This window comes from Lytechinus pictus, chromosome 16 (assembly GCF_037042905.1).
Source record: "Lytechinus pictus isolate F3 Inbred chromosome 16, Lp3.0, whole genome shotgun sequence".
NCBI classification, from domain to species: Eukaryota; Metazoa; Echinodermata; class Echinoidea; order Temnopleuroida; family Toxopneustidae; genus Lytechinus; species Lytechinus pictus.
This window is the reverse complement of record NC_087260.1, coordinates 24,757,731-24,829,819: the sequence shown is the minus strand read 5'-3', so window position 1 is coordinate 24,829,819 and position 72,089 is coordinate 24,757,731. Positions and strand designations below refer to the sequence as shown.

Below are 72,089 nucleotides of genomic sequence, written 5' to 3'. Positions count from 1 at the left end.
CCCCCAAAATATTTGATCATACGATCCTTAAAATCCAAAAGAATATAATTAAGATACAACCATTGTTGCTGACTCCACAATCCTCCTGTTGTAAAAAAAAATATCACACCCCATACATTTACCAAAATAAATTACATTCTTGGACCAATGAATACCCCCAAACATTGGTGGTAACTTGAATTGGATTCTTTCAATTGGCCGTTGACTGTGCAGTGTTGCGTTATTTTATTGTGGTAGTAAAGACTGATTAAAATGTAAGTATCAATGACTTCAATGCTATGTTGTTGTTTTTTCAACGGGCGATAACAGAACTTTAAATGTGTGCAATTAAACAGCACCTCATAATTCAATACAAATGATTACAACATTACAAATTATCAACTGTGATTTCATCGGAAGAAAACTATCAATAACTTACACTTTTGATACCCCACAGAAATATTTTGGGCCCTTTTAAATAATCTTAAACAACATTAAATTCAAATTCTGTGGCACATATCAGCTTAGCCAATCAGATCTCATGATTTCAGTAGCTTTTAACAGCAGCTTGCACATGTCAGGAGTGGGAGGTGCTAATGATGAATGGAAAAGGGAATGCGTAATATGACACGATAAACAAAAATATCAAAATGAAAAACTACCATAAGAAATATATAGCTAATCATTACTTGGAAAATTGATAATGATTGTATGATTCAAATCATATTTTTGTTTCTTATTATTACAATAGAGCCCCACTAATACTAGGGTAGATTTTGCATTTTTGTTGAAAGGTAAGTCTTGTCGTAAGGTGAGAGATGGTTTTGTATTTTTTGTATTCCTGGAAATGGAGACGCTAAAGATGCTAAAAAGTAAAAATATAATCAAAATCACCTTCACTTTGGAGAGAAAACCCCCTTTTTTTTTTGGGGGGGGGGGGGATGCATGCTTGTCAAGTTTTCCTTCCAAACCAGCACTCCCTATAACATCTTTCCCAGGGCCCTGTATACAGAACGCATTAAGTGTTAAAGGGATGGTCTGGGCTGAAAATATTGATATCTCAATAAATAGAGTAAAATTCTCAGAGCAAAATGCTGAAATTTCATCGAAATCGGATAACAAATAACAAAGTTATTGAATTTTAAATTTTATCAATATTTTGTGAAAACAGTTATATGCACATCTTCATGAATATTCATTAGGTGGGCTGATGATGTCACATCCCCACTTTCTTGTTTCTTATGTTATTACATAAAATCATAAATGTTTCATTTTTTTTTCATAAAGTTGCGGCAATAAATACCTAATGCACTTCATTAGTTGTCAATCAAATTGTTTTAGTTCTTGGTAGAAAAATTTTGAATAAACTTTATTTCATATAATGAAATACAAAATAACAAGTGGGGATATGACATCATCAGCCCATCTAATGAATATTCATAAAGACATGCCTAGAACTGTTTCACCGGAAAAATGCAAATCTTTAAAATTCAATAACTTCGTGATTTTTTGTCCAATTTTGATCTAATTTTCAGCATTTTGCTTTGTGAATTTTACTCTATTTATTCAGATAGAAATATCTCTAGCCTGGACCACTCCTTTCAGTGTTTGCAAGTCATCAGGTAGAGATGAAGTACTTTCTGTTCTGAAGATTGAATCATCAATTGCTATCCTACATTTATATAGGGATTAGGGAGGTTAAGTTCAGCCAACGTAGTCAGCAGAACAAGTTGTGGTACACAGACCGATGCTTTTACATTTCCAATGGTACACAAAGCTGATAATTTATGCTTATTAATGCTTTTGATATTCTAGGCTCTGATATTTTCATACACAATGTTGAAAGGTGATTTATCCCTGGAGAGCATTTCATCATCATTTGTTATCTGAAATATTTTCTTGATTTTGATTGGCTGAAAAACAATGTTACTATGGTAACTATCAGATAAAAAATACCCTGTCAAATAAAACATCATTGAAGTCACTTTATGAAATGCTACCCAGTTCTGCATTGAGGTAGGCTTCCTAAAACCACTTCAATTTCATGAAATTATACTTACACTTATTTTTATACTGAGAAAGAGTACAAGGAATACATACAGTATTCATATTATATTATTACGTATGATACAACACATGCTTGTTACTATGTTAAGGCAATGATGATCCCATGATAAGTTTTGATTTAATAAGTACACGTTATACCCGGTAGGATGCGAAAGATACTGTATGTTTGAATTTGCCAGCACCATAAGGAGGCTGCGATGAATGCAAGGAATGCTCCCCAGGGAGTGGAAACTGTGCACTTTTCGTGCAGAATTGAAATAAATCCAATGACCGGTGTAGCAATATGCTGTACCACGCTTTGAGCCATTCTGGGAAAAGCGCTATATAAAATTGGCTATCATTAGTATTATTATTATTATGCAAAATAAGTTTACATAAGCAGTGCATGCAGCAATGCTGAACCAAAAGTAACCAAGAAAATCCAACATTCATGATTGAACAGGTTCTCAAAATATGTGTGCACTGAATGATCAAAGCAACATATACCATGGTTTCAGATCATCCAAAAGCAACTTTGTAAATTTGAACAAATAATGTCTCCACCCACAACCCAATGATTACAGGGACCAAATTATGAATTATTTGCGTCAATCCAGACAGCCTACTAACCCACCAAGGTTTGTAATGAATCAGAAAATATGAAACAGTGATTCTGATTAGTTCATGGTACGAATTATTAATAAACAAAAATGACTGGGATTGGCCATTGCTAATAAGCAATTAGTCACAAATGATGAAGCAGTAATGTAAGTACATCATTACGCTGTTAATTCAACACCAGCCCAGAATCTATATGTATCCACACCAGAGAAGTATTAAACAACACCAGTTTCGTTTTGGTCTAACACCAGATAAGTATTTATACAACACCAATTTAAAACAGCATCGGTTTGATGGTGCTGTTTCAATACTTCTCTGGTGTGGACATATAGATTCTGGGCTGGTGTTAAATCAACACCGGAGTTTTTGCAGTGTATCCTCCAATTCCAAGTTTACAAAATGATAAATATGTACAATCAGCATCATGTCAAATGGTACACTTGCCTCTGAAACTCCTCAAATATGTTGACAAATAAATGTGTGTTAAAACACATAGGTTAGCATTGTATGTTACATACACAAAAATATTGATCAGGTATTTGAAAATGAAACTTCATTTTAGAGTTGAGCAATTTTAAATGTAAAATATTATTGGCAACCAAAATATACTGTACATCCTGTTGTTAATAAAAGTACTATTAAGGGTATTTATAAGATGTACTATTAAGGGAATTGACTACCCACAAAAAATAACAAAATGAAATTGAAAATGTATTTTTAATCACATATAATGTAAAAGTATTTTAAAAAAAACAGACAGGTTTACTCACAGATAGTCCCATATCAAATGAATCCCCCAAATATATTTGATCATACACTCCTTAAAAGCCAAAAAGAATATAATTCAGATACAACCAGAGATTTTTTATTCCATCAGCATCAGATTAGCACTCCCCTTGTTGTAAAAAAAATCACACCCCATACATTTACCAAAATAAATGATATTATTGAACCAATGAATACCCAAACATTGGTGGTAACTTGAATTGGATCCTTTCAATTGGCCGTTGACTGTGTTACGTTATGTTATCGTGGTAGTAATGACTGGTTAAAATGTAAGCATCAACGGATTCAAAGCTATGTTTGTTAGTTTGTTTGTTTTTTTATTGGGGGGGGGGGGGTTCAACGGGCAAAAACAGAACTTAAATGCATGCAATTAAACAGCACCTCATAATTCAATACAAATTATAAGAACATTAACAATCATCAACTGCGATTTCATACAGAATAATATCAATACTTACACTTTGACACCCACAGCAATGTTTTGGGTCCTTTTGAATAAGTTTATTATTTTAATAATTTCAAATTATGTGACATTTGTGCTTAGCCAATCGGATCTCATGATTTCAGTAGCTTATAATAGCAGCTTGCACATGTCAGGAGTGGGGAGTTCTAATAATGAATGGAAAAGGGAATGTGTAATATGACACGACAAACAAAAATATCAAAATGAAAAACTACCATAAGAAATATATAGGTAATCATTACTTGGAAAAATAATGCGTGCATGATTCAAATCATATTTTTGTTTCTAATTATTACAATAGAGCCCCACTAATACTAGGGTAAATTTTGCATTTTTGTTGAAAGGTAAGTCTTGTCGTAAGGTGAGAGATGGTTTTGTATTTTTTGTATTCCTGGAAATGGGGTCGCTAAAGATGCTAAAACGTAAAAATATAATCAAAATCACCTTCACTAAGGAGAGAAACCCCTATTTTTTTTTTTTTTTTTTTTTTGGGGGGGGGGGTGGCTTGTCAAGTTTTTCTTCCAAAGCAGCACTCCCTATTTAAACATCTTTCCCAGGGCCCTGTATACAGAACGCATAAAGTGTTAAAGGGATGGTCTGGGCAGAAAATATTGATATCTCAATAAATAGAGTAAAATTCTCAGAGCAAAATGCTAAAAATCTCATCAAAATCGGATAACAAATAACAACGTTATTGAAGTCTAAAGTTTATCAATATTTTGTGAAAACAGTTATATGCACATCTTCATGAATATTCATTAGGTGGGCTGATGATGTCACATCCCCACTTTCTTTTTTCTTATGTTATTCATAAATCATATAAGTTTCATTTTTTCCATAAAGTTGCAGCAATAAATACCTAATGCACTTCATTATTTGTCAATCAAATTATTTTAGTTCTTGGTAGAAAAATTTTGAATAAACTTAATTTTAATTTATTTCATATAATGAAATACAAAATAACAAGTGGGGATATGACATCATCAGCCCACTTAATGAATATTCATGACTACTGTTTTCACAAAATATTGCTAAATTTTAAAATTCAATAACTTTGTCATTTGTTATCCAATTTTGATGAAAATTTCGGCATTTTGCTCAGTGAATTCTACTTTATTTATTAAGCTATAAATACTTTCAGCCCGGACCATTCCTTTAAGTGCGGGGTGGGTGTCTGTGTGCATTTGTGGAATGATAGGTAGGTGTCTTTCTGTGTGCACACAATTTTTTTTTCACACTTTGTTTCATTCTTCTCCCAGCAATGTGGAGCAAATTTTTACGACCTTCTATAGAGAGCGTCTCGGAGACCCCCATTTTTTTTTTAGTTCCAGAGCCCCCTATTTTCGGGCTTGCGCGGCACAGGTATCATGTTAGAATTCGTCTCTTAGTTATTCGTGCATGCAAAGATCAAAGGTGCCAAAATATGCAAGAAGGATAATTCTACCAAGATAATATTATCAATAAATCAATGATTAAATGACAAGTCCACCCAACAAAAAGGTGATTTGATTAAAAATAGACAAATTAAACAAGCATACACTGAAAAGTTCATTTAAATGAAATGTAAAATAATAAACTTATATATTATGACATTTCAAAGTTTCATTTAATTTCACGATACGGTTATATTCACATCTTGGTCAGTATGCAAACGAGGGACCGATGGCGTAAAACACTTTTTCTTGTATTTAATTATGCAAAATATGTAATATTTTAATTGATTTCTCATCGTGAAGCAAAGTTTTATTCTTCCCTGAACATGTCGAATTGCCAGTCGGTTTAACATCTTACGATTTAGTCATGTTGGTCATTACTGTCCAATCTGTAAAATTGAAATATTTTTAATAAAAAAAAAAAAAAAATGAGGACATCATCAACTCTCTCATTTCTTTTCACTGAGTTTTGCATATTACTGATTTGTGAAAAATATAAGCAAAATTTTAAAATGTCATAACTTTCTTATTTTACATCTGATTTTGATGATATTTTCATTGTTAAGCTGGTTTGATTTTTCCCTCTTCATTTAAACCATCAGTTTACTAGGGTGGGTTCATGGGGTGTTTTTTCTGATTCACTGTATTTTGAAATCGACAAAGATCCAAAGTCCAAAGGCACGCAACCTGCGTCGTATGAGAGTACACATACAATGGCATGTCATTTCATAATACATGTAGTAGCAGATGAACTTCGAAAAACTCATAACAGCCTTTTGTTGAAAGGCAAAATGCATGACGATTTGGGAATACGTGCAGCACGATAATTGAAAATTGTGATACGTCATACAAGTATTGGAATAGTGGTTTATTCCACATAATATTTAGGAAAACTCCACAATGTAGAGTTGTATAGTTAACAATCCTTCAACATAATTATTTCACTTCATAAACCATATATGTTCTTGAAAAAAGCATCGGGCTTTTCGTATTCGAGTCTGTATATTACTCCCTTCATTCTATGATAAAAGCTATATTATAATATGACTGACTTTAGACTATACCTTTGACACAGCTCGTAATAAATTAGAATAACTAATGGAAAATCAAAGAGGGGATCACAAATCAATTTACTGTTGGAGTTACAGGTATGAAAGCCTATTACAGGACGAGGCCCATAATATGAATATAATAAAACTATGTTCAAAATTCATGAATAGCAGAAAAGACTAAAACACATAACGTTTATATTTCATCCAACAATTTGGGGGCATCTTCAAATTCCAAAAAAAATCCTAATGTACGTTCTTCTCTGATACAAAATAATTGCCCCCCACCCCCTTGGTTCCGCCGCCCTGCATATTTACCGATGTATTTCCATATTGATTATTGTGCAGTTTACCGTGAAAACAATTGCCTCTTCTCTTTTTTTCCTGTCGGATATTTCCTTTTCTCCCCTCTCCCCCCTCTCTCTCTCTCGCTCTGTATTTGGCTGTCCCCTCCCCCTAAATCCCATCGCTTTTCCCCGAGAGAAAGGGGGGGGGGGGGAGGGCAGTCAAATATATTGCTGTACACATGCGTGACCAAAAATAAAACGCGTTTCAAGGTGTGTTTTTACAAGTTTGGGCGCGGGCCTTGTGTGCTCTCGTTAAGGGTATCAAAAACACAAATTTTCACAAAAAAGGGTGGTTTTGAAAGACTGGACAATGGTCAAATGCGGGGTCAAACGTATTTAGAGTATGTTTTTTTCCAAAGCTTTTTTGTTTAAGACTAGCCAAACGTATTTAGGGTATGTTCCCCCCCCCCCAAGCTTTTTCCCCGGAGTCCTATGTTCTGGCGACAACTTGTTTAGGGGCTGAAATGTGTAAATAAAGCCCACGAAAAAACTTGAGGCGGTTATTTTGCACACAGAGAAATACTCGTTTAGGGGGCCGGGTGTTTGAAAATAATTTGGTCACGCATGTGTACAGCAATACATTTGACTGCCGCCCCCCCCCCCCCCTCCCGGGTCGCTTTCTCCCCATTCTGTCCCCTCTTTTTTTTTGCATTCCCTTGGTTTTTTACTCTCTCTCTCTGCTAGACCCCCCCTCTCTCTTTCTCTGGTCTACCACCTCTTTCTTCCCATCTTTCTCGTATATACTTATCTATGCTACATTCGCTATGATGCTCTCATGAACGAGAGACGGGTCCATGGAAAAAAGTTTAAATTATAAAGGCAATAGTAGAAAAGTGTATAAGGGGGAGGGGGTAATTGGAGTGCCAGAAAATCTTTGAAGAAAAGGTGCCCCCCCCCCCCCTCACCCAATGATCCTGGTTCCAGAGCCGCTCAAGACATCACATCTTGTTTAATAAAGACTTGTTATAATAATAAATGTAGACTTTCTATGTATAACAAGTTAAGTCAATCAAGGATTGCAGTAACTCTGAAGTATTAGTGTATTTTTTATAACAGTGTTTATGAATCAGGTGATGTGCTTTATAACACTGTTCGTACATGTAAGTTACAAGCAGGTTTACAAACGACTGATGAAACTTTGGGGAATTAAAAGTGAGGGGGCATTCATCCGGCCATGCGGGGCCCTCACTATGGAATTGACTCCCACGAGAGAACCGGGATAGCGAGCGTGTCGAATCATTTATGATTAAGCTTAAAACTTACCTCTATAACGCACGTACTTTATCAATGATTTTCGGTGACTTGGTTTTTGTTTGCCCACCCCCCCCCCCCTTCACTTGTGCGCCTTGAACATCTCTTACAAGATGGATATGGCGCCTAACAAATCGCATTATATTATTACTATTAATTCAACACTAATTAAAATATGGTATCATTTTTTACAATAAAGGATCACCAGTCGTTCGTACAGTTGCTGATAACTTACGAACAGCTTTGTGAAATGCCAATCAGGCCCCAGATTTCACTGATACGCTTCAACAGAAAGACATCTACAATTCCTTTTGGCAAATCGAGACTAGAATTTAATTCATCAGCAGCAGTAATGTAAGTACATCATTATGCTGTATCCTCCAATTCCAAAATGATAAATATATACAATCAGCATCGTGTCAAAAAGTACACTTGCTTCTGAAACTCCTCAAATATTTTGACAAATAAATGTGTGTTAAAACACATAGGTTAACACTCTGAATGTTACATACACAAAATATTGATCAGGTATTTGTAAATGAAATTTCATTTAAGAGTTGAGCAATTTCGAAAGTAAAATATTATTGGTAACCAAAACATTCAACCAATTATTAATAAAAGTACTATGATTTATTAAGGGTATTTATAAGATGAACTATTAAGAGAATTGACTACCCACAAAAAATAACAATGAAATTGAAATGAACTTTTTAATTACATATATGTAAAAGTATTCAAACAAAAAAAATCAGACATATTTACTCACAGATAGTCCCATACCAAATGAAACCCCCCAAAATATTTGATCATACGATCCTTAAAATCCAAAAGAATATAATTAAGATACAACCATTGTTGCTGACTCCACAATCCTCCTGTTGTAAAAAAAATATCACACCCCATACATTTACCAAAATAAATTACATTCTTGGACCAATGAATACCCCCAAACATTGGTGGTAACTTGAATTGGATTCTTTCAATTGGCCGTTGACTGTGCAGTGTTGCGTTATTTTATTGTGGTAGTAAAGACTGATTAAAATGTAAGTATCAATGACTTCAATGCTATGTTGTTGTTTTTTCAACGGGCGATAACAGAACTTTAAATGTGTGCAATTAAACAGCACCTCATAATTCAATACAAATGATTACAACATTACAAATTATCAACTGTGATTTCATCGGAAGAAAACTATCAATAACTTACACTTTTGATACCCCACAGAAATATTTTGGGCCCTTTTAAATAATCTTAAACAACATTAAATTCAAATTCTGTGGCACATATCAGCTTAGCCAATCAGATCTCATGATTTCAGTAGCTTTTAACAGCAGCTTGCACATGTCAGGAGTGGGAGGTGCTAATGATGAATGGAAAAGGGAATGCGTAATATGACACAATAAACAAAAATATCAAAATGAAAAACTACCATAAGAAATATATAGCTAATCATTACTTGGAAAATTGATAATGATTGTATGATTCAAATCATATTTTTGTTTCTTATTATTACAATAGAGCCCCACTAATACTAGGGTAGATTTTGCAATTTTGTTGAAAGGTAAGTCTTGTCGTAAGGTGAGAGATGGTTTTGTATTTTTTGTATTCCTGGAAATGGGGTCGCTAAAGATGCTAAAAAGTAAAAATATAATCAAAATCACCTTCACTTTGGAGAGAAAACCCCTTTTTTTTGGGGGGGGGGGTGCATGCTTGTCAAGTTTTCCTTCCAAAGCAGCACTCCCTATAACATCTTTCCCAGGGCCCTGTATACAGAACGCATAAAGTGTTCAAGGGATGGTCTGGGCTGAAAATATTGATATCTCAATAAATAGAGTAAAATTCTCTGAGCAAAATGCTGATATTTCATCGAAATCTTATAACAAATAACAAAGTTATTGAATTTTTAATTTTATCAATATTTTGTGAAAACAGTTATATGCACATCTTCATGAATATTCATTAGGTGGGCTGATGATGTCACATCCCCACTTTCTTGTTTCTTATGTTATTACATAAAATCATAAATGTTTCATTTTTTTTCATAAAGTTGCGGCAATAAATACCTAATGCACTTCATTAGTTGTCAATCAAATTGTTTTAGTTCTTGGTAGAAAAATTTTGAATAAACTTTATTTCATATAATGAAATACAAAATAACAAGTGGGGATATGACATCATCAGCCCATCTAATGAATATTCATAAAGACATGCCTAGAACTGTTTCACCGGAAAAATGCAAATCTTTAAAATTCAATAACTTCGTTATTTTTTGTCCAATTTTGATCAAATTTTCAGCATTTTGCTTTGTGAATTTTACTATATTTATTCAGATAGAAATATCTCCAGCCTGGACCACTCCTTTCAGTGTTTGCAAGTCATCAGGTAGAGATGAAGTACTTTCTGTTCTGAAGATTGAATCATCAATTGCTGTCATTTGAGATGATCTCTTTCCTACATTTATATAGGGAGGTTAAGTTCAGCCAACGTAGTCAGCAGAACAAGTTATGGTACACAGACCGATGCTTTTACATTTCCAATGGTACACAAAGCTGATAATTTAAGCTTATTAATGCTTTTGATATTATAGGCTCTGATATTTTCATACACAATGTTGAAAGGTGATTTATCCCTGGAGAGCATTTCATCATCATTTGTTATCTGAAATATTTTCTTGATTTTGATTGGCTGAAAAACAATGTTACTATGGTAACTATCATATAAAAAATACCCTGTCAAATAAAACATCCTTGAAGTCACTTTATGAAATGCTACCCAGTTCTGCATTGAGGTAGGCTTCCTAAAACCACTTCAATTTCATGAAATTATACTTACACTTATTTTTATACTGAGAAAGAGTACAAGGAATACATACAGAATTCATATTATATTATTACGTATGATACAACACATGCTTGTTACTATGCCAAGGCAATGATGATCCCATTAAAAGTTTTGATTTAATAAGTACACGTTATACCCGGTAGGATGCGAAAGATACTGTATGTTTGAATTTGCCAGCACCATAAGGAGGCTGCGATGAATGCAAGGAATGCTCCCCAGGGAGTGGAAACTGTGCACTTTTCGTGCAGAATTGAAATAAATCCAATGACCGGTGTAGCAATATGCTGTACCACGCTTTGAGCCATTTTGGGAAAAGCGCTATATAAAATTGGCTATCATTATTATTATTATTATTATGCAAAATAAGTTTACATAAGCAGTGCATGCAGCAATGCTGAACCAAAAGTAACCGAGAAAATCCAACATTCATTATTGAACGGGTTCTCAAAATATGAGTGCACTGAATTATCAAAGCAACATATACCATGGTTTCAGATCATATATTCAAAAGCAACTTTGTAATTTTGAGCAAATAATGTCTCCACCCACAACCCAATGATTACAGGGATCAAATTATGAATTAATTGCGTCAATCCAGACAGCCTACTAACCCATAAAGGTTTGTAATGAATTGGACAAATATGAAACAGTGATTCTGATTGGTTCATGGTAAGAATTATTAATAAACAATGACTGGGATTGGCCATTGCTAATAAGCAATTAGTCACAAATGATGAAGCCAACATAAATGATCGCCAAATAATATACATTGGGTGATTTCAAGTACGGTGTCGAAATCTGGTGTTGGTGTTGTGACAACACCAACACCAGCCACAACACCGTACTTGAAATCAGGCTGGTGTTGGGATTGACCTCGGAAAATATGACGTATTTCCGGCAGTTCGTGTTGAATGCTGATGTTGAATGTCGTCTGCTGAACCCAGCACTGCGGCTGGTGTTGACGATCTACGTGCAATTTCCCCATTCACCAACACCAACCCCCAGGGATTGGGAAAATCATGATTTCAAGTTCGGTGTTGGTGTTGGTGTTGGCAATCTCAAGCTCGTGAACAGGCGGCGAACACGATGAAACATCCCCGTAAAATTAGCTTTTACAGTTAAGATGAGTACAAATCATTTGAGCTGTATATATTTTGATGAAGAATAATGTTCACTCTTTTGAATTCTTGAATTAATTAAAACATTGGTATTCTGTACGATGAGGATTCAATGCATTTCTCTCCGATTTCATTTTCGTCGTCGAGACTTCTCGCGTGAAGTTGAGATGATTTAGCAGCGCAGCGCAGAGGCGTGACGTCATGTGCTATCGATAACGCAATCGGTATCATTCCTCTGAACCCAGCTCGGTGTTGGAGCTCGGTTCAGCGGCCTTTTTACGCTCTCAACACCAACACCAACACCAACACCAACACCGAACTTGAAATCACCCATTGACCTGTGCTCACACAAAGCATAGGAAACACAGGAAGTAAATCATTGCGGGTAAAATATTCAGTAAAATGTGAAAATAAAGAAATGAAATTAAATTCCATACAATTACTATTACAATAAAAAATACAGATGAGTCATTTTTCAGATTTGATATTAATTGAAATAATTTCTGAAGAAAATGGACATTGGAAATGAATCAAAAAATAAAACCACTATTGAGAAACATACATGTATCTGCAATGTTAACTCAATTCAGTTGAAAACAAATATATAAAGTAGACGAAACAAAAGAACCTGAAGAAGTTACATAATGTACCTATTCCGAAGTGAATGAATGTCATAGCCACCACTGACGGTGATCAGATCGCACTAATTCAAGAGCTGAGGAACACACACTGTACAACTGTGAGACTAATCCTTCTTTGGATTTCGTCACCAACCCCAAGAAAGTGCCCCGTTCTTGGACTTCCTTCACACCTCGCCCCCAATCGTCATCATCCCTTCTCCTTCGAAAACCGTGCTCTCTTCGTCTATGATTCCCATAACCCCTTTGAGAGTGTCTGTGGTAATCTTGCCTCTCCTCTCGTTGAGGGTAGGTGTGTCTTGAGTGATGGTGATTTTCTCTGTAATTGCCATCATCTCTGTGGTGCCTTTCATCCTTGTTATGGCCACTTCTATGATCATGAGACCACTGACCACCATGACGTCTTTCAGCATTTACATGATCATGATGACGGTCAGATCCATGGCTGAGTCTTACTTTCAGTTGATTTCCATATTCTACAGGATAACTTTCATTCAAGTCTTCATTGTGCCTGTAATTTTCCTGCCTAACATCAACTGCTCGAAACCCATATTGGCCATATCTACTACTAGTGCTTGATCCATGATAATGGCTGACTTTGTTGGCTTCATGCTCTGAACTACTTGCAAAGTCATCTCTATCTCTTTTTCTAGAGTGTCTATCAAGTTGAACTTCCTTATTAAGTATTGGTGCCTGATTTTTCATACCTTGTGCTTTCTCCAAGGTTCCGCTCTCTTTATTTTCTCCTAAATCACCACAAGTCTTCTGTTCATTCTCACATTCAGTACTATCAGTAATATCCTCATCACATTTAGCATTGTCGTCATCAGCAATGTCGTCATCTGGATTCTCACTCTGGACAGTTTTGCTAGGGCTTTCTTGATCTTCTTCAGAGTCTGTGTGTACAGGACTATTTCTATTAAACTTTCCTAATGTACCACCAACAGGCCTAGACAGTTTACGTGCATGTTCTGCTCACTTTGCCTGACGTCAGAATACGTTCCATGCTGATACAACGTAGATCACAGTCTATCAAGGTCTAGAGACTAGATTAGATCTACGATAAATGTATTTAGATCTAGGACTAGTTCTGTATACGGACTAGACCTATTAAATAAAGGCTACTCAGCTAATTGGTCTAACGTAAGTAAACGTAAAGTTCTGAATTACCCAGTTCGAAGATAACCAGGACATTAGTCGGCATTAGACAGGTCCAGATTTGAGATAAACTTAAATGCGCTAGCCTTAATTATTAAAGCTAGCCCGAGCCTATGTAGCATTGGCAGTTTGATAAGTGCTTAAGATTTGGATCTAGATATAGGTCTAAACATGTAGAGCCTATGAAACTAATGAAAGGATACCGGTAATTTGAAATTGCTTATTCATTCGTGGCAACGTGATCACGGTATAGGTAACGACGACCGCGCGCACTGGCAAATTGATTCACGCGCATGCGTACTCTTTTTCCGAAGACGCAAATCATGAATATTCATATTGGCTTCCACAACTGCGGTGGGAAAATAATTTCGCTCACTGTGACCGGCGTTAGCAAGGGCACAGGAGCTTTGATTGGGCGCTTAAATATTGAAGGCTTTTGTGCACACTTTTGGTGCTGCGTACAGCTATGACAGGAGCCAATGTTGTTCATACGTGTGTAGGCCTGTATTCTATATGTGAAATAAAAGTTATCATTTTCAAGAAATTAACTTTTGCATTTTGCCATGCAGTAGATATCTGTTACATTATGTGAAAGTTCACACATTTTGTATCTTAGTGTCGTGTTTGTTAGCTTAAGTGGACATAAATGATGAACTCTGAAGAAAGTTATTCGCAGTTTAAGATCACAAGGTATTTAATAATCAATAATCAGCTACAGTTTACAATGCGAAGTACATGAAGATATCAATGAAGATTAAGATAAAACAGGAGACGATGAATAAAATAATTTCGAAGTATAAGATTAAGATTCTTAAGTTAAAATAATATCGGATGGACGTCTTGAAGTCAGTCATGTCACTCTATGTGGATGAGTGTGGGTCTAGTATTCTCTCTAATAATCAAGAAATCTTATTTATATCATTAGTTTTGGGGGTGTAACAATCTAAGGTGGGAGGGATCTAAGCTTGTTCTGATTGGTCTACAGGTAACTGTCTATCAAACTTTCTCTGTTATAAGGGGTGTGGTGATGCTCTGTGCAAGTGACTGGGGCTGGAAGTGTGAGTCATACTTCTTAGAACTTTTGTTCCTTGAAGTTGAAATAGGAGTATACATACAGGGGGCGGTACCAGGGAGTTTGGTTATAGGGACAACAGCCCCCCCCAAAAAAAAAAAAAAAAAAAAAAAATAATAATAATAATAATAATTATAATAATTGTAGGCCTATTACATGTTAAATCTGATCGCAATTTTAAGAGCAATCCTGATTTTGACGAGAAGCATTTTCATACGAGAATCATGTAACACTTGAAAATATATAATCTACATAGCTACATTTTAATTAAAACTATTTCACAAAACGAGTATACTGTTCTACATGGACTATTGTGTCTAGACTTATGCAATATGAATTGACAACCGCTAAATTATCATATATGTTGAAGAAAACCCACATATATACATTGATCCTTCATCGTAATTTTAACGAGAAAGTTTCTGGAAAGGCGCATTCTGTTTAAAGTGATATATCAAATTGAAAATATGCATTTAACATAACATATTTTACTAATATCTAGATCTATATACTCAGCCCAAAATTTGGCTTGAATATCATGATATGACTTTAAAATCATGATAACATGATTATGTACATTGATCATTCATATTTCAGCACATGTTCGTTGATTATTATTATTTGTTCATTTTAGAGTGAACATTGAGCGATTATAATAATGCATAATATACAATGTTTAAAATTCGCATTACATTATTTAATACTGAACCCTCACCTTTATGCATAAAGGAAGAAGTAATCAAATGCAATCCAGATATATAAAATAGAAAAAAGTCTCAACATCGGTAATGCAATAACAAATGAAAAAATTATGACATTATAAAAAGCATTTGCCAAACCATCTAATTTTAAGGCCTCACAGACCACGCTAAATAATAATGACAAAAATAATTTGATTTTCTTTCGCTTCGAAAGTGTGCTATGACATTAACAAGACCTAAACGGCAATACAACAATATCAGTTATAAATTCTACATAAAACTAAACATATGTGCAGATCATTTCAAAACAGAAACAAATATTTAAAAAAAAATATCCTAGCCTATGTCATGAAGTGTTGGATGTGATCATTCAAATTTTATAACATAGAAATATGCTATCACCTTTGACTATCTTATCAAAAGAAAAAAATATATAATATTCACCGGTCTTTACAGCTAGTGATTCGTCATTTTGTGCAGACTTCTGCTTAAAATCAATACTCGACGTCCATGATTTAGAAATGGACGAATTTCAGTCATGATAATAGGTATTTACATATACATGAATATAGGCCTATGTGCAGTCGTTCAACTGAAAAACAAAAAAATTTATATTAAATGTATACTTATGAAACACATAAGGATACCTGTAACAAAGAGAGAAGACTAATGTGGCTCAATGCTCTAGAGTGATGCAAACATTGTTGGCATATATACAGTTGTTCATTGATATTCAATAAAATGGCCTAATAACGTCAGGCAAACAGCCATTATTGAAGGGATTTTGCTCTCAAATGAAAACTTTATGTCTACCTAAATATATGTACAATTGAATTACAGATACAAAATTACAATCACATAACCCTGTGACTTTCAACGATCACGTGATACATAAGAACATAACTGTACATCAGATTAGTGAACATAATGTACATGAGCAGATACCTGCATTCAAGTACAAAAATATTCTTTAGAATTCATACTGAATAGGGAGTAGCGACGTAAAATGATTCCTAATGACTTTCCTAAACAGAAAAGCCCATTTCATTACTTATGAAAGACAGAGAACAGTAACATCATTATGTACAACTCTTTCAAACATTATCAAAGCGTGGACCAAGTAATAAATATTCATGAAATATCATATTTCTTATACACAACAATGTGAACCACAACCTAATACAATATTATATAAACAGAATGGTAATTCAATACAAATGAAAATTCAACATTTCAAAATATGTACAGGTTCGAACATAATCTACAATTCAACAAATATGAATTCAAAATACATATTCTCATAACAATTGAGGTGTATTTTTCTAAATGATTTCACAGTTTATAATTATATGAGGTCTGAAAATCAGCAATATAATATGCACTGAAAATCAGCAATATAATATGCATACATTATGAATGGATAAAAAGCAACAGTCCTTTCTTGAACTCAATTCAACGGAGCGCTTATAAGAATCAGGCACAATGGTGCTAGGAAGTTTAGTGAACCCCGCCACAAAATACACTCATTAATGCTGTTGAATACAACAACACTATAGTTCGGCGAGCCCAGAGAAACAAACTTTATTGAGTGGAACATTTTGTCACCTGACTTCACAATTAAATAGCTAAAACACGGCAAAACTTGAATACTTTTATTATGTTCATTTTCTAGTGGAGTTCACTAACTTTTTAGCACCACGTACTGCATGAGGGTGCTATGCAATGTTATATTCAAAATACAGTTAACCACTGGATTACAGATTGAGTTTAACTGTCTTCTAACTTGTCTAATGATTATATATGACGCTAACGCAAAAAGATGCGATAATTGTAGCAAAAAAAACTGATGTCAGATTTTAGATAACAAATTTGATTTCTCTTGAAAATATTTACAATATTATACAAGCATAAATTACATATCTTCATCAAGACTATAGCATATTATTATCAAATAATGTACTTAATTTTTTTGCAAAAGAATATGAACAAAGAAACTGATACAAGGCTTATGAGTAAACTAAAAGCTTGTGTAACATTTTGTCTCGCGTTGGTTTAAATACATCTTATTGTTGAAAGTGAAAAGAACGATCGAGTAACTAAAACATGTATAAGGTTGCACTGAATAGGAACACGAGAAGGAAAATGGTTATAATAAAACTGAATCACTGACCTCCTGAATATGATTTTCTCTTTTTTAGCACTTGATTTCACTAAGTATTCTTTCTATCTATTTATGCAAATTTTGATTTAATGCGATTTATAATTTCATTTACACTCAGAACTCCCTCCTTGATCGGTTATAACGAATATCTTTGTGTTATCTTTCTGTGTAAGTTATGTATTGAGTGCTTAAAAAAAAAATTATCTACTCTTTGTATAATATCTTTGTACAGTACATGTATGTTCTTATATTTTGTACACATGTATATTTCAGCCACTGGCTGCCAATCATGTATTGCTAATAAATCATTATTATTCTATTCTATATCCCCAAAATCAGTGAAAACACATTAGAAGAGAAGAATGAACGTAAATGAGAAAGATGAAGTTGGGGTCGCACGGGCCTAATCACAACTGGCAGGCAAAAGATATTCATTCGAGCCAACCCATTGCTCAATTTTTAAATTTGATATTGCTGATTGACAAAAATGAATGAATATGACTGACAATCGTGTGTTCGAATCGTAACCATGGCGTATTTTCCTTCAGCAAGAAATTTATCCACACTGTGCTGCACTCGACCCAGGTGAGGTGAATGGGTACCCGGCAGGAGTAATTCCTTGCATGCACTGAGCGCCGGTGATGGTAGCTCGAGCTAAAGCCGGGGTAATAATAGCAGCGCTTTGTATCCTCTGGCAAAAAGCGCTTTATAAATCCAACTATTATTATTATTATTATTATCTAACACTGATTCTAGGGAGGGTACCTACGAACTTACTTTTTCAAAATTCGAAATATATTTCACCACTATGGAACTATATTTTTACTGGCGGAAGAATTAGGGTCATTTTACTCTCTCAAGTGATGAATTTGGTTCCGTCAGGTGTAGTCTTCGTAAATGCTGATTTATTTTTAAAATGAGCTGGTCGAGGTACCCTTTTCTGGTCAGATATGGAATGTCAGACATTTATCCTATCCACTGGTAGTAAACATTCAGCCCTCGAATTTTTTCCTTATTTTTTTAATGAATTCTTGTTAAGTGCCACTTTAACACACGAGTCTATGTGAAATGAATTAGGCCTGTGAGCCTTTGGGATAATAGGGATAAGAGACGATGATAAGGCAGGGGCGGATCCACGAAGCCCTCGATGGGGGGGGGGGGGGAGGGGGGAGATTTGAAATTACCAGAGCAGATTTTACTTTGGTGGCGTATATAGGCCTACCTGGTACAACGTCATTTTCCTTGGACTCTTTCAAAAATAAACTAAATTTCAATTAATACTTCGAGCCACTCCACACGTAGCGTGCTCTTCTGGTTAGCATGATGTTCCAATCCTGGTATTTTGCTGACTCGACGATACAGATACAAGACAATTATACTGATACGCAATTATAAGGTATCGTGCCTTGTATCATAGAGTCACAAAGAATTAGTAAAACATAAAAATAATAAAACATAAATATGAATAAACAATGGAACGATATAGTAACAATAGTAATGAAGGACATTTTTATAGCGCCTTTTCTTCGGAAGGTACAAAGCGCATTATATGTATTTACAATAAAAAAAAAACAGACATAAACATACAAATGCGAATGAAAATTAAAGAATATTGAAAGACCAATGCAGCATTGAATTAATTGAATATACAAAACTAATGAAGAAGCTACTTGGAATGCTTGGGGGAGGATAGTCGAGTAATTTGCTTAAGTACTGAGTTGATTTAGGCCCTGATTTAAAAACTTGAATCCAATGAAAAAAAAAATTTGAGCATTTAATATGCAGCTTGGAATGTTATCAGAAGGCCTGAAAATCACACGCAAACATGCTAGTACATGAAAATGTGCTATCGTCCGACAGTGTCCGGATCTAAGCCTTTGGTATCATGGTATACTCAACTCATCACAAATAAAGGCAAAACCAAAAATAGCCTCCTGCCAACTGGAGTCCGAAGTAATACTGTACAATATATGCTACTTCGGACGTTATAATAAAAAAAAATGTTATTTCCTTGTTCGAATTCTCTTATTTCGAACACAGTTGATAATCATAAGATATCATACAAACATAAGAGAGCAATTGCTCGAGATTATAATACATTAAATTTACACCGACTGTAGGTGTAAGGCCTTGTAGGTGTTTTCAAGTAGGTGTAAGGCCTTGTAGATGTTTTAAAGTTCTATTAGGCTTTTCGGATATTTATACTCTTCATGAAAACAAATGATATGTTTCAAAGTATTGTACTTCATTTACTCATAAGATTTCATGTCGATACTTGATACAAACAAACTTCACTTTAAACAGCCTTACTCTTTTAAACGCAATCAAATTCTAGTATTATTATCAAATTGAAAGGAAGAAACAGCTAACTTCGCAAAAAATATACATGAGAAGAACTCTAGTAAAAATGTGCTTCAATGAAATTATTCATTTCAATTTTAGGACAAGAACAAAATATTCGTTGCTAAAATTGCTTGTTACTCTGCTCGCCGAGTAATTGGTGACAACCAGCATTTGTACAATTACCAAGTTTTCATAGATTAATATAATTTATTCAAGGTAGCACATGAAATTTGAGCTTATGTAATGTATTTCCATCAAGAAGAAATTTCTTCGCAGAGGGACCTGCATAGGCACATTATTGCATGAATTATTGTCATCACATTCCGCATTCAATAGTATATGCACCCCGACACACACACACACCCACGCACACAGCCTCACCCGCCCCCATCTCCCCCTATCTTCTGTTCATACGTCTCTGTCTTTAGGTGTACTTATCTACGAGTCCTCCTGCATCTATATCTATGAGGATCTTATTTAATTCATTGATATGAGGGTCCTCGGTAATGTAAGTTTCCATTTCTTCAGAAGATTTACATACTGCTGTACTAGATTGGTATGTTCCATCCTGATCTTCTCTGCCATGATGTAATCAATATTTAGAGCGACGTGTAGATCTCCCCTCAAAATCAGGGGTTGAATTAGCTTTGCTAGTTTCACGATATACATATCTTCCACGTTACTAACACTAGAAGGGCTGAAATATACAAGAAAAAAAAAACGTCTAAAAAATTTGAGCAAATATTTTTTCAATCAGATCCTCCAACTTAAGAAAGACCGACACTTCTTCTCAAACTAATCTACTTGAGTCGTGCTACGAATAGAAGTGAATTTGTACGTTCAGGGGAAGCATGGCCTACGCATTTTTTCCAGTCATGTGAGGGATTATCAAATGAAAAATCCAACAAGCATAACAATGAAAATTTCATCAAAATCAAATTAAAGAAATCATGATATAAGTTTCGCTTTATTTTGCACTCCGTATGCACATCCTGGTCGGTATGCAAATGAGAAGGCTGATGACATTACCCATGCACTCACTATTTCTTTTGTATGTTATAATATGAAATTTGAAATATTCTATTTTCTCCTTATTGTCCTATGGAACAAAATTTTATTCATCCTTAAACATGTGGTTTTATCAGTGGAGGTTACTTTGAAGAAAAAAAAGTCGTTTCTCATTCGTTCTGTATTGTCGATCCTCATCATGACTGAAGGGGGCTATACTAGCACTTAAATAGGACAATTAATGTGTTCTGAAACGGGACTGACGGACCGATCCGAAAACATGATACTTCATGAACCGTCTCCGGAAGGCGGTGGTTTACAAAAGAAATAATGCAGACATTTAAATCTCAATTTGAGCCCAAGAAATATATTATTTACCTGCTCTTGTACATTCCGATCTTCGACAAGTGCATATTCCTAGATAGTTCCAGATTCTTTATGTACATCTTGTTTTGCAATGGCTACAAATAAAGAACAAAATGATGTTTCAAGTTAATATTTTTTTAGACTTAATGTAAATTCTCTGAGGATGGCTTGAAAAGAGCATAGGCCTAATAATAAAAATTGTAGTCTATAACTACATCAGGAGGTGAATTATTAACTCCCCAAATACTATTCATGTATGATCGTTGCTTCAGGGTACTAGAGATAATCAATTAGATTTTCGAATGGGTACTCATTTAATGCATCACCATCGCCATCATCATCACCATCATCATCATCACCACCATCATCATCATCATCATCATTATCATCATCACCATCATCATCATCATCACCATCATCATCATCATCATTATCATCATCATTATCATCATCATTATCATCATCAATATCATCATCACCATCATCATCATCATCATCATTATCATCATTATCATCATCATCATCATCATCACCATCATCATCATCATCATTATCATCATTATCATTATCATCATCATTATCATCATCATTATCATCATCAATATCATCATCACCATCATCATCATCATCATCATTATCATCATTATCATCATCATCATCATCATCATCATCACCATCATCATCATCACCACCCCCACCACTACCATCATCATCAAGGTTAGCGTCAGCACCATTGCCGTGAATCCATTAAAGCTTGTTAGTTTGGGTAAATCTTGAAAATTATATGAATGTGAATGTCCCAAAGTGGTTAAGGTGTTATGGATACAAAATAAAGATGTGAGTTATTGGATAACTTTTTAATATAATATAATACAAGGCCGGAAATCTCTCCCCGAAGGTAATGGGGACCAGGGGCTGCAAAATTTGACTAGCCTAAAAAAAAAAAGGTTATCACCACAAATATATACCGTATACCGATTTCAAAGTTCGTTTTGATGGGTAGCCCGATCACAATCAAATATCTTTATATTTTTGTATTGTTAACCCCTTCTCAAACATGGAATATAAGCTGAAAATTTCAGGACATAATCTTTGTCTGTAGCCTTCCAATCTTCAATAACTTCATGATTGTGTAAAACAAGGGCTCAGAGAGCCTTTCGGACTAACAAAATCGCATTACATGGATGTCAAATATGACTCTGAACGGCTGAAAAAAAAAAGCCCGATTTGAATTCTTAGCGATTAAAAATACCCCTTCAATCACCAACACAACTTTCTAGCATTGGAATGTTAGGAGACACTCGACTATCATTCACATTACTGAACAAAGCTTTAGAAATGCATTAATATTGTGTATATTATCAATACATCTCAGAGCATTTGTTTAGCGTTTCCTGAACTTTATTATCCCACTTCACGTGTGAAAAATGGTTTTATACAAAAAGGAGAATGAGGGATTTCTATGAGAAAAGGGAGGCTAATAACAGAGCGTCGTGGTCTAGTGGTTCTGACTCTCGTCTTTCAATCACAGGGTCATGGGTTCGAATCCCAGCCAAGGAATGTATTCCTTGAGTAAGAAATTTTCCAACATTGTGCTGCACTCAACCCAGGTGAGTTAAACGGGTACCCGGCAGGAATAATTTCTTGAAAGCATTGAGCGCTCGAAGGCAGCTCGAGCTAAAGCCCGGATAACAGATTATTTATATAGATTGTGCTATATTATTAGTGTCATTAATATTATTATTATCGTATTAGTTTCTGTGTTAGGGAACCCACGATTTTTATTTCCTCCCAAAATCAAGCTTTATAGTTTGGATAAACGTAGATGATTTGTCTTTACTCCAGTTGCAAATCTTACAGGCTTACCTTCCTTTATAAGTTCTACAAGGAGCTGTTTTTTCTTATCTTTGAATGCATCTATGAGTTTCTGAGCACCCCTTCCATTATTCAAGACAAACTTATCAAGAATAATTTTGTATCTCCTCTGCGAATCCATAGTCTGTATCGACATATGCTCTGCAGAAGTTGCTGTGGCATCATCAAAGCCAAGATCTACAGCAAAGTCACTGACTGGATAAATCCTGCAATCAATTCTCTTCGAAATATCGAGCAAAATGGCAGTACATGTCCCGCCATCATTTCCTGAAAGGAACTGGTCAAATAAAATTATATGATATTTTAAAGTTTACAAAGTTAAACTGCATGATATATAAAATATTTAAGAACATGAACGTATTACGACCAAGTTAGTTTCGTATGTGTCTTTGACGTACTTCATTGAAAAAATTTGCAAGGTGGTTTTGACAATTTCAGAAGGGCATCTACTGCCCCGCCCACCGCGTTCGGTAGTCTTTAGTTTCTTGCAACTACTATGCAGACACTTTCTAAACGTAGATGTTTTATTATCAAAAGACCTTCAAGACAAACTAGTCTTATCGCTGATGTGGTTTACGTAGAAACAGTGGATAGGAGAAGAGAAGAAATGGATAGGCGAGAAAGTGGAGATTTGAGAGTAGAGTATTCTTTCTTGAAAGTAGTCCTGAAAAGGACTGTAAACCAAGAAAGATTGATGAGTTGAGAACAGCTTGAGTAGTAGAGCTAGTGAGGAGATGCTGGCTTGAGTCGGCGAGTAGAGATGATGAGTAGTAGAGAGACTCGACGTTTCGGGCAGGTTGACTGTTCGTCTTCAGTCTAGTCTTAGCAGAAAATTGGTGAATAAAATCAGCAGTTTCATCGATGACTCTGGACAAACGACATTATTTTCAATGTTTCGTCAGCTCCGAATCTCGAGACGACCTACTGTCCCAGTTCACCAATTTTCGACAAAGACCTCTCAGCTGTTCATTGTGATTTGACGGGTTTTTTTCAATAGATTTACTATGTTCTAGAATCCGACCCCGTTGCAAATGAAAAAAAAAAAATTACGGAGGGGGGGGGGTGGTTACCTCAGATGATATTGGATATAATTAACCATTAAAATGAATATTTTAGCTTTGCTAGTGATTCCACTTGAAGCATTGGTTGTATTTCTTTCTCTTTACCAAAACTAATGATATTTGAATGATTATTTTAGGGACCAAAATCAGTGGAATGCAAAATTTGTCCAGTTCATATATAACAAAGTAAATTTTACCGTTGGTCCGAATTACGAAATTCACTGGTCGCTCCTTCAGAAGTAGGCTGAATACCAGATGATATGGGTCTGGCGAAAGCTTGCTCTTGAGTTGTCTCGCCTACCGCTGATTCTGGTGGAAGTGATATTAGGGCAATTCTATCAAATATGTACGTCCGACCCCCTAATATGTGAGACCTTCATGAAACTGTCTGTCTCTGATTTCTTGTTCTTTTGACAGTTTGTAATGTTCTCAAAGGACCATGACTTGGTCAGTTTATAAAATGGAGCAAGACTTGAGAAAAATGGGGGGTCGGACGAACGAAAATGTTGATCATGTTATGTCATTGCCCATTATATTCGTAATAATGATACAAATTATAATTGAATTGTAATTGCAACAGTAATTAAAATCACAATGAAAGTAATATTAGAAATAAGAATATCATAACAAAGATCATAATTATGAAAAATTTTATGAATAAAATTAAGATAACACTAATAATCAGTTATCAAACTGCCTTGAATGGACATACATCTTAAAACAAACAGACAGTCACTCATTAATTGTTCAATCATTGGAGTTAGATATTGCCTTTAAACATAATCTTGGAGTAATTTAATTCTTCAGGTAGATTGTTTTCAGAAAAATCATTCTCTATTACTCACTTTCTAGAATCCTTTGAGATTTATAATAATAATAATAATAATAATAATAATAATAATAATAATAATAATAATAATCCACAAATAGTCAAGTGCATATCAGCAGGCATGAAACAATGGAGCACTACTCTTTCGCTTACGATAGGCACCCGTTCGATGACAGTGGAGGGGGTCCGAATCAAGAGAGGAATATTTCAAGGAGATTCCTTATCTCCTCTTTTATTCTGCTTAGCTCTCAATCCAGTATGCTCTCTCTTACACGCTACGAGTTATGGCTACAGATACAAAGGGCAAGATGTATCTACGACAATAAACCATCTGATATATATGGATGATATCAAACTCTTTGCAAAAAATGACGATGAACTTCACAAGATGATAGCAGTAGTTAAACATTTCAGCGATGACATCAAGATGTCGTTTGGTATAGACAAGTGTGCCAAAGTTACACTTGTACGAGGAAGGAGGGTAAATACAGGCGACATGTTTGTGCAAGATGAGGAAACATCAATCAAGGAACTGACTAATGATTCGACATATAAATACCTAGGCATAGCTGAGAATGATGTCATCAGCCATAACACAATGAAGGAGAAGGCAACATCAGAATACAAAAGAAGACTCAGGCTGATCCTCAAATCCGAACTGAATGCCAAAAATAAGATTGAAGCGATCAACACTCTAGCCATTCCTGTGCTTAGATACAGTTTTGGTATTGTTAACTGGAGACTAGCTGATATATGTGGCCTAGATGTTATGACCAGAAAGCAATTAACGATGCACAGATTACATCACCCAAAGGCCGCAATCGAAAGGTTGTACCTTCCCCGTGATCTTGGAGGAAGAGGTCTACAACAAATTGAGATGGTCTGGAATATGGAAGCAACGAACCTCGCCAACTACCTATCCAATCCACCTGATATACTGACGAGTATATCCCTCGATTATGATAAATGTCAAGCAATATACTCCATTAACAAGCAAGCATCTATCTTATTGGCACAACATCGACTGACACTACCCTACGGTGAAAAAGAGAAGGCAAGACTTAAATGCTCCTTTCACAAGAAACTTCAAGAGCAACTTAAATCCAAGCGACTTCATGGCCACCATGAAAAACAGACGCATCGGGAGTTTTTAGACCAGAAAGACACACATCAATGGCTTAAGTCGGCGGGACTAAGAGGTGAAACTGAAGGGTTCGTCTATGCTATTCAGGACCAGGTGGTGAGGACCCGTGCCTACGAAAAATCTATCCTCAGAACAGACACAGACGACACTTGCAGGATGTGTGGAAAAGAGACCGAAACAATCATGCATTTGGTATCAGCATGTTCGACTCTTGCTGGAACTGAGTACATCACAAGACATGACAATATTGCCAAACTTATCCATTGGCAACTACTGAAGGATCGCGGTAAAATGACTTGTGATCACGCTTGGGAACATCAGCCACAAACGATCACCACGATCAATAACAGCACCATATATTGGAACTGTGGCATACTAACGGATAGAACCATCAACTGCAACAAGCCGGACATCATCGTCAGAGACAACAACGTAGTAAATATCATTGAGGTCTCTGTTCCCCATGATATCAACATTGCTGTAAAGGAAAGAGACAAACGGCTCAAGTATCAAGACCTAAGGATTGAGATCGAGAGGATGTGGAACGTGAAAGCAGAGGTCACACCAGTCATCATTGGTCACTCAGGAATGGTGAAGAAGGGAATGGAAGCCTGCATAACCAAGATCTCTCCTCACCTTCGGATGTACGACATTCAGAAGGCAGCTATCTTGGGTACAACCAGATTGATAAGAAAGACTCTCGGACATTAGTAGTGTAAAGTTCCTAGTTGCACTTGAAATTACTTGGTGCTTTTTGTTAGAGCAAAGTTATTCAAGAAAAAATACGGACTTGATCCTGTTTAGAGGAATGATAATAATAATAATAATAATAATCTATCCATGGCTTGGATAGACTACAGGAAGGCATTTGACAGCGTACCACATAGTTGGATCATCAAAGTTCTAGAGATGTATCACATCAATCCACAAATAGTCAAGTGCATATCAGCAGGCATGAAACAATGGAGCACTACTCTTTCGCTTACGATAGGCACCCGTTCGATGATAGTGGAGGGGGTCCGAATCAAGAGAGGAATATTTCAAGGAGATTCCTTATCTCCTCTTTTATTCTGCTTAGCTCTCAATCCAGTATGCTCTCTCTTACACGCTACGAGTTATGGCTACAGATACAAAGGGCAAGATGTATCTACGACAATAAACCATCTGATATATATGGATGATATCAAACTCTTTGCAAAAAATGACGATGAACTTCACAAGATGATAGCAGTAGTTAAACATTTCAGCGATGACATCAAGATGTCGTTTGGTATAGACAAGTGTGCCAAAGTTACACTTGTACGAGGAAGGAGGGTAAATACAGGCGACATGTTTGTGCAAGATGAGGAAACATCAATCAAGGAACTGACTAATGATTCGACATATAAATACCTAGGCATAGCTGAGAATGATGTCATTAGCCATAACACAATGAAGGAGAAGGCAACATCAGAATACAAAAGAAGACTCAGGCTGATCCTCAAATCCGAACTGAATGCCAAAAATAAGATTGAAGCGATCAACACTCTAGCCATTCCTGTGCTTAGATACAGTTTTGGTATTGTTAACTGGAGACTAGCTGATATATGTGGCCTAGATGTTATGACCAGAAAGCAATTAACGATGCACAGATTACATCACCCAAAGGCCGCAATCGAAAGGTTGTACCTTCCCCGTGATCTTGGAGGAAGAGGTCTACAACAAATTGAGATGGTCTGGAATATGGAAGCAACGAACCTCGCCAACTACCTATCCAATCCACCTGATATACTGACGAGTATATCCCTCGATTATGATAAATGTCAAGCAATATACTCCATTAACAAGCAAGCATCTATCTTATTGGCACAACATCGACTGACACTACCCTACGGTGAAAAAGAGAAGGCAAGACTTAAATGCTCCTTTCACAAGAAACTTCAAGAGCAACTTAAATCCAAGCGACTTCATGGCCACCATGAAAAACAGACGCATCGGGAGTTTTTAGACCAGAAAGACACACATCAATGGCTTAAGTCGGCGGGACTAAGAGGTGAAACTGAAGGGTTCGTCTATGCTATTCAGGACCAGGTGGTGAGGACCCGTGCCTACGAAAAATCTATCCTCAGAACAGACACAGACGACACTTGCAGGATGTGTGGAAAAGAGACCGAAACAATCATGCATTTGGTATCAGCATGTTCGACTCTTGCTGGAACTGAGTACATCACAAGACATGACAATATTGCCAAACTTATCCATTGGCAACTACTGAAGGATCGCGGTAAAATGACTTGTGATCACGCTTGGGAACATCAGCCACAAACGATCACCACGATCAATAACAGCACCATATATTGGAACTGTGGCATACTAACGGATAGAACCATCAACTGCAACAAGCCGGACATCATCGTCAGAGACAACAACGTAGTAAATATCATTGAGGTCTCTGTTCCCCATGATATCAACATTGCTGTAAAGGAAAGAGACAAACGGCTCAAGTATCAAGACCTAAGGATTGAGATCGAGAGGATGTGGAACGTGAAAGCAGAGGTCACACCAGTCATCATTGGTCACTCAGGAATGGTGAAGAAGGGAATGGAAGCCTGCATAACCAAGATCTCTCCTCACTTTCGGATGTACGACATTCAGAAGGCAGCTATCTTGGGTACAACCAGATTGATAAGAAAGACTCTCGGACATTAGTAGTGTAAAGTTCCTAGTTGCACTTGAAATTACTTGGTGCTTTTTGTTAGAGCAAAGTTATTCAAGAAAAAATACGGACTTGATCCTGTTTAGAGGAATGATAATAATAATAATAATAATAATAATAATCTATCCATGGCTTGGATAGACTACAGGAAGGCATTTGACAGCGTACCACATAGTTGGATCATCAAAGTTCTAGAGATGTATCACATCAATCCACAAATAGTCAAGTGCATATCAGCAGGCATGAAACAATGGAGCACTACTCTTTCGCTTACGATAGGCACCCGTTCGATGATAGTGGAGGGGGTCCGAATCAAGAGAGGAATATTTCAAGGAGATTCCTTATCTCCTCTTTTATTCTGCTTAGCTCTCAATCCAGTATGCTCTCTCTTACACGCTACGAGTTATGGCTACAGATACAAAGGGCAAGATGTATCTACGACAATAAACCATCTGATATATATGGATGATATCAAACTCTTTGCAAAAAATGACAATGAACTTCACAAGATGATAGCAGTAGTTAAACATTTCAGCGATGACATCAAGATGTCGTTTGGTATAGACAAGTGTGCCAAAGTTACACTTGTACGAGGAAGGAGGGTAAATACAGGCGACATGTTTGTGCAAGATGAGGAAACATCAATCAAGGAACTGACTAATGATTCGACATATAAATACCTAGGCATAGCTGAGAATGATGTCATTAGCCATAACACAATGAAGGAGAAGGCAACATCAGAATACAAAAGAAGACTCAGGCTGATCCTCAAATCCGAACTGAATGCCAAAAATAAGATTGAAGCGATCAACACTCTAGCCATTCCTGTGCTTAGATACAGTTTTGGTATTGTTAACTGGAGACTAGCTGATATATGTGGCCTAGATGTTATGACCAGAAAGCAATTAACGATGCACAGATTACATCACCCAAAGGCCGCAATCGAAAGGTTGTACCTTCCCCGTGATCTTGGAGGAAGAGGTCTACAACAAATTGAGATGGTCTGGAATATGGAAGCAACGAACCTCGCCAACTACCTATCCAATCCACCTGATATACTGACGAGTATATCCCTCGATTATGATAAATGTCAAGCAATATACTCCATTAACAAGCAAGCATCTATCTTATTGGCACAACATCGACTGACACTACCCTACGGTGAAAAAGAGAAGGCAAGACTTAAATGCTCCTTTCACAAGAAACTTCAAGAGCAACTTAAATCCAAGCGACTTCATGGCCACCATGAAAAACAGACGCATCGGGAGTTCGTAGACCAGAAAGACACACATCAATGGCTTAAGTCGGCGGGACTAAGAGGTGAAACTGAAGGGTTCGTCTATGCTATTCAGGACCAGGTGGTGAGGACCCGTGCCTACGAAAAATCTATCCTCAGAACAGACACAGACGACACTTGCAGGATGTGTGGAAAAGAGACCGAAACAATCATGCATTTGGTATCAGCATGTTCGACTCTTGCTGGAACTGAGTACATCACAAGACATGACAATATTGCCAAACTTATCCATTGGCAACTACTGAAGGATCGCGGTAAAATGACTTGTGATCACGCTTGGGAACATCAGCCACAAACGATCAACACGATCAATAACAGCACCATATATTGGAACTGTGGCATACTAACGGATAGAACCATCAACTGCAACAAGCCGGACATCATCGTCAGAGACAACAACGTAGTAAATATCATTGAGGTCTCTGTTCCCCATGATATCAACATTGCTGTAAAGGAAAGAGACAAACGGCTCAAGTATCAAGACCTAAGGATTGAGATCGAGAGAATGTGGAACGTGAAAGCAGAGGTCACACCAGTCATCATTGGTCACTCAGGAATGGTGAAGAAGGGAATGGAAGCCTGCATAACCAAGATCTCTCCTCACCTTCGGATGTACGACATTCAGAAGGCAGCTATCTTGGGTACAACCAGATTGATAAGAAAGACTCTCGGACATTAGTAGTGTAAAGTTCCTAGTTGCACTTGAAATTACTTGGTGCTTTTTGTTAGAGCAAAGTTATTCAAGAAAAAATACGGACTTGATCCTGTTTAGAGGAATGATAATAATAATAATAATAATAATAATAATCTATCCATGGCTTGGATAGACTACAGGAAGGCATTTGACAGCGTACCACATAGTTGGATCATCAAAGTTCTAGAGATGTATCACATCAATCCACAAATAGTCAAGTGCATATCAGCAGGCATGAAACAATGGAGCACTACTCTTTCGCTTACGATAGGCACCCGTTCGATGATAGTGGAGGGGGTCCGAATCAAGAGAGGAATATTTCAAGGAGATTCCTTATCTCCTCTTTTATTCTGCTTAGCTCTCAATCCAGTATGCTCTCTCTTACACGCTACGAGTTATGGCTACAGATACAAAGGGCAAGATGTATCTACGACAATAAACCATCTGATATATATGGATGATATCAAACTCTTTGCAAAAAATGACAATGAACTTCACAAGATGATAGCAGTAGTTAAACATTTCAGCGATGACATCAAGATGTCGTTTGGTATAGACAAGTGTGCCAAAGTTACACTTGTACGAGGAAGGAGGGTAAATACAGGCGACATGTTTGTGCAAGATGAGGAAACATCAATCAAGGAACTGACTAATGATTCGACATATAAATACCTAGGCATAGCTGAGAATGATGTCATTAGCCATAACACAATGAAGGAGAAGGCAACATCAGAATACAAAAGAAGACTCAGGCTGATCCTCAAATCCGAACTGAATGCCAAAAATAAGATTGAAGCGATCAACACTCTAGCCATTCCTGTGCTTAGATACAGTTTTGGTATTGTTAACTGGAGACTAGCTGATATATGTGGCCTAGATGTTATGACCAGAAAGCAATTAACGATGCACAGATTACATCACCCAAAGGCCGCAATCGAAAGGTTGTACCTTCCCCGTGATCTTGGAGGAAGAGGTCTACAACAAATTGAGATGGTCTGGAATATGGAAGCAACGAACCTCGCCAACTACCTATCCAATCCACCTGATATACTGACGAGTATATCCCTCGATTATGATAAATGTCAAGCAATATACTCCATTAACAAGCAAGCATCTATCTTATTGGCACAACATCGACTGACACTACCCTACGGTGAAAAAGAGAAGGCAAGACTTAAATGCTCCTTTCACAAGAAACTTCAAGAGCAACTTAAATCCAAGCGACTTCATGGCCACCATGAAAAACAGACGCATCGGGAGTTCGTAGACCAGAAAGACACACATCAATGGCTTAAGTCGGCGGGACTAAGAGGTGAAACTGAAGGGTTCGTCTATGCTATTCAGGACCAGGTGGTGAGGACCCGTGCCTACGAAAAATCTATCCTCAGAACAGACACAGACGACACTTGCAGGATGTGTGGAAAAGAGACCGAAACAATCATGCATTTGGTATCAGCATGTTCGACTCTTGCTGGAACTGAGTACATCACAAGACATGACAATATTGCCAAACTTATCCATTGGCAACTACTGAAGGATCGCGGTAAAATGACTTGTGATCACGCTTGGGAACATCAGCCACAAACGATCAACACGATCAATAACAGCACCATATATTGGAACTGTGGCATACTAACGGATAGAACCATCAACTGCAACAAGCCGGACATCATCGTCAGAGACAACAACGTAGTAAATATCATTGAGGTCTCTGTTCCCCATGATATCAACATTGCTGTAAAGGAAAGAGACAAACGGCTCAAGTATCAAGACCTAAGGATTGAGATCGAGAGAATGTGGAACGTGAAAGCAGAGGTCACACCAGTCATCATTGGTCACTCAGGAATGGTGAAGAAGGGAATGGAAGCCTGCATAACCAAGATCTCTCCTCACCTTCGGATGTACGACATTCAGAAGGCAGCTATCTTGGGTACAACCAGATTGATAAGAAAGACTCTCGGACATTAGTAGTGTAAAGTTCCTAGTTGCACTTGAAATTACTTGGTGCTTTTTGTTAGAGCAAAGTTATTCAAGAAAAAAATACGGAATTGATCCTGTTTAGAGGAATAATAATAATAATAATAATTATTATTATTATTATTATTATTATTATTATTATAAAAATAATAAGGAAGGAGAATAATAATAATAATAATAATATAATAATAATAATAATAAGGAAGGAGAATCTACAGGTGAGTCCACCAATCGACTAAAAGATAAATATGGAATCACGAAAGAAGAGTCCCAGTGACAATTATAAAGAAGTAACTATGAATGATCACATTTGTAGGACTCGGAAATCAAAATCAATACCTCATTGGAAAGAAACCGGGCGTGAAATACTAGGAATGGAATCTGTTTCAAACCGTATTTCGCAAGATGAGCCCAAATGCAGAACCACTAGATCTAGAACTGATAAAGAGACAAAGAAAAGGTGGTCGAGAGTAGAAAAAGAAGAACTTATTTTCTGCTTTTATGTAGCAACTAAATTAAACACCACTAAGACGAGAAACTATAGACGGTCAATGAGGAATTTATGGCTTCTGAATAACGAAGACCCAAATGTCAGTGAACAAGCACTCGCGGATATGAAACATAGTATCTTCCGTTCGAAATATTTCACGGACTCACAATTACATCATATCAAATTGCGAGCTAAAATATATCTTACTGAGCAAGGGAACCAAGTGAATATTTCGAACCGGAAAGTAGGTGGTGCAAGTGATGATGATAATGATAATGATGATGACAACGTAGACCTTACTGAAGCTGTCAACGATGATAATGGTGTTGCTGATGACAATAATGCAAGGAATAAAGATATCAACGATGGCCACGATGATGGTGTTGACAATGATGCCGGTAATGACGAAACCAAAGATGATCATGGGGATGGTGATGACAAAAATGCCGGCCCTGACGACGCCAACGATGTTTATATTGATGCGGATTACAAGAACGCCGGTGATGATGTTGCCTACGATGACCATAGAGAGGCTGATGACAATAATGCCAATGTTAATGAAACAAAAGTTGGAAAGTCGAAGATTCTACATACTCAATCGCTACACAGCAAAGTGAAGAGAAAAAGAGAAAGGAAATTATGGTCAAATAAAGAGAAGGAAAATCTTATGACTTGCTTCTACTTTGCGACTGATGTATCTCATAAAACTAGACATTACAGGAAGAGAATGAGAGAAACGTGGCTTGAAAATAATGGTGATCCATCCGTTGGAGAGCAAGCTCTGGCAGACATGAAACAAAGTATCCTTCGTACTCAATATTTCAGCGAGATTGAATTAGAGAGAATAAAACAAAAGGCACACATACTTTGTAGAGAAGTCGATAATGCCGGTAATGACGAAACCAGCGATGATCATGGGGATGGTGATGACAAAAATGCCGGCCCTGACGATGCAAACGATGGCCATAGATATGCTGATGACAAGAATGCCGGCGATGGCGATGCCAACGGCGACCATGATAATGAAGATGACAACGAAAACCATGATGGTGATGACAATAATGTCGGTGTTGATGATTTCAACAATGGCAATGATGATGCTGACAACAATGATACCGGTGATGACGATACCAATGATGATCTCGGTGATGGTGACAACAACAATACCGGTGATGGCGATACCAACGATGACCATGATGATGCTGACAACAATATTACCAGTGATGACGATACCAACGATGTTCTCGGCGATGCTGAAGTCAATAATATTGGTAAAGACGATGCCAACGACGACCGTGCTGAAGCTAATAACGATGAAGCAGATAATGACAATGTTGCTATAATCGATAACCATGGCGATGTTGTGAAAAATCATAAAGCTGATGACGACGATGATGCCGATACTGATGGTGAGAATTTGTATCATAAAGGCAAGAACGAAGGAGGCCAACCAAATAAAGACGGGAGAGTAGAAACGTGTGACAAGAGATTATCAAGACATCCACCCAAGGCCAATGATACGACATGGCTAGCCAATTATAATGAAAATTCGAAGATCACAGATACACAATCGCTACACAGCAAAGTGAGGAGGAAAAGAGAAAAGAAATTATGGTCAAATAAAGAGAAGGAAAATCTTATGACTTGCTTCTACTTTGCGACTGATGTATCTCATAAAACTAGACATTACAGGCAGAGAATGAGAGAAACGTGGCTTAAAAATAATGGTGATCCATCCGTTGGAGAGCAAGCTCTGGCAGACATGAAACAAAGTATCCTTCGTACTCAATATTTCAGCGAGATTGAATTAGAGAGAATAAAACAAAAGGCACATATACTTTGTAGAAAAATCGATAATGCCGGTAATGACGAAACCAGCGACGATCATGGGGATGGTGATGACAAAAATGCCGGTGCTGACAATGCCAACGATGGCCATAGATATGCTGATGACAAGAATGCCGTCTATGGCGATGCCAACGGCGACCATGGTAATGAAGATGACAACGAAAACCATGATGGTGATGACAATAATGTCGGTGTTGATAATTTCAACGATGGCCATGATGATGCTGACAACAATGATACCGGTGATGACGATACCAATGATGATCTCGGTGATGCTGAAGTCAATAATGCTGGCAAGCCTAATGATGATGCCAACGACGACCATGCTGAAGCTAATAACGATGAAGCAGATAATGACAATGTTGCTATAAACGATAACCATGGCGATGTTGTGAACAATGACACAGCTGATGATGACTATGATGCCGATATTGATGGTGAGAATGTGTATCATAAAGGCAGGAACGAAGGAGGCCAACCAAATAAAGACGGGAGAGTAGAAACGTGTGACAAGAGATTATCAAGACATCCACCCAAGGCCAATGATACGACATGGCCAGCCAATTATAATGAAAATTCGAAGATCACTGATACACAATCACTACACAGCAAAGTGAGGAGGAAAAGAGAAAAGAAATTATGGTCAAATAAAGAGAAGGAAAATCTTATGACTTGCTTCTACTTTGCGACTGATGTATCTCATAAAACTAGACATTACAGGAAGAGAATGAAAGAAACGTGGCTTAAAAATAATGGTGATCCATCCGTTGGAGAGCAAGCTCTGGCAGAAATGAAACAAAGTATTCTTCGTACTCAATATTTCAGCGAGATTGAATTAGAGAGAATAAAGCAAGAGGCACACATACTTTGTAGAGAAGTCAATAATGCCGGTAATGACGATACCATCGATGACCATGGGGATGCTAAGGACAGTGATCATGACAATGCCGGCACTGGTGATACCAATAATGGCCCTGATGATAATGCCGATGTTGTTGATGCCAACGATGGCCATGGTGATAGTGATGACAAAAAAGCCGATGATGATGACATCGAGGACCATAATGATGCTGATGACAAAAATACCGGTGATGATGATGCCTACGAGATCTATGGCCATTCTGACTACAATAGTGCCAATGGTGACGAAGCCAAAGTAGGAACATCGATGATTCTAGACACACAATCACTACACAACAAAGTGAGAAGAAAAGGAGAAAAGAAATTATGGTCAAATAAAGAGAAGGAAAATCTTATGACTTGCTTCTACTTTGCGACTGATGTATCTCATAAAACTAGATATTACAGGAAGAGAATGAGAGAAACGTGGCTTGTAAATAATGGTGACCCATCCGTTGGAGAAGAAGGTCTAGTGGACATGAAACAAAGTATCATTAGTACTCAATACTTCAGCGACATTGAATTAGAGAGAATAAAGGAAAATGCCCAAAGTCTTTGTAGAGAACGAAAGCGTAATGCAACAAAGAATCAAGATGACAGGGGAAAACGAATAACAGATAAAGTAGACAAATTGCACGACACCAACAATGATAGAGAGAGATCGGGAAAAGGAAAAACTCGGTAATCACCAACACTGAGAAGGTGAGAAATTCTATCCATGATGAAGGAAGTACAGTTTCTGGAAATACAGTGAATATATTTCTTGACGAGGGGATTATATTCAACAATCAACAGGATGTTCGGACGCAGAGTGATAGGGGCTTACGAGATGGAGAACACAACCAAAGAATATCACAAGAACAACGTATGAATCGTCTTGATATGGACAGTGCTCAGAAGAAAAAAAAGAAAGATGACTACATCGCTCAATTTGGGGCGTGTTCCTTGTCTCTTCTACAAAAACTAGATGAAATCGAAACGGTAGACACACAGATTGAGGCCGAATACCAAAGAGGTGCACATTTCTTTCAGTACTGTGACACATCTGACAACAAGCCCGCTGGTGGAGAGGGAAAGGGATCAACGATGAACAGAAGAAAAAACAGCTCCTATAAGACTGGATTCTCTTCACATGTAGACATACACCAGCACTTGCAACAACCTAAAGTGAAATATCGTACTCTTCGGGTTACAGCAATAGAAAAGGCTAAGAAAAGACAAGAAATTACTGATACTGAACATGGGGACGATGTTGCCCATTTTCTATGCGGCGGAGAGCCTCACATTCAACAAGATAACGAATGTGAAAGGAACGTATCGGGTAATATCATATCATCTGTACCCGAGAGAGATGCGATTGTATCACAAGACTCGACAAATGAAGACAGAGATTCCGATCAACGGCTGTTATCAGCACTGAGGAGCAACTTTGAATATGTGAAGGGAATATCAATATCAGATAGACCACAAATTCCCAAGATCGACACAAGGTGCTGTACTACTAGGAGCGTGATCGACAAAGTAGATAAAATGCTTGAAAAGGTGCAATCTAGTCCTTCCAGTTTGTTGGAGATAAACTGTCTTATCTGGGCAGGAGCAAAAACTGTAACAGAACATATGGGACTCAAGCTTCATTCATCAAACCACTCTACCAATCATAAGAAGAAGGCTCCTGAATGGAAGAAAAGGCTACAAACTAAGATAGCAGAACTATATAAAGACGTGGCTCAACTCGGAGAAGTAGATAAGGGAAACATCAAATCCAATCGGATGAAGAGCAATACCAAAAGACTTCAGAAGAAATATCGCATTGACGATAAGACCCGTACTAGGACAACTGTTATAGAAACGCTCAAAATGAAGATAAATGCTCTCAAACACCGTGTTAAGAGATACACAAAGAGTAACAATTTCAAACGGCAGAATAAACTCTTCCATGGAAACAGAAAGAAATTATTTCGTGAGCTGGATTCAAAGATGACTGAGACGAAAGATGTTCCATCGGCAGATGATATGAAGAACTACTGGAAAGAACTTTGGGATAATGATATCACTCACGAAGAAACTCCCTGGATTCAGTCGGAAGCAGACAAATGGTCCAATGTGCCAGCGCAGCAGCTAGTAGACCTGACCTTACCTGAACTACACAATATCATAAGGAACACTCAGAACTGGAAAAGCCCTGGACCAGATGGTGTACAAAACTTCTGGATAAAGAGGTTTGGTAGCACCCATACCAATCTACTGAAAATCATCAATGACATTATCAAAGGGAACAGGACTATTGAGAAATGGCTGCCAATTGGAAGGACATATCTACTGTACAAAGGCAAAGACCCAAAACAACCTAAGAACTATCGTCCAATCACTTGCCTTAATACTATGTATAAGCTGCTGACATCAACGCTTGCCATGCACATCGAACGACACATCGATGATCATGACATAATGGAGGTCACTCAGAAAGGTTGTCGGAAAGGAAAGAAGGGTTGTAAAGATCACCTAATGACAAACAAAGCAATAATCGGTAATGCTCGCCAAAGACAGACCAATCTATCCATGGCTTGGATAGACTACAGGAAGGCATTTGACAGCGTACCACATAGTTGGATCATCAAAGTTCTAGAGATGTATCACATCAATCCACAAATAGTCAAGTGCATATCAGCAGGTATGAAACAATGGAGCACTACTCTTTCGCTTACAATAGGCACCCGTTCGATGACAGTGGAGGGGGTCCGAATCAAGAGAGGAATATTTCAAGGAGATTCCTTATCTCCTCTTTTATTCTGCTTAGCTCTCAATCCAGTATGCTATCTCTTACACGCTACGAGTTATGGCTACAGATACAAAGGGCAAGATGTATCTACGACAATAAACCATCTGATATATATGGATGATATCAAACTCTTTGCAAAAAATGACGATGAACTTCACAAGATGATAGCAGTAGTTAAACATTTCAGCGATGACATCAAGATGTCGTTTGGTATAGACAAGTGTGCCAAAGTTACACTTGTACGAGGACGGAGGGTAAATACAGGCGACATGTTTGTGCAAGATGAGGAAACATCAATCAAGGAACTGACTAATGATTCGACATATAAATATCTAGGCATAGCTGAGAACGATGTCATTAGCCATAACACAATGAAGGAGAAGGCAACATCAGAATACAAAAGAAGACTCAGGCTGATCCTCAAATCCGAACTGAATGCCAAAAATAAGATTGAAGCGATCAACACTCTAGCCATTCCTGTGCTTAGATACAGTTTTGGTATTGTTAACTGGAGACTAGCTGATATATGTGGCCTAGATGTTATGACCAGAAAGCAATTAACGATGCACAGATTACATCACCCAAAGGCCGCAATCGAAAGGTTGTACCTTCCCCGTGATCTTGGAGGAAGAGGTCTACAACAAATTGAGATGGTCTGGAATATGGAAGCAACGAACCTCGCCAACTACCTATCCAATCCACCTGATATACTGACGAGTATATCCCTCGATTATGATAAATGTCAAGCAATATACTCCATTAACAAGCAAGCATCTATCTTATTGGCACAACATCGACTGACACTACCCTACGGTGAAAAAGAGAAGGCAAGACTTAAATGCTCCTTTCACAAGAAACTTCAAGAGCAACTTAAATCCAAGCGACTTCATGGCCACCATGAAAAACAGACGCATCGGGAGTTTGTAGACCAGAAAGACACACATCAATGGCTTAAGTCGGCGGGACTAAGAGGTGAAACTGAAGGGTTCGTCTATGCTATTCAGGACCAGGTGGTGAGGACCCGTGCCTACGAAAAATCTATCCTCAGAACAGACACAGACGACACTTGCAGGATGTGTGGAAAAGAGACCGAAACAATCATGCATTTGGTATCAGCATGTTCGACTCTTGCTGGAACTGAGTACATCACAAGACATGACAATATTGCCAAACTTATCCAATTGCAACTACTGAAGGATCGCGGTGAAATGACTTGTGATCACGCTTGGGAACATCAGCCACAAACGATCACCACGATCAATAACAGCACCATATATTGGAACTGTGGCATACTAACGGATAGAACCATCAACTGCAACAAGCCGGACATCATCGTCAGAGACAACAACGTAGTAAATATCATTGAGGTCTCTGTTCCCCATGATATCAACATTGCTGTAAAGGAAAGAGACAAACGGCTCAAGTATCAAGACCTAAGGATTGAGATCGAGAGGATGTGGAACGTGAAAGCAGAGGTCACACCAGTCATCATTGGTCACTCAGGAATGGTGAAGAAGGGAATGGAAGCCTGCATAACCAAGATCTCTCCTCACCTTCGGATGTACGACATTCAGAAGGCAGCTATCTTGGGTACAACCAGATTGATAAGAAAGACTCTCGGACATTAGTAGTGCAAAGTTCCTAGTTGCACTTGAAATTACTTGGTGCTTTTTGTTAGAGCAAAGTTATTCAAGAAAAAAATACGGACTTGATCCTGTTTAGAGGAATAATAATAATAATAATAATAGAGGGCGCAAATCCTTACTGAACGGACGTGTTAAAAAGTTGCTCCCGTATTTTGCCATCATTTTACTGTTTATCTTACGATTTCTGGAAGGAAATCTATATCAGCAGATGCAATACAACACCAGGAACCCGATGGAGTACCGTGATTAGCATTTGGAGAATAATTAGGACATATATCAGTGAGTTTCATGATGTTTTTTATCGAAATTTCATAGAAAGTTGTTATTCGAGAAGCGCGCACGATAACAAGTAGATGATACTACGCTGGCTTGATGGCAACCATTGTTACGCGCTACTTTGAGTGACGTAGAACGATGAAAGGAGACGATTATGATGGTGGAGAACTGAGATACTTTGGGAGATAAACGGCCTAGCTGAACAAAATTTTTTTACACTTTAATTGTAAAGTTCCAGGGTAACGCCAACTCTTTTCCCCGAGCCAGGGATACGGCACAATCACTCATGCAAATGATGAATACAGATTTGAATACAAACGTTAACGGCGAAAACGAGAGAACTAGCCTGCATAGTTCGCTCGCGCCCGGTATGGATTGTGTGGAGGCTCAGGCAGGATCCAGTCGTCAATCTACTACTGGACCAAAAACTTCAACAAGAAGAGAATGGAGCAGAAGAGACAATATGAATGTCATGAAATGTTATTATGAGAGCAGACCTGACCAGGAAAGAGGCTACATCAAGAGAATGTACAAGATCTGGCAAGAGAAGGGTCTTTTCCCAACATCAGAGCAAATACTTGCAGATCAGGTACGTGTGATCAAAAGGAATGAGTTACTGACTGAAGTTGAGAGGGAAGGGATCAGACGAAATGTGTATGAGCCTGTGAGAGATGAGCAGGAGGAAGTACTCAGACCGGGAAGAGAAGAGCAGACAGACGCAACAGCTCAATTTCAAACAGAATTGGATCCAACCACTAACAGATTGGATGAAGAGCAAGAAGAGATAAAGATGATATTATTGGAGATAAAAGAGGGGTTAACACAAGGATAGCGCCCCACCCCTCCTAATCTGAAGAGAATACCAAGAGAGAAACTGCTGATAGAAACTCAGAAAGTCAACGATGTTATGAAGTTTATCAGCTCAGACAGTATTGAGGATACCAATAATCTCATATATGCTGGAGCAGTTCTGGTAACAGAGAGCTTAGGTGTAAGAAAACAGGAGAACACAAGGAAGCACTGCCTACCACCATGGAAAAGGAGACTTGATAATCAGATAAAGGGATGGAGGACAGACCTATCAAGACTGACAGAGATAAACCTTGGCAAAGCAGATATCAATGATTTTAAGTACCTTGAGGAGAAGTACAGTATTAGAAGGAAAGGAAGGAAGATCGTCGTGGAGGAACTAAAACAAAGAATAGCAAGCACTACAGCAAAAGTAAAGAGGTACACCGATCGAGTGTCACAGTATAGACAGAATTCCTTGTTTGAGAACAACCAGAAGAGGTTCTACCAAGAAATAAATGGAAAGATTAAAGACGAAGTTCCACCACCAGATCCAGCTGCAGCACTTGCCTTCTGGAGCAACATTTGGAGCCAACCACACAATCACAACCAAGAAGCTATGTGGTTGAAAACAACGAAAGAGGAATGTGCAACTATAGTTGCACAGGATGATCTGACGATCAACAAAAGCAAGCTAGAAAAGATCATTCGGAAAATGGCGCCATGGAAAGCTGCCGGTCCAGACGGTGTGCAAGCTTTCTGGGTTAAAAGGTTCACAAATCTTCATGAAAGGCTGAGCATGCAGATGAACGAGATTGTCATGAATGGTAACCCCCCTGATTGGATGACAAAAGGAAGAACGGTTCTCATCCCAAAGGATCCTACCAAAGGCAACATTCCGTCAAACTACCGTCCAATTACCTGCTTGCCGATTCTCTGGAAGTTACTGACTGGCCTAATATCAGAAGAAATATATCAACACCTGGACCATCAAGACATACTACCATGGGAACAGAAGGGATGTAGAAAAGGAAGTAGAGGAACAAAAGAACAACTATGCATCGACAAAGGAATTATGAAAGACAGCAAGAAAAGAAAAAACGAACCTCGCAATGGCATGAATTGACTACAAGAAAGCATACGACATGGTTCCGCACTCTTGGATCATCGAGTCTATGGAAATGTTAGGGGTAGCAGACAATATCAGAAGGTTCCTCATTACAAGTATGACGAGATGGAGAACTAAGTTGGAAAGTAATGGTGAAGTACTTGGAGAGGTTGGTATCAAGAGATGAATCTTTCAGGGAGATAGTCTATCTCCATTGCTGTTTGTGATAGCAATGACACCACTAACTAAGGTACTCGGAAGATCCAGGCTAGGATATGAGTTCAAGAGCAAGGCAAAAATCAACCATCTATTATACATGGACGATTTGAAGCTGTTTGGTAAGACACGAAGTGACTTGGAGTCTCTCATCAACACTGTGCGGATCTTCAGCGAAGACATCGGTATGCAGTTTGGGTTGGATAAATGTGCAATGATTACTCTCATGAGAAGTAAGCCAGCCAATGACAACAACTTCCAGATGCTGAACGGAGAAGAGATCAGATCAATCGAAGACGGTGGTAGCTATAAATATCTCGGAATATTAGAGGCAGATCAGTTGAAACATCAAGAAATGAAGAAGAAGATTGAGACAGAGTATATCAGGAGAATTCGACAGGTGCTCAAATCCAAACTAAATGCTGGAAACATGGTGAAGGCTGTTAACACTTGGGCAGTAGCCCTAGTGAGATATGCTGCTGGCATAGTTAAATGGATCAAGCTTGAACTCGAAACCCTGGACAGGAAGACAAGGAAGTTGCCAACTATGCATGGGATGTTTCACCCAAAGTCTGATGTAGATAGACTTTATGTGTCAAGAGAGAAGGGAGGACGTGGTCTGGCTGGAATAGAGGAGACTGTAAGATATGAGGAACAAAGCCTATACTGCTATATTGAAGGCCAGATGGATACCATCATGACGGCAGTCAAAGACAGACAGAGGAGTTTGCTGGACCAGAGAGTTGGCAGTGGCTGAAACGAGGAAGTTTAAAGAAGGAGACGGAAAGTATGCTAGTTGCTGCTCAGGACCAAGCAATTAGAACAAATTACCGAAGAGCCAAAGTTGAAAAGGAGCATACATCTCCCTCATGTAGAATGTGTCATGACAAAGACGAAACGGTGTCTCATCTGGTGAGTGAATGCAGCAAAATGGCACAGACTGAGTACAAAGGAAGGCACGACTGAGTAGCAGCTGCAGTTCATTGGGGTCTGGCCAAGAAGTACCACTTACCCCATGCGGAAAAATGGTACGAACATCGGGCAGAGCCTGTAGTAGAGAACGACGATGTAAAACTTTTATGGGATTTTAATATCCAGACAGACAAGGTCATTGAAGCTAGACGACCAGACATCGTTCTCTTGAAGAAGAAGGATAAGGAATGTATCATCATAGATATTGCGATTCCGGGAGACTGCAGAGCTTGGCGTAAAGAGGAGGAAAAGATACAGAAGTATAACGATCTGGCATGGGAGCTGAGAAGGAAATGGAAGGTGAAGACGAAGGTGGTACCAATAGTCATCGGAGCCCTAGGAACAGTGACAACAAGACACATAAGCTTTCTGGCTGTTCTAGGAGTCGAGGTGTCCTTTGAAACGATACAGAAGGCAAGCTTGCTTGGAACAGCTCATATCTTACGGAAGGTCTTGAATTAGAAAGAGAAGTGACAATGAGAAGAGGACCCATTTGATAGAATATAGAACAATAACCCTAGATTTCTGGAAGAAGTCCGGTTGCTGTTTAATATACTAACAGAACATCAAGTTGTGGACAATGGAAATAATAATAATAATAATAATATCGGGTATTATATTGCGCACATATCCACCTTGTTAGGTCCTCAAAGCGCTCCTATATTACCCGGCTAAGCTAGGCGTTCATAGCACACACATTTTTTTAAAGGAATTACTTCCTATCGGTACCCATTTACCTCACCTGGGTTGAGTGCAGCACATTGTGGATCAGTTTCTTGCTGAAGGAAAAAATATTATAAATCATGTGCTGATTAATAACTACATGAATAACTACAAACTGTGAAGTTTTAGAATAAAATAATGTCTTATCAGTATCCGCTATCAAACAGTAAGATTAATTAAATAACAAATTATTTAGTTTTTTTTTTACCTTGCAGGCACATTTTCACTAAGATCTCCTCTATTGTGCACTGTTCTATGATGAACTGTAATATCATGTCAGCACCTTCAGAGTTTCGAGTATCAACAATGAACGACACTTTGTTCTCAGGTAGATGGGTAATCTTACTTTCATCTATGGTCTGGAATGAAAGAAAAAAAAAATTACCTAATAAAACATATTGATTCTGTGTAGAAAATATCTGGAATTTGGAGGTGTTACTAATAACTACGAATTAGGAAATTCACAATTTGCCACCCTCTTTAAATGCAAAAATCAAATGCAAGAATAAAAAAGTGGAGCGCCTCTGGCAGTCTCGCATGCTTTACGCGATTAAATATAGCAGTGCTGACTTTTTGAAAACTATAGAATCATTCACAAAAAACAACATTCATATAGTAATAAAATATTATATTCATTGACCCTAAATGACATTTGACCTTGATCATAAGCAGGCATGTATCCATAATCAAGCATTTTGCACCAGGGGCCCCGACCTAATTTGGCTTCCCTGTGTACTTTTCGAAAAATGGCGCCCACCCCCTCCCCGTCAGGCAAAAAGGTGCTTTAGATGCATGATGATTTATCTTATTTCATAATCACAAAAAAGGGCAATTGAAGACAACTTTTTTAATATGTGTTGATAAAACAAGTGGAGCGCCTCTGGACGTTCATTGATCCTAAATGACATTTGATCTTGATCAAGTGACCCAAGATTTGTGCGAGATGAGCAATGGTACTTGATTACCCCTATGTCCACATTTCATGAACTATATTAATAAACTTTCAAAGTTATGATGGCAATTCAACAATTTTCCCCCAACACAGATAAAGTTCATCGACCTTAAATGACATTTGACCTTGGCCGTGTGACCTGGAACGGGATCTTAAGTGATACGCGATCATTCTTATGTCCAAGTTTTATGAACTAGCTCTATACACTTTCAAAGTAACGATGGTAATTCAACAAATACCCCAACATAGCCAAAGTTCATTGACCTTGGACTTGTTTCTGTGACCTGAGATTCGCACAGGATGTTCAGTAATACTTGATTACTCTTACGTCCAAATTTTATGACTTGCTCCATAAACATTCAAAGTTGTGATGGTAATTCAACAAATACCCCCAACATGGTCAAAGTTTATTGTACCTATATCACCTTTAACCTGTCAAGTGACCTAGAAATCGCACAGGATGTTCAGTGATACTTGATAACTCTTCTGTCTGAGTATTATGAACTAGCTCTAAAAACTTTCAGAGTAACGATGGAAATTCAAAAAATACCCACAAGATTGTAAAAGTTCATTGACCCTAAATGACCTTTGACTTTCGACATGTGACCTGAAACTCAAAAAAGATGTTTAGTGATACTTGGGTACCATATTGCCCAAGTTTCATGAACTAGGTTTTTATATTTGCTAAGTTATGGTTTCATTTCAAAAATTTAACCTTCGGTGAAGATTCGATGTTGATTCCCCCATCATGGTCTAGTTCAGAGACCCTAAATGACATTTGACTTGACCGTCGTCATGTGACTTGAAACTTTTGTCCAAGTTTCATGAACTAGGTCTGTATACTCTTTTCGGTAAATGATGTCATTTCAATAACTTAACCTTATAGGTTAAGATTTCAATGTTGCTGTCTACGCCGCCACCGTCGGAAAAGCGGCGCCTATAGTCTCGGCCTGCTATGCATGCTAGACAAAAATATATCTATGAATATGATGTAATACCACATTTTAAAAGAATAAATGCGACCAGAAAGCATAGAATTTTAAGCACTTTGAACTTTCAATTCAGTTTAACATCTCAGCAGAGTAGGGGGGGGGGATATTTTCATCCATAATTTCTCAATCGGGAGTTAAATGCTGATTTTTGTTGTTTTTCAAGGTTTAGTCCTTATTAAACACTAACGAGTTTATTTACATCTAAGATTTATTCATACAAGTAAGTTCAAGAAGATTTATTTCACAAGTCCAAATAAATAATGATAAATAATATAGGATTTGTATAGCGCACGTATCCACCTTGCTAGGTGCTCAAGGCGCTTCTATATTACCCCGGCTAAGCTAGTCTACCGATTCTGGTGCGCACAGCTTTTTGAGGAATTAGTTGCTTCCGGTACCCATTTGTCTCACCTGGGTCGAGTGCAGCACAGTGTTGATAAATTTCTCCCTGAAGGAAAACACAACATGACTAGGATTCGAACCCACGATCATCTGTTTGAAAGGCGAGAGTCAGAACCACTATACCACGACGCGCCCAAATAAAATAATGCGAATACGAAGCGAGAGATATTTTAGGGTATGTACTTAAACCCGAAAACTGAACATTCGGAGCAGTTTTTTTTTTAAGCATGAGCTGGATTGGTATCTATCTAAACAATATTGATGCGAGCAAGAACCACGAGCTGAATTTTTTTTTTATATTTTGACCGAAATTCGGAAATTATGAGCATTATTGGTAATCAATTCATGAACAGGATGGGCGTCTAACTAATCATTCAATGCAAGCACGATTAAAGTGTGAGCTAAACAATTTTGATATTTCGACCAAAAACTGGACATTCTATATAAGCACTTTTTGTGACCATGAACAGGATGCAGTGGCGTAGCTTCGGGGGGGGGGCACGTGCCCCCTGAGATTTGGTGTGCCCCCCAGCTGCCCCCCCTCCCTCTAAAAAAAAATTGGCGAAGCAAAAAGGGAGAAAGAAGAAAAGAAAAGAAAAAGAGAAAGAAGGGGAAAGACATAATGAAAAAAGAGGGAAATAAGAGGAGGAAGACGAGCGAATAAAATAATGTTGGGGGAAGTCTTGCAACAACAAAAAATGTTACTAAATAAAATTTTCGCTCGCGCTTCGCGCTCGAAGTTCATGTTCGATGAGATTCGTATCTTGCTCAATAGGCAGATATGGAGCTTTAAATATCAAGTTTTGAAGTCAATATACAAAACATATTTCAGCTCGGACATCGAGCCTTCATTATTTTTTTTATCCATTTACAAATTAAATGCACTCTGTAAAATGTCCGTTAATATGGTCTACATATCAACATTTCAAGCTCACGCTGCGTGATCGCATTATTTGATTTGCCAAGTTCCTATTGTCTTCGTGTATTCCATAGGCGCCTGAAATTTCTCAAAATATCAAGATTAAAGCTACCGCTGCACGCTCGCATTTTGATTGGTGAGTACTGTATATCAATTCTGTTTAGAGGCAAACAAAAAACCCAGGCCTTTTCATTACATTTTATTTTAAAAATTCAGCTCGCGATTTGCGCACGCATTAATTGTTTGAAATATATTTTACCATTGTAATGCGTATTCATAATTACAAAATGCTTAAGATGTCTAGTTTTCAAGCCTTAAAAACAACAACTTCCACGCTGTCATTACGCATATTAGATTAACAAATAAAAAATAAAATTTTCATGAATTGCTAATAAGTAAATTGGGTCTTTTCAGAATGGAATATCGATAAGCTTATGGATAATAGGAAGATAGTCATCATTTTCATAAGGATGACAAAATGTCCCGGTCCTTTGTTGAAATAATAGGCAAAAAAATATCAGCTCGCGCTCGCATCATTCATTAAGTGTGATCATGGAGCTAGTAGGTCCATGGTGTGATCCACATCCAATTCACAATTTTCCTACACACTACTTGAAATAGTGTTTTTCAGATCGTAATATCAAATGTTTTCAGCTCGCTTGCATTAGTGATCTTCATGATTAAAAAAATGTATTCAGAATGCCCAGATTCTAGGTTTAAATCTAAAACATGCGCACGCACCTTTGAGATAGCCTGTATGTTCTTTGTTCAAATATACTTAAATTATCCAGTTTCAGATCAGAATATCAATAATTGTCTGCTCGCGCTTCACACTCGCATTATCGATGATACCCAATTAACCATATATTCATAATTTGTAGAAACTATGAATAGAGTGTCCCGCTTTTAGGCCTAAAATCTCACGCTTCGCGCTCGCATCAATTGCTTAGTAACATACCTATCCCATTTATGATTACAAAAAGTGCTTAGAATGTCAATTTTTTTTGGGTCGGGATGTCAAAAAGTTTTAGCTCGTGCTTTCGCGCTCCCATTTTTGAAATATGTACCGTATTCGTGAGTAGCTGTAAACAGTCATTTATAGGTTTCTTTCCGATCATGTCAGAACATTTATTAAAAAATTCTGCTCGCGCTTGGCGTTCGCAGTAATTATTTAGTTACATACGCATCTTGTTCAGGATCACAAACATTGCCCAGAATTTTAAATTTTCAGGACAAAATACATGTAAGATAAAAAAAAAATCGCTCGGGCTTTGCGCTCGCACTTTTTATATAGGGCTTATGAGATTATTTCATATTAATGTTGTTTTATAAGAATAAAGCTAAGAAGTGACTGATCGGGGAAAATATAGGTGAAGATAATGTCAGGCCCCACCCCCTATTGGCGAAAGTCGGATCCGCTCTTGTGACACATACACACACAGAAAAAAATCTTGCCCCCATGAAAAAAGCAAGGACCCCCAGTGCCCCCCACCCAGGAAAAAAAAATCCTAGCTACGCCACTGACAGGATGAATATCTATCTTAACAATATTATTGATGGAAGAGCGAAGCGCGATAGATGAAAATTTTCCTATTGGATCTGACCTAAAATTTTGATATTCTAAGCACTTTGGTAATCATGACAAATGATCATTATTTTGTAGAGGGCCATCTCGTCTTTAAGCCCATGTTTTCACAGTAACTGCGGCTCCCAAGGGTATGGTTTCAGATTCTGATGTCGCACATCCCTACCCTTTCCAAATTCGAGTGCCCCCCCCCCCCATCCCCACCTTGTATAGGACTTCCACCCGGGGAGGCTGTCCTATCCATCCTCCAAATAAGTAGAGAACGACCGAAGTCCATATACTCCTAAGAATGACTGAAGTCCACCAATTAATTAGTTATAATGGTCTGCAGATCCACATTCGTGCTGCACTCAACCCAAGTGAGGTAAATGGGTACCTGGCAGGAATCAATCAATTAAATGCTTGTGCGTTGTAAAAATCTGGAGACTAAATCCGGGTTAATAATATCCAAGTCATTTGGAGGGGCATAGAGACGCATTATGATTGGTGATATACAAACTGTTTATTTTTATTGTTATTACTATTATTATTATTATTATTATTATTATTATTATTATTATTATTATTATTATCATCATTATTATTGGTATTGTTGCTGTTTTGTTGATATTATCGAGTTCAATTCGACTTTCAATACTCTTTCGTTAGATTACCTTAGCCTGGCCATTCATGGTGCTTTCTGAGCAAGTAATGTGTAATCCTCCAGAGCGCCATCTTACGAAGAAATAGTACCCCGTGGTAGCCGCCTTGTATCCCTCCTCAATCTAAGACAAATTATCAATAATAATAATAATAAGAAATTTATAATGCGCAAAACATATCCACCCTATTAGGGGTGCTCAAGGCGCTTACTATAAACTTAACTCATTACTGGTACAACTTACAATTTGGCCATTAGATAAGTTTTCAAACTGGCCTTGAAATGTTCTACTGATATACAGTCTTTTAATTTAGTTGGAAGATTTTTCCATAGACGGGGAGCTGCTGATGCAAATGCACGATCTCCCCAGGACAGTCTGGTTTTTGGAATAGAGAGATCGAGAGAAGTCTTAGAAGAACGAAGACCAGAGCGACCAGGTTTGCGAAAATCAAGGAGAGATGAGATGTATTCTGGTGAGGAGAAGGTCAGCGCACGATATGCTATCAGAAGAATTTTATAGGTGAGACGATGTTGAACAGTAAGCCAATGAAGGGACTTAAGGATTGTTGTGATATGGGAAGACCTCCGCGTATAGGTAACTAGACGTGCAGCGGCATTCTGAACAAGTTGGAGCCTCTTTACTTGAGACAAGGGAATGCCGTACAACAAAGAGTTACAACACTCAACGCGAGAAGTAACAAATGCACGAACAAGCTGCTCAGCGGCTTTTTTAGTGAGATATTTGCGAACAATATGGAGATTGCGGAGACTGTAGATCGCAAGTTTAAACACTCGATGATACTTGCGATTCCATTGTCATATTAGAGTAAAAAATTACTCCTAGATTTCGAACTTTATCCACTAGAATAATCGATAAGGAACCAATATGCAAATTTGGAATTGTCAGCTTGGCGAGTTGCAGCTTAGAACCCAGCATAAGAAACGGAGTTTTGTCATCATCATTAAGCTTTAAATAATTCTCCATCATCCAGTTCCTAATTTTACTTAAACAGGCTTCAACACGAGAAATCCAGGCATCAACTTCCTCTTGTGTAGGAGAGCGCGAAAAAATATTTGCGTGTCTTCAACATACATATGGTGATTGAGATTATGCCTTTTGATGATATCATGAAGAGGAAGAGTGTAGTTGTTGAAGAGTTGTGGCCCAAGGACCGACCCCTGGGGCACAGAGAAGAGAAGATGAACTTTGCCCGAGACAGCTCCACGTACACACACCATCTGTGATCTGTTTGAAAGACATCAACCACTGGTGAGCCCGTCCACCAATGCCGATAGACTGAAATCTCTCCAGCAGTATGGCATGGTCAACTGTATCGAATGCACTACTGAAATCGAGCAGGATCAACCCTGTAACTTTTCCATGATCCATTCCAGTGATCATTTTGCACGCGTAAAAGGGCAGTCTCAACACTGTGTTTCTCTCGGTAAGCTGATTGGAAGTTGTTCTGAAGGTCATTTTCAGTAAGGAAGGACCTAATACGTATTGCAAAAATACGTTCAATAACCTTGGATAAGAAGCTTAGATTTGCCACAGGTCGATAACTTGAAAATTCTTGCCTGTCAAGATTTGCTTTCTTCAGGAGAGGCTTAACGAGAGCCTGTTATATAGATGCTGTAGCAGGAACTGGATCTAGCTCACATGACGATGCTGGAGAATCCACAACAACCCTCCTGATCTCACTTACAGAAGCCGGAGGAAAGTCAGTCATCAATGGAACAGGCAATGATTCATATTGCTGCACACGTTGTTCTAACTGCAACTCAGCGTCAATGTCATCACGTATCTTGGTGACCTTGTTAAAGAAAAACTGGCAAAAATCCTCAGCCAGTATCTGGTCAGAAGAGGAAACTGGAAGAACGGACTCATTCTCACGATGAACCAAAGTATCTACTACAGTGAAAAGACGTCTTTGATTGCCTTCACATTCTTCAACACACTCTGAGTAGTATTTTGTTTTTGCCTGCCCAATTTCCTGAGAAACACCCTGCCGTTGTTTCTTATAAAATTTGCGGTCCTCTTCACTTCTTGTGTTTCTCCACTTACGCTCTCGGTGTCTCCTACGACACTAAGCTGCATGAATTTCCTCAGTCATCCATGGACTTGAGGGTTTGATGATAACACTCCTAGTCTTTTTAGGTGCTAGCTTGTCAAGAAGACTGTTTAGAGAAAGATTATAACTGTCGATAGACAAAGAGAGGTTGTTATTCTCAATATCAATCTGCGACAGATATTCATGGACTCCAGATCGGAATTTTTCTCTGTTCATCGATCGTAGAGGGCGAGTTATAACAGTCCTACGAGAAGGAGACGGTTTCTTTAAATCAAGCTTACAGTGGACAGCATGATGGTCAGACAGTCCCAGGATAACATATACATGGGAAAATATGGTGGATGACTCCCGGGTAATAAGCAAGTCCAGTGTATGGCCATGAAAATGAGTCGCTTCTTGTACAAGCTGCTTCATTCCATATGAAGAAAGTATGTTTATAAACTGCTTAGCCCGTACATCGTTCCAAACATCGACCCATATATTGAAGTCTCCTGTCAGGATAACCTCAGATGACTCAAGAACAAGTGAGTCAAGTAGGGCCGCAAATTCCTCAAGGAATAGACTGTAAGGTATTCGTTGTCCTTGCTCTTCCACTACTTCTGGACGATAGATGACAAGGAGAACAAGGGAACGCAACTGGCATGACACACGAGCTCGATAAACTTCAAAAGACTTGAAATGTGGTACAGCTTCTGACTTGACTGACAGTGCAGATTTGTACACCAGTCCCACACCACCTCCACCTTTTCCTTGTCGACTCGTATGATAGAAGGTGTATCCTTCAGGTGTACAGTTTCCTGTAATAACATCACCATAATCCTTCAACAAGGTCTCAGTCAGTTCAACAATGTCAAAATTATTATCAGTTATAAATTCAACGATATCGGTAGCCTTATTTCTTACTGACCTAGCATTCAATGTGCACATGTTTGTCAAGAGTCTGGTCAGTATCAATATTAAGAAAATATCATTGACGCACCAATTTAATCTCCACAATTTTTGCTCCTATTCATATTCGTACTTTTGTTCGGTATATGAATCATTGAATCCAGTTTGCTTGAGTCCACGACGGCATGTGTTCTATCTACGTACAGCAGCACCCATCCATCTTCTCAGGGCATTCTCCCCCTTTTCTTCTCTATTCTGGGGGGGGGGGTTGGGAAGGGTGGATATATTTTAGGACGGGTTGTTTTGTCCTTTATCAAACTATATATATATATATAGTATAATTTGTACCTTATTCTGTAAACGTGTAACATTTTAAATTAGTCTATTGCAGGGATTCTCAAATGGTGGCGCGCGCGCCACTTGTGGCGCACCGAGCCTTGCGGAGTGGCGCTCGGGAGCCGGTATAAAATAAAGTAAAAATAAGGAAAAATTGGGGAGAAAAAAATGTATCTATTAGTAACCTGGAAATAAGGATTAGGTGATCATTTTAATACAAAGAGAAAACAAAAACTCTTTACTTGACACTTAATTGCTAATTGATTTCCTCAGATTTTGTCCAATTTAGCACTCGATAACCCCTGTTATGGAGGATCGATGGTGTTCTCCTTTTTTATTTATTCTATGCTGTACAAAGTTTATGTCCCACACAAGTGATCTGAAAACTCCGTTTGTAGGATTTCTATTTCAACGGCGAGAAATTTTGCATTTCCAGAGCATACGTTTTGGTTAAGAGTTAAACATCAAATAGTATGATATTCAAAGAACATCCTGATCATAAAAGATTATGAATATGGGACATAACAAGCTTTGATTCCGGAGCCGATTAAAATCCGAAGTTGTAAAAGTGAAATACATTATGCTCAGATGTATTGCCTGCCGTGATTGCCTGCATGCACTCTTGCTTAATACGAATTGAATGAATGATACTGCACGTGAGTTGTAGAGAAAGAGGGGCAGTTTGGGGCGTTAGTGCAATGAAACGCCTAAATCTCAGCCCTTGCAAAATCTGGGAACGTAACTTATTCAGCCACTGGCGTACAGATGGGGGTGGGAATTGGGGGCCCCCAAGTGGTTCACGGCCAAGAAAAAAAAAAAAAAAAAGGAAAGAAAAAAGGAAAGGGAAAGAGTGGAATATTATTTTCTTAATATTATGTCAAAATATAGGTTTTTGTATTGAAAAGTTCAATATTTTTGCTTCAGCTGCCATATCTAGCCCCCTCATTTTTTTTTACTCATTACGCCACTTGCTTAAGCCAATAGATCTGGTGCAGAACAGTCTGAACTAGTGGTATCATTGGTATGTTGTGAAAAAGTCACTGGTCATTTTTATTTTAATATTAATATTGTGTAATATAGTTTGTTGGCATTTGTATTTCTTCTGTTGATATTAATTAGAGCCCCTCTGGGCAATTTAAAAGGCATTATATTAAAAAACTTATGGGGGCTCTGCCCCCTCGACCCCACCAGGGGCCTTTGGACCCCTCTGCTGATACATTGCTGGTTTGCGTAATGGATAGTGGAGCATTACAGATTCTCAACAAGAAATGTGGCGCTTCAAAAAAAGTAATTGAGAATGGCTGGTCTATTGTATGTATACATAAGTTTGTATCTATGAATTTGTTATACATGTATCTGTATATATTATGTACATTATATCTACTTTGTAATTAAAGGGCCCCAACGAAAACGAGTGTTTGTACTGATTGGGCCACCTTTTTTAAATATGTGAAATAAATGAATAAATAAATAAATATATTTTTGATAACTTCGTATTTATTTTGTGAGTATTTCCCTCTCATTTTTTTTCTCATTTGATTATCTGTATTTATACTTTGTTATTTTGTTATTTGTTGTGTTATCTATTTTTTGAGGGGCCCACATTTTACAAGCATTGCTTTTTAGTGGGTCCCTCCATTTCCATCTTAATTTAATTTCTATTGTAAAATAGTATACATATTTAAAACCTACAATGTGTTTCCCAATTTGTCTAAGTGTTTTTTTCACAACATATGTATTATTAATTTTTTTTGCAACGGATACAAATATTTATGTTTATATAATGGTATACAATTTGTTTTTGTTTGATGGAAGTGAAAAAAAATAAATTTGAATTTGAAACCAAATAAATTTATTATTAAAGTATCTATCAAATCGGCCTACACTAATTTGTGACTTTAACAGGTAGTGTGGATAGTAGACATTTACACGAACGTTAAATTTTTGTAGTGATGATGCAAGTAATATTATAAGCAAGGTGGTTCGCGAGTATTCCCTGATTTCGCCATCATCGAAATATGCAATATGATCTTTTGACCCCATCATCTGTCTTCGTCTTCTTCCTGTTACTACAAGCAAACTCCTCAATTGGGTATAATTGCTGCAGGCGTGTGTGGCTAGTGATGAATTTGAATTAATGATGTGCCCCCCCCCCCCCCCCGGATGAAAGGAGACATTTGAATTTTGTTAAGCATTGTCTTAAAACCATCGACCGATAACGCTTCACGTATGTCTACTGGTAGCAGATTAATTTCTGTCATATAGAAGGAAAGAGTACCGGGGTACTGGAAGCAGTCTTTTTTGTTGTTGTTGTTGGTCGGGAGAAAGAGATTGACGATGATTTCCGTGTCCTGACACAATTTTGAGAGGGAGTTGCTAGGTATCGACCTTCGCTGATTGAAGGAGTGTGATCTACAGATTTATATGAAAGTGTATGTATTGAGATACCTCTTCCATCTTCAAGAGATTTCCATTCAAATGTCTTCAGCATCTGGGAAACACTACTGGTTCTCCTGTGTTCTTTACAGACGAATCTAGCTGCTCTTCGTTGAACTGCTTCTAGTCTATTGATCTGGTATTTCGTGTATGGGTCCCACACAGAAGCACAGTACTCCAACTTTGGACGTACTAACACTTTATAGGCTATTTCTTTTTACATTTCGGGGGCAGCTATACAAGTTTCTTCAAAGAAGGCCTTAAATCCTGTTCGCTTTGAATATGGTAGTATTGACATGGTCCGACCAGGATAAATTGCTATTTATCTCGACAGCCAAGTAATTGAACCCCGGACTTTCTATGTATAGCCAGGCGCCTTAGACCACTCGACCACGGCAACTCCACAATTATATAATTGCTTGCTTCGTAGCGATCCCCCTTTTTTAATATGAGAGAGATCTTTGCCCTTTACCAGTCCTCGGGAAGTTCTCAAGTATCTATTGACTTTTGGTAGAACTGTTGTAAAATTGGAGCAATGCACATTCCTTTAGAACTGATGGTAGGATTCCATCTGGGCCTGGTGCCTTTTGTGGTTTTAGTTCTTTCAAGAGTTTTACAATTCCCTGGCTTGTTATCACAATTTTTTATACATGCGGATGGACAAGAAGTTATATGTGTAGGTAGGATGTGACAGTCCTCTTGAGTGAATACAGACTCGAACTGGCAGTTGAGGACATTTGCCTTGTCCTGCGGAGTAACGGCAATACTTCTTGAAGTGTTCAGAGAGACTACTCCAGTAGGAACACTGTCTTAAGCTCTTTATGAATTTCCAGCAGGACTTCCTGTTTTCTGTAGTTAAATTTTAACCCATTTTATGTAAATACACACTGCGTGCTTTCCTTTCTTTATAAACACACATGTGGTATTACCCAAGGATCATATGTACCATATATGGGTATGATTGATGCAGAAATAAAGAAATGAGAGAGGTTTGAACAAAAACTTGACCTTTTGCCCCTAGATGATCTTTGACCCCATCATCCTCAACTACACATTACTCAATGATGATTTGTACTAAGTGTGAACAAAATTGATGCAGAAAAATAAAAATGAGAGCAATAAGGTGAACAAAAAATTATAACCTTTTGACAACTAGATGATCTTTGACAGCTTCATCCTTAACAATACACACGCAATATTACCCTGTGATCATTCGGACTACGTGTATTTAAGATTGATGCAGAAAAATGAAATGAGAACAAGTAGCATAAAAACTTCAAACATGGAAGTACATGACCTCATATCATTTGAAATTTTTACCCATAAATGACAATTGTCTTCATAATCCTCATTGACTCACGTGGGACCAATCATAATTATGTACCAAGTATGAACATTATTGATGCAGAAATAAAGAAATGAGAGCAAGTTGAAGACACAAAAGCGTTACTTTTTTACCCCTATATGACCTTTGATCCCATCATCCTTAAATGAACCCTTGCTGTGTTATCCAAGGATCCTAATTGAAGCAAATGTGATCAAAATCGATGTAGAGAAATAGAGAAATTAGAGAAAGTTGAATAAAAACATCGAAAAAGGATGAACATGATCCCATATCTTTCTAGCTTTTGACTCCTAGCTAGATGACCTTTGACCCCATCATTCTCTCGAGCTTTCATGTGGTACTACCCAATGAACACGTACCAAGTATGAACATAACTGATGTAGAAATGAAGAAATGAGAGCAAGTTGGACAAAAAATAGTTTTGTTGCAGACCAACGGACTTAGAGACCAACAGGAAAATGCGGATCACTGGTCTCTGCCAAACTTTGTTCACGCGAGACAAAAAAGGGGAAAGTACAGTGCTAGCTATTTGATAAGCAAAAAGTGCGATTGAACTATAGTTTTAATGGAAAAAGCACACTGCATGTTGGAAAACAGTTATGATGAATGCAATAGGAAAAGGAAAATAGAAGAGGCCTACCTTTCTTTCTGGGAAGTTTTCGTCTCGTACATGCAGACGCAAGACATGCTTTGCATTCTTTGGAGTTGACACCGGAATATAAGGAGTGCAAATAACTCGTTTTCCAATGAATACCCATGTGAAGAGGGCTACAATCCAGAATTCCGAAAAATGGTTTAGGTAGATATCTAGGTCTCGTTGTCTAACAATGCATTGCAGGCTTCTTTTGGTTGAAGGGATTGCCGTAAAACTGTCTGAAACTATTCGTCGAAATACGATGATAAAATCAAAGTCAATAAATGAGAAAAAAATATGAAGCAAATTTACGAATCAATATACTTACTGTGAAAATAGAAGCCCTTATATGCCCACTGGAATGACACTTTATCGAATTTCAGAGACGTCTGTGAACTAGCTCCATAAAGTTTCAAAGTTACAATGATAATTCAAAAAACACCACCGACATGGCCAAAGTTTATTGACCCTAAATGACCTTTGACCTTGTTCATGTGACCTGAAACGCAAGCAGGATGTTTAATCATGCTTCATCATATTTATGTCCAAGTTTCATGCACTAGGTTTACATACTCTATAAGTTATGATGAAATTTCAAAAACTTAATCGTTTGGTTATGATTTCGATATTTATCCCCCAAACATAGTCTACGTTCATTGACCCTGAATGACCTTTGACCTTGGTCATGTGATCTGAAACTCAGGCAGAATCTCCAGTATTACTTGATCACCTTTTTTTATAGGTTTCATGAACTACACCTATATACTTTCTAAGTTATGATGTCATTTCAAAAACTTAATCGTGTTCTGGGATTTTCTAAGTAAATATTTCGACAGGTTTGTGTTAAATACGAAAATAAATCGGTGAATATAAGAGGAAGCAGTTTGTAAAGATATTTATACATAAAAATAGCTATTTGTATAGTATTCATATCATATATCTTATACGTATACATATTTGTTATCATGGGCTCATCAGTATTCGAAATGTCTTGGGGGAAATTTGTCATTCCTATGAGAAGTAAAAAAATAAACAAAATGAGTTTACTTATGTGTACAGATAACTTCTTACATTTAAACCACGACGAAACATTTTTCAATTCCAAATTCATTCTATCTATTAATTCATCTACCTTTCTGTGGGATAGTAAAATGTTGGTGTCAGATTCAGATTCAGATATTTTTATTGTCCAATTGCAATCGAGTACAAATGGAAATTCAATCTGTTCGCACAAAATAATTTAGAAAATTACATGATACACACAGAAGATTACACGATACATATATTAAACATTATACAAATCAACAAGCAAAGATAAGAGAAAGTAAGATATAGGCAGGGGGTAACATAATTTCAAGTATGGCTATTAAATGCACGAACTGAAACCGGAACGAAAGAATTTACAAAGCCTGAGGTTTGTCATTAGCATGTACAATAAAAGAAGGAATTGGGGAAGAATTTACTATATCTTTGATATAAATTAAAAACAGAAGTGGTCGCAAAATCGAACTATGTGGCACTCCACATCAAATATCATATCATCTCTAGTCGCAGGCGAGACAAAAATCGTTCTCGGGGCCAGGGCCCTGATATTGAGTGAATAACAACTCTCATCACTAACTAAAGTAATCATGACAATGCATGTTAAAGCTTGATAAAGATTGAAATGTAAACTGACATTTCATTTCACATATTTTAGTCTCTCTATTATGATTTGCCTACTGATTGATTATATTTATATCTATATAAACCCCCTAAAAAAAATCCAAAATTGCAATTCAGTTCAATAAAATTTGATTCTTTGTTTGATTTCCATTTAAAGATAATACAAAGAAACATAAATCAGATACAACACAACATAAATCATGATGGGATATTAATAAGAACCATCAGGTTTTGTAGGTAGACATACAGTATATTCAGTATGTCATTTGACATGAAACAGTAATGACTTTGCTTTGAAATTTGAAAGTGAAAAAAAATGAAAATTTGTTCAGACCTTACCATTCTTGCGATAATAGGTGACGATTTGGGCAGATTCTGTTTTTTGGAACACACCACAGTGTGGCATTGTCACTTTAACTGGTCTCTCAAATGATGCATCAGAAGGCGACATCTTCAAACCAACGGTTATGATAGCTCCAGTTTCCTTCAGTACTGTGAGCAAATCAGGTGGAACCTCATCGATAACATCCACAGCAATGTCTTTTGCGCTGTAAGCTTCACCCGATGGAACGTGAACTTCAATACCATATTCCTCAAGCCGAATAATGCCGATATCATCAGTGACATTCATCTGAATATCAAAGCCTTGAACTGGGACTTCATCATGATGACCGCTCATTGACGAGATACGATGAACAGGTTCTGTTCCCCCTTTCTGGTCATCTAAAGGCGTTGCGGCTGACCGGTCAGGTTCTGAATCCGCTGGTTTTACTTCCCCAGATTCCATCCATTCAACTATGTCTTGCTTGGAGTATCCTCCTGCTTGATATTATCATATATTGATAACGATTAAATGCCAATGTAGGCCTACTGTTTGATCAAGGATAGAACTTTTAAGGTGTGTTCTTAGAGTTGTATGATTCCATACTTTTCTTTTTGTGATTCATTAATCATTCTTAAATAATCTTACTTGTATTAGGTATACGAATGAATTGCGTATATGATTCAAAGTCAACCATTTGTCATTTCATTCCTTAGATTATCTTGTCAGCTAGGAAAATGAAATGATAATCACTTATGCTAAAGGAAAAAAAAACAATACAATAAAGATTGTTTCGAAAATGCATAACATGAATGCTTGCTACAAGTTTTTCGACATGTTCACCCTCGTATAGTAGGCAGAGTTTCTACTGCTGAGCGTGAAATATAAAACGGTATCTACCTTCTCCGTCATCACGTTCATGGTATCTCCGAACACTCGGAACTCTGAAAAAGATACAAAATTAATAAGTAACTGTAACCCTACATTACAAAAGTTTCAACTTTTAACCCTTTGAAATGTGCGACCAACATGACACACAGGTACACACGAGCACGCACACCCGCATGTGCTCGCACATGCACCCCACACACACATTGGTAGAAGCGCTAAATGGGACCAATTCCACACCATTCTGGACGGAGAGGAGCTTTATATGTGGGAATCTGCCGGCTGCAGACTACAAAGGTAAGCATACCAGTAAGAGGTGCTCTCATGTGGCATTGATAAATGTGTTATTATGTTGAACATTTTTTTCTGAGAGGCTCTCGCGATTTCAACTATAATCCCAAAGATAAATCAAAATCACTCGTAAAGGTCTATAATTATTTTTCAAATAAATTTATTCTCAATCTGTTAATCACGTCTTTATCCTCATTATGTCATCGTATATAATACGGTAATATCCTAATTCAAAAATAGATTAAACCAACACAGTCACGATAATATGCAATACGTCACATTAGCATGATTAAAGAACGCATACAGCACTTATAAAAGAAAGCAAACAAAATGTAATCAAACATCTTGGTTCAGAACAAGGAATACCTTGGCCTCCTGGCACGTAGACGTATAAGACTCGGGTATGATATCATGCCGCGTTTACTGGAATAAGCATCAGCTGAAATAAAGGTAGGTATACAAAATCAGTAAAATGACATTGGTTCGTGGTTCTAAAAATCACTCTTAAACAAACGAAGAATATCCGAGGTAGAGTCATTCTATCAGACCTGCTCTTTTTTTCACCTTAGAATTGATCTTGAAGATAATTGTTCACCCCCTATTTTTGGGAAGTAAAATATCAAAGATTTACTTTTTAGATGGGTAATACACTTTTGATTATTTCACAAGTGATAATATGACTACAGTATAGACAAAACAACTTACGAGTTCTTGGAAATCCTATTTCCTGGTCCTCTTGCAACTTGCTGATACTAAATGAGAAGGATTAAAAAAAATCAAATCTTTGCTGCTGTAAATCGTAAGAGATTTCCTTCTCAACGACACTGTTTCTCATAATTTACAATATATTTTCAGATTTTTGTACGAACTTATTTTAATACATTAAATCATTTACTCATCAGTGTTATCTGTTTACAAATATTTGCTTAGAAAGTAAAAACAAAAACAAATGTGTATTCCTCGCTACCTGCTCAAAGAATCGCTTCTGATACTTGGAGTTCTACTTCGCCGAGACTGAAATCTTCCCTCCCAAGGACCTCTCGTTTCAAGTATGCTCGGGTTGGCAGGGATCTTGAAAAAAGGAAGATGTCATAAAAATTTGTCATTGTATGTTTGATATCTTAAATTATAATAGCAATAAATCAGTACTTTTGAAATTAAAAATACAAAATCAGTCTCAGCCATACAAAAAGTGAACACACAAATTAGTCAATATAATTTACTAGTTAACGTAATGAGAGAGGGAAAGAGAAAGTTGGTGAGTGTGCGAGTGGGTGTCTATTCTGGTGAGGGTGCGAGTATGCGTATCCGTGTGTGGATGTTCCAGATACACTCTAAAAACCGTGCTCCATGAGGGTAATTATGTGTCAAACCAACATTGGACATTTTTATTTATCCAGTGTGATGAAAATTTTGCCCCTTTTAAAAGTAATTGCTGCTTATTTTTTTAACTTTACAGGACGGTAATTGGGTAAAATACTGCCAAAAATTGGTTGGACACGTAGTTACCCTCGTGGTGGTAAAAACTTTATCCAATATGTACATATCTGTTATTGTTCGTGTATAAGCGTGGGACTGCATGTTCGAGGTCGATGTGTGTGTGCCTGTCGATGATCGGTGTAGCTGAGTTTAAAGGAGTAAATGAGAGAAAGGGAAAGAAAAGGTTAAATAAATCATTGTTTATATTGTCAAGATCCAAGATCTAACGCATAATTGCATATTCAAGTTTAGAGCAAAAGATTTGCTTGCTCGCATCGCTCGCTCACGACTTTCCATTTCCAGAAATGTCCACCCCATATATGCCACGTTGTCCCCTTCAAAATGTTAGAGAGATTCAATATGCCATTGCGTTTGTTGTGTGGGAGGCCTTGGGGTGTGTATGTCTAAAAAAAAAAAAGATGGTGTTTATAGGTCATATCATATCTTAGACATATCGCACTACATATTGTTGGTGTGTGCATTTTTTTACGAGTGATCTGATATAATGAAGATGTGAACGTGTGAGCGGTGTGTGTGCATTTTTCTACGAGTGATCTGATATCTGTAGCTGATATCTGTTCTGATCTGTTTTTCTGGCCTGAATATATTTGGTTAGTGAAATAAGCCTCCATCATGGTATTAATAGTGGAAGCGCCGTGGTGTAGCGGTTCTGACTCTCGCCTTGTAATCAGAGGGTCGTGTGTTCGAATCCCACCATGGCCTAGCGTCCTTTGGCAAGGCGTCAATCCACAATTTGCCACTCTCCACCCAGGTGTTAAATGGGTACCCAGTAGGATGCGAAAGCCTATGTAGTATGCCTAGCAATTGAGTCTTGGAACTCTTGTTGGAATGCTCTCCAGGGAATGGAGATAGTGCATACATTGTATGCGGGCAAGCAAGGATCCGATGACCGGGGTAATAATATATCTGTAAAGCGCTTAGAGACGTCGTTCTGATGTGTTAAGCGCTATATAAATGCGGAATATTATTATTATTATTAATGCATTCCTACAAACTAGCCTTAGAATGCCCTTCTTCAGGTCTGAATATCAAAACTTTTCAGCTCGCGCTTCGCGCTCGGAATATAAAATTAGTGAAATAGGTATCATGTTCATGATTACAATTACTACAATATTGCTTCATGTGTTTAGGTGTAATTCTAGAAAAAAAAATCAGCTCCCGCTTGGATGACTCTGGTGAGATATATAGGCCTATACTTCTCAAGAATTCCAAAAAAATCCACAAACGCCCCTTTGGAGTCAATATATACAAAAATTTCAGCTCGCATTGTTTATTTGGTGAGACAGGTATTCCATGATTACAGAAATTTGCTTATAATCTCCATTTTCTTTAGGTCCTAATATCGAAAAAAAAATCAGCTCGTGCTTCGCGCTAGAGTCAGATACATATCCTTTTAATGTCAGTCCTTAAAATGTCTCTATTAGATCAGTATTCCTGGCTATTGAGCCCGCTTCGCGCACCCACAAAGTGAACTAAATTTCTCCCCCCCCCCCCCCCCATGCTGTGACCCACGGTACGCCACTGGTGGGCGGTGTGTATGGGTCCTACGGTCGAATATGTCTCGGATGTCTATGTGTGGTAGTGTGTGTGCGTTCTTCTACGAGTGGTTTGATCTAAGATGTGTAATTTATGTGAGCGATGTGTATGTGGTCTTCCACGGAGAGGTGTGATATGCGTGCCGGTGGTGTTTATTTGTTCTTCTACGAATGGTGTGGTCTAAGATGCACACGTGTCGGTGGTGTAAGTGTATTTTCCTCAGATAAATAAAGGAAAACTAACACTTTAACTATACACTCACTTTGTCTTCTTTCCAATTGGCTATCCACATGGTCTCCTTGGTTGGTCAAATGTAATAATGTAGCCGGGCCTTTATTTTTGTTTTCCTCTAGCTGTGAAAGTAATATACTGCTAGATTGTTCATGGCTAGTGTTGAGGTAGCTATGATGTCATCATACAATTATCCGGACACCAACAACAGGAAATCAGAGAGAATGGTCATCAACCTTGACGATTAATAACCCCTTTTCGCTTTATAGTGTAGAGATTTATACTTTAAATCTTTGGCTCAAAATAATCCGTTTTTAACAACCATTATTAATATAACTCACCTCTATCTCATAGAAGCTTTCTTTCGGAACAGGTATCGATCGTGCGTAAGATAGCTTGTCTCCAAAGTTTTCTTCCACAGTAGAACCAACATTCTCGTCTTTACAGAAAAGATAAAATATTGATATCGTGTCTATAATTAATTTCAACATCTTCTGAAGCCTAGCAATAGGCAGTGTACACACTGAGACGCAGAAAATAACAGGCACCCGACGACAAATAGGGGGAATTCAGCCAAGAACAGTAAGAAGGGTCTGCTCCATCAAAAATCAATTATCTATTGATGATGATCACGAAAGAGCTCTATAGTTGTAGAGTAACAAGTGATGTTAGCCCTCGCTTTCCCCCCACTATTAAAGGGAATATAATGATGTAGATTTGTAAAGCGTACAAACCGTCCAGATACGCTCATGACAGTAGCTCCAAAACTGTTATTCTGTATAAACAAGCTAGAATATAAACAGATCTAAAAAAAAATAATAATAATAACCAAAAAGCTATAGTTACATTGTGGAAAAGCTGCAAATCTTCTGCCAGTATATAAACTTTGCATCACTTATCGGAATTAATATATAGGCCTACATCTAATGGGCCCCGGTGCTCTCCCACCTGCCCCTCCGTTCACCATCCATTTAATGAAAATCTGGGTCAGCTTATTACTCACAGGAGCTCCAGCAATGAGGACACTAGCCCCATCAGGAAGTCAATTATCCCCTTGAGTGATCACAAAACAAATTGAAATGTTCACAATATACAAACATAAAATATTATATTATATAAAATTATATTTGGGCAGTATATTTTCTCTTAATTTTTTTTTTTCTCGTCGATTAAAAGGCCCTTGCCTGCCCTAAGTTCAGCGAATCACTTATATTATCATATTGTTTTTTTTTTTATCTATGTGTGTCTTTATAACCTTTTAACTGTTCAAGAATCGGCTTTAAGCCATAAAGCGATACAGCGTCCATACAATAAATGCACATCCATGACATAGGCCTACCTAAGCTACGAGCCTGCTCAACAGGAGGGATTGACTTTCTTGTATTGGTCACAGATGTCCACACCTCTCTCAGATGATGATCTGCTTGGGAGTCAGGATGCTGTAAGTGTTTCCAGTAGCGGATCATGATAATAGCAGCTCGTTTTTTTGAAGTATAAACTCCAGCTTCTACTTTTTGTCCTCTGATTCTTGCTTGGATGCTGTCAAGTGTTTCGTAGGACAGACCAAGTGCTATTCCTAGATGGTAGTACTTATCTGTGTTCATATCCTTCTGGATGACATCCTCAACCCCGGTGTCCTTTTCTCTGCGTTAAAAGATATACATGGATTTACCTTGTGTCATTTCTCTATTCCGATCGCACAATTTTTTTTTTACCATGTTAACGCTCTGCATTAGCAATCCCCTGTTACAACCGGTAATGTCACGGGGTGACTAATAATGCAACAACGCGTTATTTAAATTTTTGACCAACATTTGACAGTATGAGAGATCTGACATGGCCTTCTGTTCAAGTTTTGGACGTTCGCGCTGACAATGTTTCTCTGTTGTCCGTTCTGGCCTGTAGACCTACACAGCTGTGAATAATCAGCTACCATTGAAATGCTTATGATAATAAAGACATGTAAAAAGAAAATGCAAAGTAAGTTTAAGTTTATATTATTTATGCTTTAAACATTGGTGAAGACAAGTTTTCAGCCCTTGAAATTCTCATATCCCGAGTCTTCAGATTAAATCAGTTTTGCCCGGGAAATCTCGCGCTTAAAGTCATTTTACACAGAACCGGTGAGTAGCCCCCTCCCTAAAATTAAATAAATGTAAGTTTGAAGTTTAAATTACGAACACAAATTCCAGTACAAGTACCACTTTAAACATATAATATCAACCATGAACAAAAGAAGGGGGTTGATGACATCATCCCCAAAATGTTTTATCCATAGAGGGCTATCGAGTAAAATTATAATTTACAGGCGTGAAACATTACGCACACTTATTTACCTAGATACAATGCGGCATACAGCAGTGAATGGGTCAGCGATTGAAGAAAATATCAAATAAGTTAATATTTTTACTGATATTGCTTTTCTAATCATATTAAACTTTAAATATATCGATCGCCTAGGCTCTACATTATTTCATTCTTTCCTGATCATAATGCAATAGGTTATATGGTTGTATATGTTGTTATTACTAAGTATGCTTCAGGCTAACAATTTTAATTTGTATGCAAAGTTTATTTTTCTCCGTAAAAATATCAATTGTCTCATTCATTTTACATATGTTGGTATATGATTTATAATGATCTGCTAAAATGTCTACAACTATTTCTATTTTTACCTGCTCTCAGAATCTGTAGCGCTGATTATCTCATCAAGTGATGAGTGCCTGTCAGTAGAGAAATCTAAAGGAAGAACAAATTCATCAGAAAGGTTAATATCTTAATAACATAGAGGTAAAGCAAGAGGGGGGGGATTCTTAAGGTAAAAAGTGTCTACCTTTCATAACAGGGTTTATCCAAACTACCTTGGCATTAGTGATCCTACAATAGTGAATTTCTTTGTTAACATGAGAACGAGAGTCAGTGGCAGACCGTGACCCGGAGGAGACAAAGCATTGGGGGGGGGGGCACAGCATTGTTCACAGACAATGCAGTGCCCCCCCCCCCCCCAATGCTTTGTTTCCTCCGGATCACAGTCCGCTACTGACGAGAGTAAAGAGAAAAAAAGGAACGCAGGACTGGGTTCATAATAAAAGGCTTATTTTTATTCTTTAAAGCCTTATGAAATTTCTTTAAAACCTGTCTAAGGTTTGGAAAACAATTAATCGTAAGGAATAAGTACTGTGGGTACAGAAAGAGGAAAAGAGAATGTTTGAAACCTGTTCGTATCGCCATAAACGCCATGCTCGTCATTGGATCTTCATTTTCTTTTGTTGAGATTGAGATGTTAATCATTTGCATTCTGGTATTGGGTTCAGTCGTAATGGGCATCGAAACAAGAGTCTCCTGTCGGTTGAATAGCTCTTTGGCAGATATGATCTGGAAAACACATGTTTAAAATCAACGGGTATAGACAATATCCGTTTGAATTTGTGCTCAAATTGTGCTAAATATTAACGATACTTAACTCGTATTTTATCGTTTAAATCTTAATCATATATACACTGTATGTAATGCAGATCTACAGAGAACTTTAAGACAAGCAAACTGTATGAAATATTATAAAAAGTTTGTTAACCATTGTTATCTCTTCAAAATATACCGGACTCAACTTTTAACAAAATAAAGATAATATAAATCAAGGAATTTAACTGAATTTTGATATAAATTTCATCTTGCGACATTGTATGATTCCTAAGGCGTATGAATAAAATTAATACTAAATAAAACGAAATAAACAATAAATAAAAGGAACTAAACAGCGAAAAGAAATGGTTTGTTGTGTACCCTTTTTCTCTTATATATAATAAAACATGTATTGCATCAACTTAAACATAGTTGGAGTTTTCTTTTTAGAGAATGAAAAATAAGATGCAGATAATGAATAATGAAATCAATTAATGTCGTTGGAAATTAGCTAATGACACATATTGTGTGTTCTGTGAAGCAGACGAAACTTTTGTTCATATTATGTTAGAATGTAATCCTGTTGCCAATTTTTGGATAAAGATAAAGAATTCTCTGCAATTTATGTTTAAAATGACAATTCCTATTACCGAAACGACGTTGTTCATTGGATACAAAATTCAAGATCACAAGTTTACGTTGGTTAATTTGTTGGTTACACTTCGTAATTCCGAAGGTTCGTAATTCCGAAGGTTCTTTATTCCGAAGGTCCGTAATTCCGAAACACGTAAATTGCCTATACCTCGATGTTCGTTAATCCGAAAACGTCAAAGGGTTCGTTAATCCGAACATTTGTGGCGTTATTCCGAAGGTTCGATAATCCGAAAAAGAAATAAGGTTCGATGTTCCGAAGGTTCGTTAGTCCGAAAACGAAATAAGGTTCGTTGTTCCGAAGGTTCGTTAATCCGAAAACGAAATAAAGTTCGTTAATCATTACAATTTCGGACTAACGAACCTTCGGAATTACGAACCTTACTTTGTTTTCTGACTAACGAAACCTCGGAATGACGAACCTCATTTCGTTTTCGGACTTACGAAACTTCGGAATTACGAACCTTCAGAAATACGAACCTTCAGAATAACGAACCTTCGGAATATCCGAACCTTCGGAATAACGAAGCTTCAAAATTACGAATGTATGCGAATTTGTTTATGATATTTGCACAGTATGCAATATACAAATCATATGTCATGTATAATATGCAAGGAAAAGCTTTTAATATACATTCAATTTGGTATGAGTTCAAGAAAGAGATACTTTTTTATGTAAAATGGCGATTTAAATCCAATGTTCATTTAATTCAAATGTTCGAAGAGCTAAAACGTTACAGAGAAATTTCATCTTTATTCCATTTTAGATTAAACAGCTGATGTATATTACATGTTTATATGTAACCTGTTTTGTAACTCAATGTGCCTCGGAAGGAATTGTTAAAATGAGAAAGGAATATGAAGAATAAAGTACCTCTGAACGAGGAAAAAAAAATGAAATCCTGAATATAAATTACCATCTTTCTTCCATTGCATTCTATCTGTAGGTCGCTTGATTCAGGTTCAAGGGCAAAACATCTTCTAGGATGTACCTGACGGTTTAACAGATGTCCCTCTTCTTCCTTGATTTTCTTTTTGAATAATAATGAAAACGGAAAAGTAAAAGGGGAAAAAAGCAACGAAAACAAAAATAGAATGATATTAAATAAGTATAATTATAAAAATCATGATGATAGAATCATATCTATGATAATATTAACAGTAATCGTATATGATAATCAAAATAATTTTAATGATTACAATAATAATAATCAAATCGTTTACTAGTCAGGATAAGTGCAAGTCAAAATTAAAAAACTAATTGTGTGATTTGCTGTGGCAGGATTGAGGCATGGAAGGGGCATATTACTGTATTGTTTATTGAACTGTGATTATACCTGATTATACAGTGTTTGGTTAATGCGTTGATCTAAAGTAGCAATACATGATGATAAGCAAAGATGTCTATCTTTATTCGGAAGGAAAGGTAGATAGGGGCGTGTTTCATGTAGTGATTTATACTAATGGAAATTTACTCCGACCAGTCAGATGCAAGCTTCTAACAATTATCAGTTAAAATTGTTGACTTGAAATGCTCTACAGGGTGCGATTTTCTCTAAATCACTGACACTAGCGAACCTAAGGGGGGGCAGACTGCCCCACCCCCTGACGAGTCACAACTAATGCAAGGGACGTAACCCTGCCCCCCCCCCCTGACGAGTCACAACTGATCCCAGATGTCCCTTATTTGCGGTTGAAGACCTTTGTTTCTTTTTGCTTGTCAATTGTTTTATTCTGGTACGGAATGTCCTTTATTTGTGGTTGGAGACCTCTTTATTTTTTGTTTTGGCTTGTCAATTATTTTAGCGGACTAATTTGCCCCTTCTTTGGAAAATCCTGGGTACGCCACTGATCACTGATAATGCGTCTCATTGTGTTTTTATGTCACAAAAACCCGCCGTTATTATGAGGCGCCGAATGTACCAATATTATATAGAACAATTATTTGTTATATAATCATTATTTATTAAATAATAACTGTTATTTATATATAATTTACATTTATTTGTAAATAACTACTATTATATAGAATATCATTTCTAATTATTTATATATAATTCCAAGTAATACTTCATTATTTGTAAATAATAATAGTTCGACATTCCATTATTTATAAATAATGATTATTTGTTTTTCATTATTTATAAATAATGATTATTTGTTTTTCATTATTTATAAATAATGATTATTTGTTTTTCATTATTTACAAATAATGATTATTTGTTTTTCATTATTTATAAATAATGATTATTTGTTTTTCATTATTTATAAATAATGATTATTTGTTTTTCATTATTTATAAATAATGATTATTTGTTTTTATATTATCTATAAATAATGACACTACATACTTCATTATTTATAAATAATTGCAATTCGTTTTTCCGTTATTTATAAATAAGTTTTCTATTATTTATAAATAATAATTATTTATTATCAATGCCAGTGCACATTTCTTTATTTATAAATAATTTGTTGAGTTTTCCATTATTTATAAATAATGATTATTTGTTAAATAATGAAAACGTCTACTTCATTATTTATAAATAATTTTTTCGAGTGCACCATTATTCTCATTATTTATAAATAATCATTATTTAATGTTCGAGTTTTCCATTATTTATAAATAAAGATTATTTGTTAAATAATGAAATATCTACTTCATTATTTATAAATAATAATTTAGTTTCAATATCCCATTATTTATAAATAATCATTATTTATAAACAATTTTTACAGTTTGCCATTATATACAAATAATCATTATTTATATACAAATAACCATTATTTATTAAATAATGCCATTATTTATTATATAATGCCATTATTTATTAAATAATGGAAAACTCGCTATAACATGCAAATGTGGGACCGCCCATGATATGAATATTCATGATGCGATTTCCTTTTTCGTGATTTTTCTTCACAAATTTTTGTCCATTTCCTCTTCATAATGACATTTCTTGAAGCAATTTTCTAGGGATATGGTCTGATTTTAATATTCTTCATTTTCTATATAACTTCGTCTTCGTAGAAATATCAAAAAGTGTAATTTTATACGATTTTTCCTACAGTTCACAATCCCCATAGGGCCCCATAGGCGCGCGTGTATCGTAGGGACAACCGGTGAATCGACGGAGTGCTCTTCATCGAAATACTACGTTGGTTGGTCCCTAGCCTCTTGTCGAGGCCCTGGCGGCTGCTTCCCGAGCGAAGCGAGGGATTCCCTAATTCGCGAAGCGAATTAGGCCTGGCGCGAGGCCTCTTGACATCTGAACTGAATTATATATTCATGAGGAACGTCTTCCTAATGAATATACATGAGTCATGATATTACCGGTCACCGAGTAAACCAATGAAATGTCAGAGCTGTTTCGTTTTGGGTTCGGAATACTATATAGTATAGTAGTCCATTATTCTGCAGGGGATTCATTTAATTGCGGGACACTAAAGGGGATATAACCAGCAAAATGCTACAAATAGTGGTACTACTACTACTACTACTACTACTGGCCGTAACAGACCCATCACCGCCCCGAAACTTCCCGGGAGATACTGCTCAGCCGCTGGTCAGACACGAGTCAACCAGTCAACTCCCAACAACTCCACCCCAGCTTCCCTCACTCACTGCACTGCACAGCGGAGATCGATAATCGACGCCCCGGTTCGACCGGTGGAATCGCATGAAATATTACATTTTT

General features: G+C 37.2%; 5 protein-coding genes across 5 annotated transcripts; 4 read left to right on the top strand and 1 right to left on the bottom strand.

The window, feature by feature from the left end:
* Nucleotides 1–29,495: 29,495 nt before the first annotated feature.
* On the top strand, nt 29,496–30,962 carry LOC135156948 (uncharacterized). Its single transcript, XM_064110967.1, has one exon. The coding sequence runs from the start codon at nt 29,496–29,498 to the stop codon at nt 30,960–30,962; it is 1,467 nt and encodes a 488-aa protein (XP_063967037.1).
* A 516-nt stretch (nt 30,963–31,478) lies between these two features.
* LOC135156947 (uncharacterized) lies at nt 31,479–32,945 on the top strand. Its single transcript, XM_064110966.1, has one exon. It carries the CDS (start codon nt 31,479–31,481, stop codon nt 32,943–32,945), a length of 1,467 nt encoding a protein of 488 aa, XP_063967036.1.
* Nucleotides 32,946–33,202: 257 nt separating this feature from the next.
* On the top strand, nt 33,203–36,877 carry LOC129279021 (protein PFC0760c-like). The gene has a single exon (XM_064110965.1). The coding sequence runs from the start codon at nt 33,203–33,205 to the stop codon at nt 36,875–36,877; it is 3,675 nt and encodes a 1,224-aa protein (XP_063967035.1).
* A 4,923-nt stretch (nt 36,878–41,800) lies between these two features.
* Nucleotides 41,801–42,808, top strand: LOC129277392 (uncharacterized). Its single transcript, XM_054913578.2, has one exon. The coding sequence runs from the start codon at nt 41,801–41,803 to the stop codon at nt 42,806–42,808; it is 1,008 nt and encodes a 335-aa protein (XP_054769553.2).
* Nucleotides 42,809–44,746: 1,938 nt separating this feature from the next.
* Nucleotides 44,747–60,383, bottom strand: LOC129279420 (uncharacterized). Its single transcript, XM_064110964.1, has 5 exons — nt 59,907–60,383; nt 57,909–58,147; nt 50,205–50,315; nt 44,910–45,060; nt 44,747–44,757 (listed from the first exon to the last, which is right to left on the bottom strand). The coding sequence occupies exons 1-5, from the start codon at nt 60,352–60,354 to the stop codon at nt 44,747–44,749; spliced, it is 960 nt and encodes a 319-aa protein (XP_063967034.1). The 5' UTR covers nt 60,355–60,383.
* Between the last annotated feature and the right edge of the window lie 11,706 nt (nt 60,384–72,089).

Coding starts and splice junctions, on each gene's coding strand:
- LOC129277392 (XM_054913578.2), top strand. CDS start 41,801: ATGAAGTTTATCAGCTCAGACAGTATTGAGGATACCAATAATCTCATA.
- LOC129279021 (XM_064110965.1), top strand. CDS start 33,203: ATGGAATCACGAAAGAAGAGTCCCAGTGACAATTATAAAGAAGTAACT.
- LOC135156947 (XM_064110966.1), top strand. CDS start 31,479: ATGATAGCAGTAGTTAAACATTTCAGCGATGACATCAAGATGTCGTTT.
- LOC135156948 (XM_064110967.1), top strand. CDS start 29,496: ATGATAGCAGTAGTTAAACATTTCAGCGATGACATCAAGATGTCGTTT.
- LOC129279420 (XM_064110964.1), bottom strand. CDS start 60,354: ATGGAATCTGGGGAAGTAAAACCAGCGGATTCAGAACCTGACCGGTCA. Junction 58,148..59,906: donor CACCTATTATCGCAAGAATG/GTAAGGTCTGAA, acceptor TTCGACGAATAG/TTTCAGACAGTTTTACGGCA. Junction 45,061..50,204: donor CCATGAATGGCCAGGCTAAG/GTAATCTAACGA, acceptor CTTTCATTCCAG/ACCATAGATGAAAGTAAGAT.